Here is a 72,089-nt window from a genome sequence, read left to right on the forward strand (position 1 = left end):
GATCACAAGCACAAGATGATGATGGCCATATCATATCACTTATATTGATTGCATGTGATGTTTATCTTTTATGCATCTTATCTTGCTTTGATTGACGGTAGCATTATAAGATGATCTCTCACTAATTATCAAGAAGTGTTCTCCCTGAGTATGCACCGTTGCGAAAGTTCTTCGTGCTGAGACACCACGTGATGATCGGGTGTGATAGGCTCTACGTTCAAATACAACGGGTGCAAAACAGTTGCACACGCGGAATACTCAGGTTATACTTGACGAGCCAAGCATATACAGATATGGCCTCGGAACACGGAGACCGAAAGGTCGAGCGTGAATCATATAGTAGATATGATCAACATAGTGATGTTCACCAATGAAACTACTCCATCTCACGTGATGATCGGACATGGTTTAGTTGACTTGGATCACGTAATCACTTAGAGGATTAGAGGGATGTCTATCTAAGTGGGAGTTCTTTAAGTAATATGATTAATTGAACCTAAATTTATCATGAACTTAGTACCTGATAGTATCTTGCTTATGTATGTTTGATTGTAGATAGATGGCCCGTGCTGTTGTTCCGTTGAATTTTAATGCGTTCCTTGAGAAAGCAAAGTTGAAAGATGATGGTAGCAATTACACGGACTGGGTCCGTAACTTGAGGATTATCCTCATTGCTGCACAGAAGAATTACGTCCTGGAAGCACCGCTGGGTGCCAGGCCTGCTGCTGGAGCAACACCAGATGTTATGAACGTCTGGCAGAGCAAAGCTGATGACTACTCGATAGTTCAATGTGCCATGCTTTACGGCTTAGAACCGGGACTTCAACGACGTTTTGAACGTCATGGGGCATATGAGATGTTCCAGGAGTTGAAGTTAATATTTCAAGCAAATGCCCGGATTGAGAGATATGAAGTCTCCAATAAGTTCTATAGCTGCAAGATGGAGGAGAACAGTTCTGTCAGTGAGCATATACTCAAGATGTCTGGGTATTGTAATCACTTGATTCAACTGGGAGTTAATCTTCCGGATGATAGCGTCATTGACAGAATTCTCCAATCACTTCCACCAAGCTACAAGAGCTTCGTGATGAACTATAATATGCAAGGGATGAATAAGACTATTCCCGAGCTCTTCGCAATGCTGAAAGCTGCGGAGGTAGAAATCAAGAAGGAGCATCAAGTGTTGATGGTCAACAAGACCACTAGTTTCAAGAAAAAGGGCAAAGGGAAGAAGAAGGGGAACTTCAAGAAGAACAGCAAGCAAGTTGCTGCTCAAGAGAAGAAACCCAAGTCTGGACCTAAGCCTGAAACTGAGTGCTTCTACTGCAAGCAGACTGGTCACTGGAAGCGGAACTGCCCCAAGTATTTGGCGGATAAGAAGGATGGCAAGGTGAACAAAGGTATATGTGATATACATGTTATTGATGTGTACCTTACTAATGCTCGCAGTAGCACCTGGGTATTTGATACTGGTTCTGTTGCTAATATTTGCAACTCGAAACAGGGACTACGATTAAGCGAAGATTGGCTAAGGACGAGGTGACGATGCGCGTGGGAAACGGTTCCAAAGTCGATGTGATCGCGGTCGGCACGCTACCTCTACATCTACCTTCGGGATTAATATTAGACCTAAATAATTGTTATTTGGTGCCAGCGTTAAGCATGAACATTATATCTGGATCTTGTTTGATGCGAGACGGTTATTCATTTAAATCAGAGAATAATGGTTGTTCTATTTATATGAGTAATATCTTTTATGGTCATGCACCCTTGAAGAGTGGTCTATTCTTATTGAATCTCGATAGTAGTGACACACATATTCATAATGTTGAAGCCAAAAGATGCAGAGTTGATAATGATAGTGCAACTTATTTGTGGCACTGCCGTTTAGGTCATATCGGTGTAAAGCGCATGAAGAAACTCCATACTGATGGACTTTTGGAACCACTTGATTATGAATCACTTGGTACTTGCGAACCGTGCCTCATGGGCAAGATGACTAAAACGCCGTTCTCCGGTACTATGGAGAGAGCAACAGATTTGTTGGAAATCATACATACAGATGTATGTGGTCCGATGAATATTGAGGCTCGTGGCGGATATCGTTATTTTCTCACCTTCACAGATGACTTAAGCAGATATGGGTATATCTACTTAATGAAACATAAGTCTGAAACGTTTGAAAAGTTCAAAGAATTTCAGAGTGAAGTTGAAAATCATCGTAACAAGAAAATAAAGTTTCTACGATCTGATCGTGGAGGAGAATATTTGAGTTACGAGTTTGGTGTACATTTGAAACAATGCGGAATAGTTTCGCAACTCACGCCACCCGGAACACCACAGCGTAATGGTGTGTCCGAACGTCGTAATCGTACTTTACTAGATATGGTGCGATCTATGATGTCTCTTACTGATTTACCGCTATCGTTTTGGGGTTATGCTTTGGAGACGGCCGCATTCACGTTAAATAGGGCACCATCAAAATCCGTTGAGACGACGCCTTATGAACTATGGTTTGGCAAGAAACCAAAGTTGTCGTTTCTGAAAGTTTGGGGCTGCGATGCTTATGTGAAAAAGCTTCAACCTGATAAGCTCGAACCCAAATCGGAGAAATGTGTCTTCATAGGATATCCAAAGGAGACTATTGGATACACCTTCTATCACAGATCCGAAGGCAAGACTTTTGTTGCTAAGTTCGGAAACTTTCTGGAGAAGGAGTTTCTCTCGAAAGAAGTGAGTGGGAGGAAAGTAGAACTTGACGAGGTAACTGTACCTGCTCCCTTATTGGAAAGTAGTGCATCACAGAAAACTGTTTCTGTGACACCTACACCAATTAGTGAGGAAGCTAATGATAATGATCATGAAACTTCAGAACAAGATACTACTGAACCTCGTAGATCAACCAGAGTGAGATCCGCGCCAGAGTGGTACGGTAATCCTGTTCTGGAAGTCATGCTACTAGATCATGATGAACCTACGAACTATGAAGAAGCGATGGTGAGCCCAGATTCCGCAAAATGGCTTGAAGCCATGAAATCTGAGATGGGATCCATGTATGAGAACAAAGTGTGGACTTTGGTTGACTTGCCCAATGATCGGCAAGCAATTGAGAATAAATGGATCTTCAAGAAGAAGACTGACGCCGACGGTAATATTACTGTCTACAAAGCTCGACTTGTCGCAAAAGGGTTTCGGCAAGTTCAAGGGATTGACTACGATGAGACCTTCTCACCCGTAGCGATGCTTAAGTCTGTCCGAATCATGTTAGCAATTGCCGCATTTTATGATTATGAAATTTGGCAGATGGATGTCAAAACTGCATTCCTGAATGGATTTCTGGAAGAAGAGTTGTATATGATGCAACCAGAAGGTTTTGTCGATCCAAAGGGAGCTAACAAAGTGTGCAAGCTCCAGCGATCCATTTATGGACTGGTGCAAGCCTCTCGGAGTTGGAATAAACGCTTTGATAGTGTGATCAAAGCATTTGGTTTTATACAGACTTTCGGAGAAGCCTGTATTTACAAGAAAGTGAGTGGGAGCTCTGTAGCATTTCTGATATTATATGTGGATGACATATTACTGATTGGAAATGATATAGAATTTCTGGATAGCATAAAGGGATACTTGAATAAGAGTTTTTCAATGAAAGACCTCGGTGAAGCTGCTTACATATTAGGCATTAAGATCTATAGAGATAGATCAAGACGCTTAATTGGACTTTCACAAAGCACATACCTTGACAAAGTTTTGAAGAAGTTCAAAATGGATCAAGCAAAGAAAGGGTTCTTGCCTGTGTTACAAGGTGTGAAGTTGAGTCAGACTCAATGCCCGACCACTGCAGAAGATAGAGAGAAAATGAAAGATGTTCCCTATGCTTCAGCCATAGGCTCTATCATGTATGCAATGCTGTGTACCAGACCTGATGTGTGCCTTGCTATAAGTCTAGCAGGGAGGTACCAAAGTAATCCAGGAGTGGATCACTGGACAGCGGTCAAGAACATCCTGAAGTACCTTAAAAGGACTAAGGATATGTTTCTCGTATATGGAGGTGACAAAGAGCTCATCGTAAACGGTTACGTTGATGCAAGCTTTGACACTGATCCGGACGATTCTAAATCGCAAACCGGATACGTGTTTACATTAAACGGTGGAGCTGTCAGTTGGTGCAGTTCTAAACAAAGCGTCGTGGCGGGATCTACATGTGAAGCGGAGTACATAGCTGCTTCGGAAGCAGCAAACGAAGGAGTCTGGATGAAGGAGTTCATATCCGATCTAGGTGTCATACCTAGTGCATCGGGTCCAATGAAAATCTTTTGTGACAATACTGGTGCAATTGCCTTGGCGAAGGAATCCAGATTTCACAAGAGAACCAAGCACATCAAGAGACGCTTCAATTCCATCCGGGATCTAGTCCAGGTGGGAGACATAGAGATTTGCAAGATACATACGGATCTGAATGTAGCAGACCCGTTGACTAAGCCTCTTCCACGAGCAAAACATGATCAGCACCAAGGCTCCATGGGTGTTAGAATCATTACTGTGTAATCTAGATTATTGACTCTAGTGCAAGTGGGAGACTGAAGGAAATATGCCCTAGAGGCAATAATAAAGTTATTATTTATTTCCTTATATCATGATAAAAGTTTATTATTCATGCTAGAATTGTATTAACCGGAAACATAATACATGTGTGAATACATAGACAAACAGAGTGTCACTAGTATGCCTCTACTTGACTAGCTCGTTAATCAAAGATGGTTATGTTTCCTAACCATGGACAAAGAGTTGTCATTTGATTAACGGGATCACATCATTAGTTGAATGATCTGATTGACATGACCCATTCCATTAGCTTAGCACCCGATCGTTTAGTATGTTGCTATTGCTTTCTTCATGACTTATACATGTTCCTATGACTATGAGATTATGCAACTCCCGTTTGCCGGAGGAACACTTTGTGTGCTACCAAACGTCACAACGTAACTGGGTGATTATAAAGGAGCTCTACAGGTGTCTCCAAAGGTACATGTTGGGTTGGCGTATTTCGAGATTAGGATTTGTCACTCCGATTGTCGGAGAGGTATCTCTGGGCCCTCTCGGTAATGCACATCACTGAAGCCTTGCAAGCATTGCAACTAATGAGTTAGTTGCGGGATGATGTATTACGGAACGAGTAAAGAGACTTGCCGGTAACGAGATTGAACTAGGTATTGGATACCGACGATCGAATCTCGGGCAAGTAACATACCGATGACAAAGGGAACAACGTATGTTGTTATGCGGTCTGACCGATAAAAGATCTTCGTAGAATATGTAGGAGCCAATATGAGCATCCAGGTTCCGCTATTGGTTATTGACCGGAGACGTGTCTCGGTCATGTCTACATTGTTCTCGAACCCGTAGGGTCCGCACGCTTAAGGTTACGATGACAGTTATATTATGAGTTTATGCATTTTGATGTACCGAAGTTTGTTCGGAGTCCCGGATGTGATCACGGACATGACGAGGAGTCTCGAAATGGTCGAGACATAAAGATTGATATATTGGAAGCCTATATTTGGATATCGGAAGCGTTCCGGGTGAAATCGGGATTTTACCGGATTACCGGGAGGTTACCGGAACCCCCCGGGAGGTATATGGGCCTTAGTGGGCCTTAGTGGAAGAGAGGAGAGGTGGCCAGAGATGGGCCGCGCGCCCCTCCCCCCCTTGGTCCGAATAGGACAAGGAGAGGGGGCCGGCCCCCTTCCTCCTCTCTCTCCTCTTTTCCCCCCTCCGCGAATCCTATTCCAACTAGGAAAGGGGGGAGTCCTACTCCCGGAAGGAGTAGGACTCCTCCTGGCGCGCCTCCTCTTGGCCGGCCAGCCCCCCCCCCCTTTGAGCCTTTATATACGGAGGCAAGGGGCACCCCTAGAGACACAAATTTCCCACGTGATCATATTCTTAGCCGTGTGCGGTGCCCCCTTCCACCATAGTCCTCGATAATATTGTAGCGGTGCTTAGGAGAAGCCCTGCAACGGTAGTACATCAAGATCGTCACCACATCATCGTGCTGACGGAACTCTTCCCCGACACTTTGCTGGATCGGAGTCCGGGGATCGTCATCGAGCTGAACGTGTGCTAGAACTCGGAGGTGCCGTAGTTTCGGTGCTTGATCGGTCGGGCCGTGGAGACGTACGACAACATCAACCAAGTTAACGCTTCCGTTGTCGATCTACAAGGGTACATAGATCACACTCTCCCCCTCTCGTTGCTATGCATCACCATGATCTTGCGTGTGCGTAGGAATTTTTCTCAAATTACTATGAAACCCAACAATAGCTCCTCCTGCGAGTGTGAATATATAACCTGACGTGGATCTCTTACTATCCACACACCCGGCAAAATCAGAGTCTGAATAACCAACAATTTCTAGGTTATCAGTTCTTTTATATGTAAGCATGAAATCCTTAGTTCCTTGCATATAACGCAAGACTTTCTTTGCGGCCTTCCAGTGGTCCGGTCCTGGATTAGATTGGTATCTGCCAAGCATCCCGGTTATAAAACATAAATCTGGGCGTGTACACACTTGAGCATACATGATACTTCCGACAGCTGAAGCATAACTAACCGACTTCATCTGATCAGTTTCACACTGGTTCCTCGGACATTGAAATGTCCCAAACTTATCGCCCTTAACTATAGGAGCAGGTGAGGGTGAGCACTTATGCATATTGAATTTTTTCAGTAGCCTCTCAACACATCTTGACTTCGACGAGCTCCGGTGTGTAAACCTTGGTCTAACGCAAGATGGTTATACCTGGCAATAACGATGTTCTTTCATAATTACCTTGTTGAAAGCATTGCTCGAATATACTCAGACTAGTTCCTCAGACTAAAATCTAGAATCTGGCCTATGGTGGTTAGATCCGGTGACGACAACGATTGCGCATCACTCCCTTCATGAAGGCGTTGCAATTGGAGAACCATGTTGTCATTGTCATGTCATGAGAATGTTTGGTGTGGATATGGTCATATTTGTAGTTTGTCGATCACGGATTTGACCGCTTCGGATTTTTCTTTTCATAGCTTATACATAGCATTGGTTTTATAGGACTTTGCCATTCATGGCATATTGTGTGTGTGTGTGTGTGTGTTGCTGTTGACGTTGTGTATCCTAGCTATGCAAATGTCAGGTGCATGCACATTGTGTTTGTACTTATTTGATACTTCATTTTGAGTCAATAAAATTCACTCTTTATTGAAAAAAAATATGAAAGTTTCTTTATGCAACTTGGCAGGTCACGTTGTACGCCTAGTATATCCAATGAAAAGCAAGAAGTTGTGTGCCCAGTGCACCCAACCATTTTGGACAATTAGATGGGGGAATAATGGACGAAATTAAGATAGAGAGCAGGATGCGAACACGTTATGTGAAATGAACCTTAAATTTAATCAAACTCAACCCACACTCCAAATTTTCACCCATGGTTCATTACAAATGGTTTAATTTGCATTGAACTCTTATTGCAAATGTGTCATACTTCTAACATGGGCTCCATTTTTTCATACTCTTTTGAATTTTGTTAGGGTTTGTGTCCTCCTAAGTGAGGCGAGCTGGAGGCAGCTCTCTGCAGATGGAATAAGGTCCTCCCCACCTTGTCCCCATCTCGGTGGTGTTTCTAGCATCGTCGGAGGGCATGTGGAGGTTTGTCTCTAGCGGATCTTATGGGATTCGGTCTGTGTTTGTCTTCGGTGGATCCACGTGGATCTTGTCTTCGTTCGTTTGTGTCCATGTGTCTACAGTTTGGATCCCTTTGATCTATGCTTCTCTTCATTGGTGGCGGATGTTGTTCTGGTGCGCAGGTCCTATAGGGCCTTAGCACGACGACTTCCCCAACTGTCTACTACAACAAGGTTTGCCCTGCTCTGATGAGGGAGAGGCGAAGACGGTGGCATGCCTTTGGCTTGCTCCAGCAGTGCTAGTAGTTGTCGCTAGGTGGTCTATGGATCTAGATGTATTTTTTACTTTTAATGTTCTTTGTACTTTGTTGGCAGTTAATGAATATAGATCGAAAGTTATTCTCGTAAAAGAATGCGAGGTTATTTTGCAAATGAGCCACCAGTCCATCTCTTGGCCAAATTGTATCCATCGGTCTTTCATGGAACAACCCAAAGTTGTAGGGTGCATTGGGTTGCAAATGTGCCACGAGTCAATTTCTTTTTTTTCACTGGATACGTCTCAGCTTCGTTGACCCAATATAGCCACATCAACTAAATTGAGACGATCAGTTGACAAGGGAACCATGTCACCTGCCTAGAGAAGACTATGCACAATTGTTCCTAACTAGGGTCAAACAAGACACAACTTTGTGACAATAATTTGTAGTACTGCATGCTTCTTTGCAGCATTTTCGTTGTTTGTCGCTGACATTTTCTTACTCTTGTCCGATGTCTTGTCGGCCACTAATGCGCGCCAGTGATCTCTGATCTTCTCATACCGGCGGGTGAATTCTGGTGTCTTTTCTTGGTCGACAAACGATGCTTTCAGCTCATTCTTCCACCTCCTGAATAGCTCTGCCATCTTCTTAAGAGCATGAGACTTGATCAATTGCTCTTTAACTGGCTTCTTCGGATCCTCCTCTGGCGGTAGGGTGAAATTTTCCTTCAGCCCGGTCCAAAGATCCTCTTTCTGCATATCCTTGACATAAGATACCTCAGGGTCTTCCTTCTTAGGCTTAAACCATTGGTGGACGCTGATCGGGATCTTGTCCCTAACAAGAATCGCGCACTGAGCAGAAAATGCTTCCTTGGTCCGGATGGGTTCAATAGGTTGGCCATCGCGCGCGATTGTTGTGATCTCAAACCTTTCATCCGAGCGTAACTTTTTCTTCGGGCCTCGTTTCTTTACCGAAGTTGTCCTCGATCCGGAGGGCCAGAAAAAAGAAGAAAGACGAGAGTTAATTAATATGTGTACATACCAAAACAATGAATACATCAATTAGCTAGTCAGCACATGCTTAATTAATATATATACCTGGCCGGACTCTGTTCGGTCACCGGAGCCGTCATCACGGTCACCATCTTGCACTGGCATTCGGTCACGAGAGCCATCATAATCATGTCTTTCCTCCTCCACTGTTCGATCACTGTTGCCTGCTTCTTCACCCTGTCCTTCCAGACCATCATTATCGTTAAGATACGACAAGACATCAGATCTATCTAAGGTTATGTCCCCCAACACCTCTTCTGCTGCCTCTACTACTAGGAAAAGGGATACTAATGGCGCACCAGTTTTGCCTACTAATGGTGCACCATTAGTATCACACCACTAGTATTTTTTACTAATGGCGCACCACTGGTGCGCCATTAGTATAGGCCACGATGCGCCATTAGTATAGGCCACTGGTGCGCCATTAGTATAGGCCACTGGTGCGCCATTAGTATTTTTGAATTTTCAAGGCGGGAAAATAGTAGTGGCGCACCGTCTAACCCCCACCGTGCACCATTGCTATTTTTGAATTTTGAATTTGGATCTGGATCATGATTTTTTGCCCATTTTTTGCTCGTTATTTTTGCTCATTTTTTGGCATGGTATTTTTTCAAATTTTGTTCCTGTTTTTGGATCTTGTTCGTTCTTTTGTTGTGTTCTTTTGCCGGAGAGGAGTTCACCGTAGAGGAGGAGGAGGAGGTCACCGGTGAGGTGCTTGCCTACATCGCCGGAGAGGAGGAGGAGGAGTTCGCCGGAGAGGAGGAGGAGGAGGTCGCCGGAGAGGAGGAGGAGGAGGTCGCCGGAGAGGAGTTCACTGGAGCATCAGAGAGGAGGAAGGAGAAACCATGAGGGGATGGGAGGAGAGGAGGGAGGAGGAGCTCACCGGAGAGGAGGGAGGAGAAACCGTGAGGGGAGGGGAGGGGAGGAGAGGAGGGAGGAGGAGGTCGCCAGAGAGGAGGAGGAGGAGGTCGCCGGAGAGGAGGAGGGTAGTATGGTGGAGGAGAGAAGGAAAGATGGAGTGGAGGAGAGGAGGAGATGGAGTGGAGGAGAGGTGGAGTGGAGGAGAAGAATGAAGAGGTAAGGAGGAGAGGACCACGCCCAGCCATATATACGTCATAGTAATGGCGCACCGCAGGCAGGTGCACCATTACTAATTTTTTTTAATTTTTTATTTATTTTGAATTTTTAAGGCGGGAAGATACTAATGGCGCACCATGGGCAGGTGCGCCATTAGTAACTTTATTTTTAATTTTTTTGACTTATTTTGAATTTTGAAGGCGGGAAGATAGTAATGGCGCACCATGGGTAGGGGCGCGATTAGTAAGTTTGAATTTTTTTGAATTTCTTTGCCTCTCCAGATCTTAAAAGCCCCGTATCTTTTTTCTGTTAGGTTTTTGAGGATTTTGAAAATGTTTAACAGGGATCGTGAGAAGTTGTGGCCGTTGGTATAATTATGCATCTATGGGATGCCTAGGAATTGATTGCAACTAGAACACCTAATTGACATGAACAGAGAAGAGTTTAGGGACCCTTTACATGTCACGGGAGTGGACATGATCGCCTGCTCGGTGCAGGGGTGATGTAGTCGAAGCAGAGGTTCTCCTTGACGTCCTATTTCCTTCAGGACGCCACCGGCACTGGCCGGGGACAGCAGCGGCGAATGGCTTAGGTCTTCCCGTCGCTGCAACACTCCCCCTAATCGGCTGGGGTGAGAATATCGGGAGGAGAGTAAACCTTACGTGAATTATGATCTCGCAGGTGGCCAGCTCTGTCCTGTATCCTTTTAATATGACGCTGGTGACAGGGGACCCAAAACCTGAGTTGGTTTTTTGGCGCCCCCGATCAGGGCACGTTAGCTCTGATCGAGGCTCACACACGTTGGTACGTGGACCCCTTCACTTATTTTTTTCCTGTTAGACTAATAGATCTAACTGGCCTGTTAAGCCGCCAGATCAAAACCAACATTCTCCCCCTTGATCGTTAGGCTTAACTTTATTTGCCCGTTCTACATAGGAATGATGTACCAAAGTGAGGTGTTACAACAGCTCGAAACGCCATAGAACCTCAACACTTATAGCACACCCGCCTATTTCAAAATGGAAAACAATTTGGTAACTGGAGAGTGGTTTATTTTAATGGTCCTCTTATTCTAGAGTCATAAGGCTTCCAGTAGTCCCATGCCGGCAACATGCTCACGAAAAATACTGGGTGGTAAGCCTTTTGTTAGCGGATCCACAAGCATATGCTTCGTTCTTATATGTTTAACATCAATTGTTTGATCCTAGATTCTATCTTTCACAACACAATACTTTATGTCAATGTGTCTGGCGGCACTACTTGACCTGTTGTTACTCGTATAGAAAACTGCGGGTTCATTATCACAGTACAATAAAATTGGTCGAGATATGCTGTCAACCACTTTAAATCCAGGAATAAAATTCTTTAGCCATAAAGCCTGCCCGGTGGCCTCATAACATGCTACAAAATTCTGCTTGCATCGTAGATCCAGCAGTTAACGTTTGTTTGGAGCTTTTCCACGATATAGCTCCTCCCGCGAGTGTGAATATATAACCTGACGTGGACCTCTTACTATCCACACACCCGGCAAAATCAGTGTCTGAATAACCAACAATTTCTAGGTTATCAGTTCTTTTGTATGTAAGCATGAAATCCTTAGTTCCTTGCATATAACGCAAGACTTTCTTTGCGGCCTTCTAGTGGTCCGGTCCTGGATTAGATTGGTATCTGCCCAGCATCCCGGTTATAAAACATAAATCTGGGCGTGTACACACTTGAGCATACATGATACTTCCGACAGCTGAAGCATAAGGAACTGACTTCATCTGATCAGTTTCACACTAGTTCCTCGGACATTGAAATGTCCCAAACTTATCGCCCTTAACTATAGGAGCAGGTGAGGGTGAGCAATTATGCATATTGAATTTTTTCAGTACTCTCTCAACACATCTTGACTTCGACGAGCTCCGGTGTGTAAACCTTGGTCTAACACAAGATGGTTATACCTGGCAATAACAATGTCCTTTCATCATTACCTTGTTGAAAGCATTTCTCGAATATACTCAGACTAGTTCTTCAGAGTAAATTCTAGAATCTGGCCTATGGTGGTTAGATCTAGTGACGACAACGATTGGGCATCACTCCCTTCATGAAGGCATTGCAATTGGAGAACCATGTTGTCATTGTCATGTCATGAGATGGTTTGGTGTGGATATGGTTATATTTGTAGTTTGTCGATCATGGATTTGACCGCTTCGGATTTTTCTTTTCATAGCTTACACATAGCATTGGTTTTATAGGACTTTGCCATTCGTGGCATATTGTGTGTGTGTGTGTGTGTGTGTGTGTGTTGCTGTTGACGTTGTGCATCCTAGCTATGCAAATGTCAGGTGCATACACATTGTGTTTGTACTTATTTGATACTTCATTTTGAGTCAATAAAATTCACTCTTTATTGAAAAAAAATATAAAAGTTTCTTTATGCAACTTGGCAGGTCGCGTTGTACGCCCAGTATATCCAATGAAAAGCAAGAAGTTGTGTGCCCAGTGCACCCAACCATTTTGGACAATTAGATGGGGGAATAATGGACGGAATTAAGATAGAGAGCAGGATGTGAACACGTTATGTGAAATGAACCTTAAATTTAATCAAACTCAACCCACAGTCCAAATTTTCACCCATGGTTCATTACAAATGATTTGATTTGCATTGAACTCTTATTGCAAATGTGTCAGACTTCTAACATGGGCTCCAACTTTTCATACTCTTTTCAATTTTGTTAGGGTTTGTCTCCTCCTAAGTGAGGCCAGCTGGAGGCGGCTCTCTATAGATGGAATAAGGTCCTCCCCACCTTGTCCCCATCCCGGTGGTGTTTCTAGCATCATCGGAGGGCGTGTGGAGGTTTGTCTCCAGTGGATCTTACGGGATTCAGTCGGTGTTTGTCTTCGGTGGATCCACGTGGATCTTGTCTTCGTTCGTTTGTGTCCATGTGTCTACAGTTTGGTTCCTTTGATCTATGCTTCTCTTCATTGGTGGCGGATGTTGTTCTGGTGCGCAGGTCCTATAGGGCCTTAGCACGACGACTTCCCCAGCTGTCTACTACAACAAGGTTTGCCCGGCTCTGATGAGGGAGAGGCGAAGACGGTGGCATGCCTTTGGCTCACTCCAGCAGTGGTAGTAGTTGTCGCTAGGTGGTCTATGGATCTAGATGTATTTTTTACTTTTAATGTTCTTTGTACTTTCTTGACAGTTAATGAATATAGACCGAAAGTTATTCTCGTAAAAAAAGCGAGGTTATTTTGAAAATGTGCCACCAGTCCATCTCTTGGCCAAATTGTATCCATCGGTCTTTCATGGAACGACCCAAAATTGTAGGGTGCATTGGGTTGCAAATGCGCTACCAGTCAATTTCTTTTGTTTCACTGGATACGTATCAGCTTCGTTGACCCAATATAGCCACATCAACTAAATTGAGACGATTAGTTGAAAAGGGAACCATGTCACCTGCCTAGAGAAGACTATGCACAATTGTTCCTAACATCTCTGCCTACGATTGGCTTTAGGCCACCTTCCAAGTGATGTAAATCCTCCGCGACCATACCTGATGCATCCCATGCTCATCATAGATGGAAGAAAATGTAAAAGGAAGTACATAACTAGGGTCAAACAAGACACAACTTTGTGACAATAATTTGTAGTACTCCATGCTTCTTCGCAACATTTTTCTTGTTTGTCGCTGACATCTTCTTACTCTTGTCCGATGTCTTCTGGGCCACTAATGCAGGCCAGTGATCTCTGATCTTCTCATACCGGCGGGTGAATTCTGGTGTCCTTTCTTGGTCGACAAATGATGCTTTCAGCTCATTCTTCCACCTCCTGAATTGCTCTGCCATCTTCTTAAGAGCATGAGACTTGATCAATTGCTCTTTAACTGGCTTCTTCGGATCCTCCTCTGGCGGTAGGGTGAACTTTTCCTTCAGCGTGGTCCAAAGATCCTCTTTCTGCATATCGTTGACATAAGATACCTCAGGGTCTTCCTTCTTAGGCTTAAACCATTGGTGGACGCTGATCGGGATCTTGTCCCTAACAAGAATCGTGCACTGAGCAGAAAATGCTTCCTTGGTCCGGATGGGTTCAATAGGTTGGCCATCGCGCGCGATTGTTGTGATCTCAAACCTTTCATCCGAGCGCAACTTTTTCTTCAGGCCTAGTTTCTTTACCGAAGTTGTCCTCGATCCGGAGGGCTAGAAAAAAGAAGAAAGAGGAGAGTTAATTAATATGTGTACATACCAAAACAATGAATGCATCATTTAGCTAGTCAGCACAGGCTTAATTAATATATATACCTGGCCGGACTCTGTTCGGTCACTGGAGCCGTCATCACGGTCACCATCTTGCACTGGCATTTGGTCACGAGAGCCATGATAATCATGTATTTCCTCCTCCATTATTCGATCACCGTTGCCTGCTTCTTCACCCTGTCCTTCCAGACAATCATTATCGTTAAGATACGACAAGACATTAGATCTATCTAAGATTATGTCCCCCAACACCTCTTCTGCTGCCTCCACTACTAGGAAAAGGGCTACTAATGGCGCACCTATTTTGCCTACTAATGGCACATCACTGGTGCGCCATTAGTATCACGCCACTAGTATTTTTTACTAATGGCACACCACTGGTGCGGCCACTGGTGCGCCATTAGTATAGGCCACTCGTGCTCCATTAGTATTTTTGAATTTTGAAGGCGGGAAAATAGTAGTGGCGCACCGTCTAAACCCCACCGTGCGCCATTGCTATTTTTGAATTTTGAATTTGGATCTGGATCGTGATTTTTTTGCCCATTTTCTGCTCGTTTTTTGGCACGATATTTTTTCAAATTTTGTTCCTGCTTTTGGATCTTGTACGTTCTTTTACCGTGTTCTTTTGCCGGAGAGGAGTTCGCCGGAGAGGAGGAGGAGGTCACCGGATAGTCGCTCGCCTACATCGCCGGAGAGGAGGTGGAGTTCGCCGGAGAGGAGGAGGAGGAGGTCGCCGGACAGGAGGAGAAGGAGGTCGCCGGAGAGGAGTTCACCGGAGTATCGGATAGGAGGAAGGAGAAACCATGAGGGGATGGTTGGAGAGGAGGGAGGAGGAGCTCACTGGAGAGGAGGGAGGAGGAGCTCACCGGAGAGGAGGGAGGAGAAACCGTGAGGGGAGGGGAGAGGAGGAGAGGAGGGAGGGGGAGGTCGCCGGAGAGGAGGAGGAGGAGGTCGCCGGAGAGGAGGAGGGTAGTATGGTGGAGGAGAGAAGGGAAGATGGAGTGGAGGAGAGGAGGAGATGGAGTGGAGGAGAGGTGGAGTGGAGGAGACGAATGAAGAGGTAAGGAGGAGAGGACCACGCCCAGCCATATATACGGCATAGTAATGGCGCACCACAGGCAGGTGCGCCATTACTAATTTTTTTTATTTTTTTTAGTTTTGAATTTTGAAGACGGGAAGATACTAATAGCGCACCATGGGCAGGTGTGCCATTAGTAATTTTTTTTATTTTTTTGACTTATTTTGAATTTTGAAGGCGGGAAGATAGTAATGGCGCACCATGGGTAGGTGCGCCATTAGTAAGTTTAATTTTTTTTTAATTTTTTTGCCTCTCCAGATCTTAAAAGCTCCGTATCTTTTTTCAGTTAGGTTTTTGAGGATTTTGAAAATGTTTAACAGGGTTGCCCCTGTTAAATTCGGATGTAACTTTTTGAGTAGATGATTTTTCATATAAAAACTTTTTCATTCGAGTTCGTACGCAAAAGTTATGCCCATTTTACAAATTCTCGAGAGATTTCGCAAATAAAGTCGAAATTCATATTTGTAAATTTTCACAACAACTAGACCACATATCACATGGGAAACTTATTTTATTTTATTTTATTGACATTTCCATCATTTTTTTTATTTTTTTAAACTGAAAAGGCGGTCCACGGGGGGGGGGGGGGGGGCATTCGATGGAAGTGGTGGCCAAGTTACTAATGGCGCAACGTGGGATTGGTGCGCCATTACTAGTTCAACTAGTAATGGCGAACCACTCCCACGGTGCGCCTTAGTAGTTTTGAAAAAAATATTTTTTTTACACGGTGCGCCATTAGTATTTGGACAGCAATGGCGCACCAACACATGGTGCGCCATTAGTATATAGTAATGGTGCACCACATGTCTGGTGCGCCATTAGTTTCAATTCCATCTATAACCCTTTTACTAGTAGTGCTCGTCTCGTCCGTGCTCCATTGTTTCTGCAAATACTACAAAATGGTAATTATTATACAAACATGACAGCAGGTGGATATATTAGTGGCAAACGTAGACCTAGCTACCTAATCACAACAAGGAATCATATTAGTGGCCTCGACGCTTCTCTAGGGTTTGGGGTGGCCTCGGCAACGCTACAAGGGTTCAGTGTGGCCTCGACGACAACACTCTTTTAACTTGGTAAATTTGGGTGGCCTCGGCAACGCTTCTAGGGTTTACATCAACTTGTGCACATTGCCAGACCCTCGACACTCGACCGCTCGGCGATCCATGACCCTCTACGTACCCTATTTCCCGACCCTCGACCCCCTTATGTCAAGTTTGTCTAGTGTCAAAGTATTCAACAAAACCATGTTGTCATCATTAGGCGAAAGTAACAGGCGCATGATGGTACAAAGCTCTCTAAAGTTATTTTGGAACGGAGTCCCAAATAGGAATTATCCTATCCGGGACTCCGTTCCAGAACAACTTTGCACAACTTCGTACCATCATGCCCCGGTTACTTTCGGCTAATGATGAAGCCATGGATTTCTTCAATACTTTGACACTAGGCAACCTCTCGACCCCTCGGCGATCCTCGACCCTCGAACCCTCGACGGCCCTCGACCCCTCGGCGTTCCTCGACCCTCGAACCCTAGGCCCCTCGACGACCCTCGAACCCTCGACCGTTGAACCTCTACCCTAGTTCCCGACCCTCGCCCATCGAACCCTCGGCGACCCCCCCTCTCATGTCGAAGTTATCGGGGAGGGGATATATCGACCCACCCCCCCTCATGTCGAAGTTATCGGGGAGGGGATATATCGACCCACCCCCTCCTCTTGTAAGAAGAGGCAAAAAGATTGAAGAAGAAAAAGAGGAGAAGAAGAAAGAAATAGAGAGAAGATCGAAGAAAAAAATAAGAAAAAAAGAGAAGAAGAAAGGAATAGAGGAGAAGAAGAAAAAATAGAATTAAGAAGATAAAACTTTTTTATTTTTTTTCTCTTCTTATTTATTTCTCCTATTCTTCCTCTCCTCTTCTTCTCCTTCTTAATTCTTCCTCTTCTTATTTTCTAAAAATGTAACTTTTGCATATATAAAACTTTTCTAAAAATGTAACTTTTGCATATATAAAACTTTTTCTTCTTCTAACTTTTGCATACAAAGATAAAACTTTTCAAAAAATCTAACTTTTGCATATATGAACATATATACACAGAGAACGTACATACATATATACATTTTTATAAAAAGCAAAAAACAAATCATCATATATATGAACAAAAAATCTGAAAAACAGGACATATAATCATATATATACACACATACATATAATCACACATATACATATAATCTGAAGAAAAAAACGTCATACATATGAAAAAACAGAGAGGAAGGCCGGCGGACGGACCGAACGTGGCGGCGGCGTGTGGTCGGGGAAGGCCGTCGGCGTGGGGCGGCGTCGGGGCAGGGGCACGGGCGCGGCCGGGGCGGCGCGTCGGGGCAGGAGCGCACGGGCCGAGGGCGGCGCATCGGGGCAGGGCAAGGGTGCGAGGCGACGGAGACGAGGAGTTGGTGGCGAAGGCAATGGAGACCGCGGGACGGCGACATCGAGCACGGGCAGCCTGGCGGCGTCGATGAGTTGAGCTTCGTTAGGGGGCAAATGGATGATGAAACTGAAAAATTTACAAGTCATGCTTATATACACAGCACATTGGTCTCGATTCATGGCACAAACTGGGATGAATGTCCCCCTTTGGTCCCGGTTCATGCCATCAACCCGAAAATGTCTCTTTTCAGCAGCCCAAAGGGCAGGAAGCGAAGGACTTTGGTCCCGATTGGTGGTACCAACTGGGACTAAAGGGGGGCACTGGTCCCAGTTGGTGCCACTAACCGGTACCAATGCCCCCCTTTAGTCCCGGTTGGTGCCACCAACCAGGACCAAAGGCCTTGTGCTGCCCGCGTCGCAGCCAAAAGTTTAGTCCCACCTCGCTAGCTAAGAGAGCTCGAGAGTGGTTTATAAGCGTTGCTGCGCCCACCCTCTCAAGCTCCTCTCAACTGCATGCTTGCGGTCCTAAGCTGTCACTTTGTGCCTGTGGGCCTACTTGGCCTATTGCGGCCCTGAATCCTGGCCCATGGTTGGGTTTCTTGTCGTATTCAGGCCCACTAGTAGAAAACAGGGCTATGGTCCAGGCCGGCTCAGCCCATTAGTCCCGGTTCAGTCTAGAACCGGGACTAATGTGAGCATTGGTCCCGGTTCGTGCGGCTAAGGCATTAGTCCCGGTTCACTCGGGCCCTTTAGTCCCGGTTTAAGACATGAACCGGGACTAAAGGGTGCGATGACCTTTTGTCCCGGTTCGTGATTAGACTTTTAGTCCCGGTTTGAGGCACGAACCGGGACTAATGGGGTTGAGATCTTTAGTCCCGGTTCGTGCCACGAACCGGTACTAAAGGTCCCATTTTCAAACTCTACCCCCCCCTGTGGATCGCCTTTTCAGTTTTAAAAAAATAAAAGAAAATAATGGAAATGTGAAAAAAATAAAAGAAAATAAGTTTCTCATGTGATATGTGGTCTATTTGTTGGGAAAATTTGCAAATGCGAATTTTGACTTTATTTGCAAAATCTCTCTGAAATTTGTAAAAATAGGCATAATTTTTGCATACTAACTCGGATGAAAAAGTTTTTTATATGAAAAATCATCTACTCGAAAAGTTACCCTGTTAAACATTTTCAAAATCCTCAAAAACCTAATAGAAAAAAAGTTACGGGGCTTTTAAGATCTAGAGTGGAAAAAATTGAAAAATATTCAAACAGTGGGCAAACTGTGGTCAAACAATGGTCAAACTAATTATTCTAGAATATTAGTGTTACTAAATAATTATTGTTTTTTAAAACAATAGTTTCAAACTCAAACAGTGAAATGTGTCACTTCATGCTCAAGAAAAATTCCTGAAGGTTAATAGGATTGACATCTTACTATTGTCAGGAAAACAACAAGTGCAGACTTGGAGCGAGGGAGAATAGAACCGGGAAGTTAAGCGTGCTCAGGCTGGGGGAGTGGGAGGATGGGTGACCGTTCGGGAAGTTAGATGATTTGGAATGATGAGGGGTGATTAGAGGATAAATTGAGAAGTGATGAGGGGTGGTGATTACAGACTAGAGGTTAAAATAATTCAGAAGTTTGAAAATAAAAAAATTCAAAAAAAAATTCAAAAAACTTTTTCAAAAAAAAATCATAAAATTTCCTTTAGTCCCGGTTGGTTTGGTGTTACCAACCGGGACTAAAGGTGGAGCTCCACGTGGCCGCGCCCTTTAGTCCCGGTTCTGGATTGAACCGGGACTAAAGGGTCAGGGCATTAGTACCGACACTTTAGTCCCGGTTCAGGAACCGGGACTAAAGGCCCTTACGAACCGGGACTATAGGCCTTTTTCTACCAGTGGCCGCGGTGGCCTAGTAGGTAGCTCTTTTTTGTTTTCTTTGTTGCTTTATTTATTTTATATTGTTTCTACTTACAACAAAATACTTACTGTTCCTATTTTATTTTATTTTGTTTCTACTTATTTATTTTATTCTGTTTGTACTTATTTACTTATTTATTTTATTTTGTTTTTGCTTATAATGTTTTGAACAAAAATACTTTGATAATTTTAATTGATTCCATTTGCCATTAGAGTTTCATTAAAGTTTTCTAGTTCATTATTTTTTCTAATAGAGTTTCTTTAAAGTTTATTTTGTTTCTACTTATTTATTTTCTTTTATTTACTGCTTTTTATTGATTTTATGCAAATTCTTTTTGCTTTTAATGTTTTGAACATAAAATACTTTGATAATTTTAGTTGCATAAATTTCGTGTACAAAACTAGATGCACATCGTGTACAAAACGGACAATCTCTTTCGAAGTATCAGAGTTTCATACAGAAACTCATTTGTTACAAAGTGATTTCATTTTTTTGAACTTATTTGAACTCCAAAATTTTTGTGTGTTCAAAATGCACCATTCAAAGCCACATCATCAATTTTCAACCCTTTTTGGCTTCATTTGTTATTTTTCATGCATTTAAAGATTTTTTTGAGCTATAAGACCATGAATTTCAAAAGAATTTCAAATGGACTTTGAAAAGGTTGAAAGTTGGCATGGTATCATCATTTCACCCACATAGCATGTGCAAAAAAGTTGACAGGGTTACGACAAAACTAGATGCACTTCGTGTATAAAACAGACAATCTGTTTCGAAGTATCAGAGTTTCATACGGATACTCATCTGTTACAAAATGATTTCATTTTTTAAACTTATTTGAACTCCAAACATTTTATGTGTTCAAAATGCACCATTCAAAGCCACATCATCAATTTTCAACCCTTTCTGACTTCATTTGTTATTTTTCATGCATTTACAGATTTTTTTTGAGCTATAAGACCCTGAAATTTGAAAGCATTTCAAATAAACTATGAAAAGGTTGAAAGTTGACATGGTATCATCATTTCACCCACACAGCATGTGCAAATAAGTTGAGAGGGTTACAGCAAAAACTAGATGCAATTCGTGTACAAAACGGACAATCTCTTTCGAAGTATCAGGGTTTCATACGGAAACTCATCTGTGAAAAAGGGATTTAATTTTTTTGAACTTATTTTAACTCCAAAATTTTTGTGTGTTCAAAATGCACCATTCAAAGCCACATCATCAATTTTCAACCCTTTCTGACTTCATTTGTTATTTTTCATGTATTTACTGATTTTTTGAGCTATAAGACCCTGAAATTCAAAAGCATTTCAAATGAACTCTGAAAAGATTGAAAGTTGGCATGGTAACATCATTTGATCCACATATCATATGCAAAAAGTTGAGAGGGTTACGGCAAAAACTAGATGCACTTCGTGTACAAAACGGACATTCTCTTTCGAAGTATCAGGGTTTCATACGGAAACTTATCTGTTACAAAGGGATTTCATTTTTTTTGAACTTATTTGATCTCCAGACTTTTTGTGTGTTCAAAATGCACCATTCAAAGCCACATCATCAATTTTCAACCCTTTCTGACTTCATTTGTTATTTTTCGTGCATTTAATGATTTTTAAAGCTAAATGACCCTGAAATTGAAAAACAGTACAAATGAACTCTGAAAAGGTTGAAAGTTGGCATGGTATCATCATTTCACCCACATAGCATGTGGTAAAAAGTTGAGAGGGTTACGGGAAAAACTGGATGCACTGCGTGCATTATATATAATTATGTGTGTCAAAATCCATTACAGATTCACATGGATAGATAAGTGACCAAATTAATATAAGTTCATCATCACTTTAAAAACAAAGTACATACATAGTTCTCATTGAACAACATATAGCTCTCCAGAGCATCTAGTTAAACCATACATTGAAACTATGTAAAATCTTTCAATGCAACAACAAATGCGATCATAATCACAACCAAGGTAACAATTGATCCAACGGCATAATGATACCATGTCTCCGTATTAATGGCATATTTTCTAATCTTTCTAATCTTCAACCGCATTGCATCTATCTTGATCTTGTGATTATCGACGACATCCGCAAAATGGAACTCCAATATCATCTTCTCCTCCTCATTTTTTTATTTTTTCCTTCATGTAATTTTTTCTTCTTCAACTAAATTTAACCTATCAATAATAGGGTCGGTTGAAATTTCCGGTTCAACTACCTCCTACATAAATAAAATCTATGTCACATTGGTCGTCATAATTGTCATAAACAATAAATGAACCAAGTAGTTATAAAAAGGTAATATATACGACATCCGAATCATAGACAGGACGAGGGCCGATGGGGGCGGATACCAAAACCACCGCACTATATAATAACAAGCAATAATAAAAGTAAGAAAATTAGACAAGTATCTATCTAAAGTAAGAATATTTTTTTCTTTCAGAAAGAAGATAATAACAAGAGGCTCACCATGGTGCTGCCGGCGACGAGATCGGCGCGGCGATCGACAATGATGAAGACGGGGACGGGACGCGACAGACCGCTAAACCTATGGAGCATCTCGGGGAAAATGGAGGTTGGAGGTCGAGCTTCGAGAGGAGAAAGCTTAACTAGTGTGGCTCGGGCATTTTATCGAACACCTCATGTGCATAGGAGGTGAGCTGGAGCACCCAAATGCCCTCCCCTCGCTGGCCAAAAAAACAGAGCACTGTGGAGTGCTTTGCTGCGGCGATGGGGTATATATAGGCAACTCATTTGTCCCGGTTCGTGGCTGGAACCAGGACTAACGCCCCGCCTTTTGTCCCTATTCGAGCCACGAACCGGGACCAATGGATGTGGGCCAGGAGCGAGACCCATTGATCCCGGTTCGTGTCAGAAATCGGGACAACTGGGTCCAGACGAACCGGGACCAATACCCACAAGGCCCCGGCCGGCCCCTGGGCTCACGAATCAAGACGTATGCCCCCCATGGGTCCCGGTTCCTGACTAAACCGGGACTAATGGGCTGGCCAGACCCGAACCAAAGCCCTGTTTTCTACTAGTGAGTGACGACCTCTTTGGTCGTTGGGCGTGAGGGGGTGTCGTACCCCACAGGTGTGGATCCATGCAGCAGTAGGATTATAGCTTTATTAGAGGAAGATTAATAGTACAACCTGATGTTGGCTATATAATGTTGCCATGTCATCTCTAGCCAAGCATATAGCCAACAAGTATAATAGTTAGATGTAAATAAGTATTACTTTATTGATACTTGGTCCACCTACCTCTCTCACAAAGTGTCTAGAAGTACGTGCTACAGCCGACTGTTAGTTTATAGCCCACTTCTCTTCTCTCTCTGCCAACTAAGCAAAAATATATTATTTAAAGTCTTACAGCCCGTCTACATCACCTTATTGTACTTGCTCTTAGCTTAGCTTAGGGAACCGGCTGGGGGAAGACTACAATAGAAGCAACACTTTAATTGCAAAAATAAATAAGTACACTCAATGAGAGCTGGCAAATATTGGATGGAAGAATCAAATGGATCTAATAGTAGCTGGTGGAGCTTCATGTATTTTGGGAAAAGCACCCTGACTAATAGTTCCAAATAGGATTCTTCTAAGGGCTCCTGCAGTATCCATCTGAGTCATCCATCCAAGAGCTGAAGGCTCCTACTGAATTTTTACATTTTACACACAAACATGTATTTCCTTCCCCACGTAATCGTGCGGACCATTATGTCAGATTTAGGAATTGAGGAGCAAATAAGACGATGGGACTGATGCGGGTTACATACACTAGCCGACATAGAAGTGAGGTTGTTCATGTTGTGGATGTGTGCAAGCTTTGATATGGCTTATATATACAAAGGGTTACGCGCCCTTGCACTTTTCAAATCGCCTATATGCAGCTGGATATTTCCATCAATTGTTACAGCTTGCTAACTGGAAATTTCTACAACACAGAAGAAGTTCGGGTTGTGGTGCCCAAGATGGAACATAAAAAAAATCTGTTGCAGACGATTTCGCATTTAATTATATGGAGGTTTCTAGTAGTGGTCAAGTCCAATCTACTGAAGTTGTTGAATGAATTCCATGCAGATAACGTAGATTTTTTCCAAAAAAATATCACTACTACGGTAATGCGAATAAATCCTATGCTATTCTAGTTATCCTTGATAACCATAATATCTAGATAACCATGATAGCTAGCCTCCCATCCAATTGCGGCGGAGTATACCACGTCATTGCACTTATAATGGTGCGAAAGGAGAGTTTGACCTCTACATATTTGGCTTCGACACACAGATCTGGACTATCAAGAAGCCCGTCATCTCGCTAGCCCTCGACTCTGACGACTATGTCGCACAAGGGGACCACCCTTGGTGGCAGTTCCATGGCATTTGTAAAATTATGGAATGGCACACTACTAGGAAAATGCCTACTAATGGCGCACCGGTTTGGCCTACTAATGGCGCATCACCGGTACGCCATTAGTAGCACGCCACTAGTAATTTTTACTAATGGCGCATCACTGGTGCGCCATTAGTATCTGGTATACTAATGGCGCACCATCCAGTGCGTCATTAGTATATAACACCATGCGTCATTAGTGTGCCTCCCAGGGGCCATATTTAACCATGTGCTTTGGCACACTAATGGCGCATTGCGGATAGATGCGCCATTAGTATACTTGGCATACTAATGGCGCATTCTATCTTAATGCGCCATTAGTATTCTTTGGCATACTAATGACGCACTCTGTATTGATGCGCCATTAGTATCCTTTGGCATACTAATGGCGCATCTTGTGGTGATGTGCCATTAGTATGAATATTTGGTTTTTTTTACTTTTTTGATTTTTGCGCAAGTTAAAAAATATATTATTTGACAGAATATAGACAGTAGCACACAGCAACAACAGATTCATCGAATACAATAGAAGATTAGTCTCCGAATACAATAGAAGATTAGTCTCCGAATACAATTCATCATATTAGTCTCCGAATTCAAAAGAACGAACAAAGATAAAACATTACAAGTCTCGAGACCGCGAGTATCGAGTTTGTCTTCACATTACAAGTCGATATCAATCATCTAAACTACCGTCACATAGAAGAGAGCTGCGGTCATCACGATGAGCATCATCACGATCAAACTGATCTTCATCCGGTTCCTCCAACGCTCCCTCCTCTCTCCCGCTAGATAGCGGGCGTATCTAGATTCGGCCTCCGCCCTAGTGGTGTACCCTTTGTAACTGTTACCGCTGAAACGGTGAACTTGTCTCCGACACTCCTCCCAGTCGTCGTAGACTCCGGGAACCTTACCCTTGTACACGACATACGACGGCATCTCTATGCACAAGCCAAACAACAGACAATACATACATAAGCAATATATAAGTATACAACAAAAGGATCGGAAGAGAAAAGCAAGACATTAATAGCACGATTCATGGTCCTACTAATAAATAGCATCGATTACATCTAAGTTGAATGACTGTCCAAACCAAAGAGACATACAATTCATTAAAGTTTAATTACAACATGAGCCAATCAATGTTTCATAACTACACATCACTACTTTCGACTCGACTCATGGACAGGAGCGTGGATGAAGCCGCCGTCTGTCGTGATGGTCATGAAATCGCGGGCGTTGTCAGCCTGATTTGTAGCATTCCGTCTATCTCAATGTTGGACGGTTGATATCTGAGGAAGAACTGCCCCGAGGTATGAAGGACATCTTGATGGATGATGTTCGCAAACTCCGACTGGATGCGAAAGAATTCTTGTCTGATGTCTGCGTCCTGGATTGCCGACAAGCTCGCGGCCCAATCTTTGAGATTATTTGGTAGCAGAAGGTGATGATGGTCCCTTACGATCGCCCACATGTGATGGAGGGCGTAGTAGGCATCCTTCTGACCGCCAGGCGGCTGCTTGACGCAGCAGAACGTCGTATTGTGGGTGAACACATGCTTGCCGTACTTACGAACTGCCCTGATGAAGGTGCCTCCAGATTTGGCGTAGCCAGGGAGAACATCATCAAGAACTTTCTTGATATTTGTGTAGTCTATCTTGGATTTACGGTTCGGGTCGAAATACGTGGCCATGGAATATTTTGGGCTTAAGAGGATGAGTGTGCAATGTGTGTCACTGCACAGAACACGGAATGTTAGAAAAAAAAGAATGATCGAAATCTAAGAAATCATATGTTACGGGGCGGTTAAGGGATGACTTACTTGGGAAAGTAAGGCACAAGGAAGTTATCCTTATCTAGGTTTGCCAGAATGACGTCTTCGAGGTGTGAACTCGTGACTTGGAGGCCCCCAGCGCTGCTCAAGAGCTTGGCACACATGTAGAAGGGGTCAACGATCACGATGTCCGGGGTCTTGTCTCTAATAATCCGCATCTCCATACTCAGCGAAAACAGCCGAACGAAGGTGTAGTGCAGCGGATGAAGGTTGAACATAGCAAAGATGTCATCAAACCGAAGGACGATCGTATATCCTATGGCGCCATCCATAAAGCCCTTGCCCTCTGGCACCTTGGCCACGAAAACCGGGTATGCCACATCATTCTCTCTGAGACGCAGCTTCTCCAAAGAAAGAACACTGTCGTGCAGACTCTGCATAGCACCGGTTGCAGCACTGAGCATATTTGCCGGTAGCATCGCCCTACCCGCCACACGCACCCTCCTCGAGATATCCTTAGGTGAAGGTGGCCCGTCCTGAGCACGGATCATACTCGGTGCCGGCTGGCTCGCACTGGTGGCCTTTTTAGTCGGCCGTTTCCGGCCCTTCTTCTTGATCTGCTGTAATGGGACCGAGTTCTGCTCACAGACCGCCTTCGTGAGCGTGTTGGGGCTGATAATATTTGGCACCTCCGCTATCTGAGGCTCAGTGAAGGCGGAAGATGGAGGCGTCTCCTGAGAACTGAACGCCAGACGACGCCTGTTGCAATTGGGTTTCTCCGTCGTACCAGCTAGATCGCAGTCGTCTTGTTTGGGTTCTTGAGAAGGAGGCCCGCAGAACTCGTCACCGTACCCATGTTCGGCAAAGTACTTATCGACGTTGGTAAATGTACCATCGTCGTTGTCGTCGTCCGGATCCTGTGCCATATGCATGTCCGGATCCTGTGCCATAGGGCTGTTCGGCATGTCCAGTAGCGTTGTGGCGTTCTTGCCATGGCTTGGCGCCGGCACGACTGGCTGTCTTGTCTATGGGGTGGTGTCCCCCGCCCCCAAACGAATCTGGCTCTTCGGCCAAAGCAGGGGCCAGCTTACGCAAGCGCTGAGGGTCATCTCATCTTCTTCTTCGGCCCCAGCGGGTCGAATCGGAGGTAACAGCTCGTCGCAGCCTGGCAGCACCCGAACCACTTCAACCCTATACATTGTGGGTGGCATCGGATTACCATGGAACACGGGGTTGCCCGGTTGAACGATTCATCCCTTGGCGACATCGACCAACTCGCCGCCCACGAAGTGCAGGAGAGTGCAAGGAACGTTGGCGGCGCCCTGCGAAAACATGTAGGGCGTCAGGGATGCCCAGTCAAAGGCAAGGAGATGAAGTCCTCGGCCGAGAGGCTTAGTTACCGTGATGCCGTCGAGCTTGGCTAATGTCGAGGCACCGCCAACGGCGGGTGTGCAACTGACGGAGGGGCCGCTTGCTGGCGAGGTGCCAGCCGGAGTACACCCGGGTGCATTAAGCTCCAATGCCGGCGTCGGAGACACCAATACCGCCGCCGCCGGAGACACCAATGGCGCCGCCGCCGTAGACACCAATATCGCCGCTGCCGGAGACACCAATGGCGCCGCCTGCGCGTTTTGTGAGTTGCTGGCCGTGAAGCTGGGAATCGGAGGCGGCCCCTGTTGGCCACCCACAATCCACGTCGTTATCCCATGAATCAAGGTAGGCATAATGCCGGTAAGCGTCGATCCCAGTGGTTGTTGCACTTGCTCTTGGACCATCTCCGGAATCCGCGCCACTTGCGCCTTGAGTGCTTCAACCTCGCGCGACTGGCTTTCCGAGCTGGTCTTTTTCTCCTTTCGCCCACCAGCGCCATAGTATGATGACCATTTTCTGGACAAGCCTTTGCCAGCCACACGACCAGCTGACGTCGGCTTATTGAGCTTATCCCTGTTTTTCATTACGTTCAATGCCCTATTCAAAGGGGTGTTGAAAGGGGAGCTCTAAGACGACCCCGCACTACTGCTTTCTTTGTCCTACGAAAGGAATGTGAACCATTTAGAAATATTGGGGACTAATTAGAATGCAACCATATGGAGCTAATTACGCGGGGGTGTATTCCTTACCAGAACAAGCTCAAGCTCCTTGGTCTTCGGATCCATGGTAAGCTCCTTTGTTACTGGGTCCTCCTTGTACCAGGCCCTGAGAAAATTCCTGGTCTGCTTGTCACTGTATTTCTCGAAGTGGGGCGGTAGGCCTTGCTCGGCACGCTCCGCGTCCTCCTTGTCCCATATAGGCCCCGCCACTCTGTAACCACCGGGACCGAGTTGGTGGACCCCTATGTTCAACTACCGCATTTCTTTCCACCACTGACTTGATTCGGAGGTTGCGGGGCTCTTGCACTTGATCTTGAACTCCTTGTAGTCATCTTCGCTCATCAAAGGATATTTCGCCTTGATCTTCTCATAACTATCACCTTTGTCAATCATTGCCTTCACCGTGCTTTTCCAAGTAGACAGGGTTGTGCTCATCACCGTGAGGGCGGCACCATTCACTTTATTACCCGAGAGGCGTGTGTTTGCGAACTCAGTGGGGAACTTGTATCGTTCATGCAGCTTCGTGAAGAGGAGGCTGCGCAAATTCCCTCGGTCCTTATGCCTTAGGTTCTCGGTGTTGATCGAGGCGGTGCTCCGGAGAATGCACCCGAGCTGAATCGAGTACCCCTTGACTACGTGTTTGGGCACCGTCGGATGCCCGTCGGAGTTCACTTCAGTAAATTCCTCCCTGACGGTGCCGAGCATGTTCGGGCGCCGGTCCTTCCGTTGCCTCTTCGATTGGCTGCCAACTGTGCGTGCGCCGCCATCATCAGTGGTGGCATCCGCAGCGCCATCATTAGTGGTGGCATCCGCGGCGCCATCATCAGTGGTGTCATCCCCGACGCCACTAGGGGTTGTGTAGTCAGGATCAGTGTCTTCCGCGGCGTCCTCATAGCGGTGAGGTTCCTCCTCCAACTCCTGGTACAGCTCCCAGAATTGCTTGCCGCCCGAACCGCCGGCCTCATCGTTGTGGGCCATGTTTCGCTCTAAATAGGAAAAAAAGTTTGGTCAAAAAGTTGGTTATTGTCAAGGAACAAGATCATGGTCTCATCATTTAGGGTTTGTCGACACCGAGGCATCCTAAAAGCTAAGCTTTTATCATTTAGGGTTTGTCGATGCCGAGGCACCCTAAAAGCCTAAGCGTACATCATTTAGGTTCTCATCGACACTGAGGCACCCTATAGAAGCCAAGGTTTCATCATTTAGGGTTTGTCGACGCCGAGGCACCCTAAATGCTAAGTTAAGTTTTCATCATTTAGAGTTTATCGATGCCGAGGCACCCTAGGTTGGGCCTAATCACTTGGCTCTATTGCCACCTATGCAGCAAGAATGGCGGGGCAGTTGATCCTACTTAACTAAGTACTAAGATACCCCGGCCCATGCATTAGTCGCAAGTACCCCATATGTCCTATTTTAGCAAAGTCATGCTAAAATTCACGGAAAATTTTAGCATGACCTTTGCTGAAAATAGGACATATGGAGTACCCGAATTTGCCGAAACGGAAGTTAATCGACATTCCAGCAAACTCAAGGGCCACTAGGGATACCTGCAATATCATTATCCCCGCGTAATGAAGTCGCCAATGGGTTATTTCAGAAGATCACAAGTAGCATCATCACAAGTACAACATCATCTATAGCTCTATATTAACAAAGCATCAGCACATATACAAAAGACCACTTATGCCAACAGTATGGTTTATATCAGATTCAGAGTTAGAAACAGGAAAAACCGGTGCTTCAAAGCCTACTGGACACAATTTACATCTATCAGTACGGGATGTCCTAACTAATTTCAAGTGTTCACAGGTGAACTTGTACCATGGATGAGCCTAGTGCTTCATTAGTCAATTGAACAGAGATAATAGGGCATAACACCATACATAAAGTGATGAGCATACATACTACTGTCCAAGCAAATTAACTGAATAGTATTGTGTCAAGTTCAGTTTGAAAATTCAATTACTGCTTGAGTGATTTGACACCAAAAATTACTCCCAAAAATTACAATGATTGTATATTGACTGCATATATTCACTGTACAGGACTGAATTCAGTCAAGAAAACCTGTCAATTTCTGTTCACTGCATATATTCATTGTACAGGCTGTCAAGTTCTATTTCAGCTCAAGAATGACACACTCAACTTCATTGCTTCAACCACATGGACAACAGAGCAAATGTTGGAAGTTGACAATATACTTTTGATTCACACATGCTCCCCTAATTATTTTGTATGTATCTTTAGATTATCTACTTTAGGCACAATCATACACAATTCTGACTAATTCATCACTGTAGGCCAGCATGAAACACACTCCTCCAAAAAAGCCTAAAATTCCACTATTATTGCCTGTAAAAAGGCCTAATATCCACTAGTATTGCCTCTAAAAAAGCCTTAAAAGTCCACTATTGTTGACAATCAAAATATGATCTAAACTGTAAGGAGTTAACTGAAAAATGAGTGGTTGTTTGCATGAGGGAGTAAACTGATTGTTGGCACAAAAATATTGGTTCTGCAAACATGAAAACAGTCACAAAAATAATGCACTTGGTTTGTGTTGAGTTTTTGCTTTTAGGGATTGGTTTGTGTTGAGTTGTTAACCTAAAGGTTCGGCAGTTTGAATCTCCTTTAGCTAGTTTGAATCCATGGACTACCCTGTTAGATTGGGACTGAAGATAGGTACATGCTTATCTTTCTATTCCGTCACCAACAGTGGCTTTTCCAAGAATAATATCCCTGCATGAACATAGGTGAGAGGTTAACTAACTGCCTCAAAGGCATAATCAATCCATGAACTCGAAGAAATAATGCGATTGACATGTCAAAATTATGACAGAAATGTAAAAATTGATGGCAACTACGACATGGCAAGAAAGAACTCATATGTAGTGATGGCAGAACGTATGAATTTGCCGCGGCAAAATTTGGTTCTCCCTAAAAACAAAATGGAAAAATTGTGGTGGAACGAATCTAAATTTGCCATTCACTGCATATTGGAAATTGCCCTAGAATACCCCTACCAGTGTTGAACCAGATCAAAAACTACATATAACAAAAATACCATGGTACAGAATGGTGGTGAAATTTTCCATGACATTTCTACTAGTGCACTAGGTCATGGCATGTCATCTGTACTAGTCTACTGGGTCATGGGATGCAATTTGGGGTGAGAAAACTAAACACAAAATTCGGATGTGCCTCTACTGGGTCATGGCACATCAATTTACAGATAATCAAACTAACAAAAATGAAAAAAGGACGTGGGGTTGAGGATGTTGCCACCAGCAGTGGAAAAGGAGGAAGGAGGAGGCCCTCCCCAATCTTGCAACCATAGACTGCCACGGTCGAGGGGAGGGAGGGAATGTGGAATGGTAGAGAGAGGGAGGAAGGAGGAAGGAGGAGAGGTACCTGGTCGCCGGAGGGGTTGGGGTCGGGGTCGGGGTCCGAGCTCGTCCGGTTCCTCGCTCGCCGCGGTCGAAGGAGAGCAGGGGGCCGGTGGCAGAGGACGGCAGGGGCAGGCGGGGTGGAGGGAGCACCTTGGTTGGGGCGGAGCGGCGAGGGCGACGGGGCGACGGAGCGGCGAGGGCGACGGGGCGACGGAGCTGCGAAGGCGACGGACGGGAGGATGAGGCGCGGCGGACGGTGGCGGTCGAAACCCTAGGCGGTCGCTCGCTCGCTTCTGGGGTTGGGTTGGGGGTGGGTCGATCGATCGATGGGGATCTGGTGGCGAGGGAGAGAGGGTTGAAGGAGATAGCTAGGGGGAAGCTTACTAATGGCGCACCAGACCTCGGTGCGCCATTAGAAATCTTTTTTTAGATAGCAATGGCGCACCCCGCAGCGGTGTGCCATTAGAAATCTTTTTTTTAGATAGCAATGGCGCACCCCGCAGCGGTGCGCCATTAGAAATCTTTTTTTAGATAGCAATGGCGCACCCCGCAGCGGTGTGCCATTATAAATCTTTTTTTAGATAGCAATGGCGCACCCCGCAGCGGTGCGCCATTAGAATTTTTTTATTACAGTTCGAGCACAGGTTATATTGCACCTAACCCAATCCACGTTAGAACTCGCCCACTAGCCCGACTGGTTAGCAAGTAGCACACACACTAGGAGGTCCTGGGTTTGATTCCCAGGCTCCACAATATTTTTTTGCATTTTAAATGCTGTTTGATATTTATTTGTGTTTAAATATGTTCAAACTTGTTTAAATCATAACACTAGTATTTTTTTTATAAAAACAGTAATAATTTTTTTAAAAATATATTCAAATTTGTTACTTGAAAATATCATCGGTGGCGGCGGTGGAGCGGGGGAGGGTGCGGGGGGTGCCTGTTGACGGCGGTGGAGCGGGGGAGGGTGCGGGGGGCCGGGTCCTCGTCGGCGGCGGTGGAGGACGATCGAGATCGAGTGTCCTCATGAATTCAAAAAGTGCCCGTGAAATTTAAATATATTCATGATATCAAAAAGTTCCCATGAAATACAATCGAGAAATGAAGACTACGATTTAAATACAATCGATTTTAGCTAGCTATCTGTTCGCAATCTTCTTGCCCTTCTTTTTCGCAAATGGAGTTCTTCTGTGGAACGGACGTTCTTTAGGTAGGGTGGTCCTGCTTCTTCTTGTGGTGTGTGCTGCTACTTCATCGTTGTCGTCATGTTCGATTTTCGGGTCGCCGTACTTGTCGAAGTCTTGCTCATTGGCTACTCCATCCATTCTGATGATCTTCCTTTTGCCTCTCCTCACGACAACTCGACTGGGCTTTGACGGGTCGGTAATGAAGAAGCATTGGTCCACTTGGGAAGCCAGTACCCATGGCTCATTTTTCACGGTGACGTTTGCGCCCGCGGTCTTGGATTTGGCTTCGGGTATAACCCGCGGTCTTGGCCCATCTGACACGGAACATCGGGACCTTCTCTCCAGCGTAGCTCAGCTCCCAGATCTCCTCAATCCTTCTATAGTAAGGATTCCATCGTTACCCCGGAGTTCTGATAACCATCGCTCTTCATGTCCTTGTCCTCGGTGTAGAATGTGTAGCCGTTGATATCGTACGCCTCATAGGTCATCAGGTTGTGCTCGGCGCCCTGTGACAAGGCGAATATGAGTTGTTCTTTCGTGGAAGAATCCTCATGTAAATGGTACGACAGAAGCTTCTGCTTGAACCAACGCGTGAAACATGAGTTGTGCTCTTTGATTATATCTCCGTCCGACCTCTGTTGGCCTCGGTCATTGTACGTCTTCTCAATAAAGGTTTTGTGCTCTACCACCCAAGGATTGACCACGTCTATGTGTTGTAGCGCGACTAGGTTTGCTCTTTCAAAGTCGGCGAGTCGACCCTCGAAGTCGACATGCATTTCGCGGCGACCCTCACGGTGACCCCATCCAGCGAGCCTGCCGAGGTGCCTGTTGACGGGCAGACCAACGGGGTTCTCGATGCCTAGATAATTCGTGCAGTAGGAGATGCACTCTTCGGTCAGAAAGCCCCTGGCTATACTTCCCTCTGGACGTGACATGTTGCGAATGTATCCTTTGATGACACCATTCATCCTTTCGAATGACATCATGCTGTGCACGAACGTCGGCCTGAGTTGGATGATATCCTCCACGATATGGACCAGCAGATGCACCATAATGTCGAAGAATGCGGGCGGGAAGTACATCTCAAGCTCGCATAGTATCACCACGATCTCTTCCTGTATCCTTCTGAGTTGCCTCACGCCAATCGACTTCCGAGAGATGACGTCGAAAAAGTTGCATAGGCCAAATAGCGTTTCACGGACGTGCGCGTCCATGATCCCACGGATTGCAACTGGAAGTATCTGCGTCATCAGCACGTGACAGTCGTGAGACTTCATCCCGCTGAACTTCTGTTTCGCTGGGTCTAGGTATCTGCTTATCTTCCCCGCGTAACCGTAAGAAAGTTTTACTCCTACGAGGCAGGTGAAAAACTGTTCGATCTCCTCCTTACTTAGAGTGAAGCACGCGGGAGGGTAGTCACTTCCGGTCTTGTTGGCCTTTTTGCCTTTGCGACGAGTTTCTGTGTCCTGCTTCGCCTCATCATCATCATCATCATTAGCATGAAGCTCCTGCCTGATGCCCATTGATTTCAAGTCTGCCCTTGCTTTCGGCCCATCTTTGGTCCTCTCTGTCATGTTGAGCAGGGTACCAAGCAGACTCTCGCACACGTTCTTCGTGATATACATGGCATCAAGGCTGTGAGGCACACGATGGATCTTCCAGTACGGCAAGTCCCAGAAAACAGACCTTGTTTTTCATACCTTCAGCAGCGGCTCTGGCGCCTTTCTCTTCTTTCCCGGCTCTGGCGCCTTTTGCTTCTTTCCCGGCAGTGGGCAATCTTTCCAATTTTTCAACAGCTCGTCTATTTCCTCGCCGCTCCTCGTACGCGGACATTTTCGGGGTTCGGTTTCACCATCGAACAGATCCTTGCGTTTCCTCCACGGGTCATCGTCGCGAAGCGACCTTTGATGTCCCATGAACACGGTTTTCGAAGATCCGGGATCTCTATCTAGCTGACGATACGTTGTGTCATCCATGCACCTTACGCATCCAGAAAATCCGTGGACTACCTGCCCCGCGAGATATCCGTAACCGAGATAGTCGTGCACCGTCGTGAGCAGTGCGGCTCTCATAGGGAAATATTCTTTCTCTGCGGCGTCCCACGTATTGGCTGGCGTTTTCCACAGCGTGTCTAGCTCCTCTTTCAGCAGCCCCAGATACAGATTGATGTTGTTCCCTGGTTGTTTCGGCCCTTCAATTAGCATACTCATGTGAATGTACTTCCTCTTCATGCACAACCAGGGGGGAAGGTTGTACATCCACACAAACACAGGCCACGTGCTATGTGTGCTTCTTTGGCTGCCAAACGGATTGACTCCATCGGTGCTCGCGCCCAGCACGATGTTCCTTGGATCCTTCCCAAATTCTGGGTATTGGAAGTTCAACGCTTGCCACTGGCTCGCATCCTTAGGGTGACTCAGCATCTTGTCTTTTTTATTTATCTTCGGATCATTTCCGTCATCTTCCCGCTTCTTCTCCTCCCTATCCGCGTGCCAACGCAGGAGCTTTGCTACCTTAGGATCCGTGAAATACCGCTGCAGACGAGGAGTGATCGTAAAGTACCACACCGATTTTCGAGGAGCTTTCGTCCTCTTCTTGTATTGAGTGACGCCGCACACCGGACATATGGTAGACTCCGCGTGCTTGTCCCGATAAATGATGCAATTGTTCATGCACACATGGTATTTCACGTGCGGTAAATCCAGAGGACACACGATTTTCTTCGCCTCCTCGAAACTGGTCGGTCACTTGTTCCCCTTGGGAAGACGTTCGTGCCAGAATGACATGTTCTCGTTGAAGCATGCGTCGGTCATTTTGTGTTTTACCTTCATCTCCAGAGCCATGAGCGTTACTTTCAGGCGGGTATCCTCGGGCCTGCATCCTTCATACAATGGAGTAACCGCGTCTATCTCCAGTTGATCCAGCTTGGCTTTCTCTCGGGCGGCAGCTCTTGCGTTATCCGTCTGCATGAGAAGCAGCTCTTGAATATGAGGGTCCTGCACCCAGCCTCCATCGTCGTCTGCTCCGGCATCTTCATCTTCATGATCATGCCCTTCGTCTTGATCTTCCTCATCATCATGTACGACATCTTCTACATGATGACTGTGAACAGCATCACCGTCGTGATCATGTCCTGGAGATTCTTCGTCTTCTCGCCCGCCCTCACCGCGGTGGTACTTGTCTTGTTGCCCTTCCTCATTTCTTGCCCGGCCCCCATGGACGACTTCATAGTCATCTTCATCATCTTGCCACCGATAGCCATCCATGAAACCACGCAACAAGAGCAGGTGGTCCCGCACCTGCCCGGAATCCGGGTCCGCAATAAGGCTCTTCAGCTTGCATCTTCGACACAGACATCTTGTCTCCGTTTCGTTCTTTTGAAGCATCTCGGCCTTCGCGGAGCTCAAAAACCTATTCATGATGCCTTCGGTCATCGTGTGGACCATGGTCGCCTGCGGGGTAGAGCAAAACGATATTTTAGAACTAAGAAAAAATTTGGCATGACCTTCCCTAAAAATAGGACAAAAAAGAATGCATAGTGCCAAAATTCTCGCAAAACGGAAATGAATCAACATTCCGGCAAAATATTGGCAACTATCGCATTTCAAATACCGGTACCTGCAAACACAAACATATATGCAACACCACAAACACATGCAACATCATAAACATACATAGATCTAGCTAGGCCACAAAAAGTGCATGTGCATGTTGTTGGAGCGAGCTAGGGAGAAAAAAAGTAGATCCACATCATGAAGATAGCTTTCCCCTTACTTACCTATCAAAAAAAGGTAATTTCACCACTTAATTTTGATGAATCTATGGTGGAAATAAGGTGAGGAGAAGGAGGCACCCGAAAGCTTGAAGAAGGAGGTGGAGGGAATGAAGTGGGGAAAGTGAGTGGGTAGGTGTGCGGCTGTCCAAAATATCTTGTTGGGGTCCCAGGTTACTAATGGCGCACTACCTGCAGGTGCGCCATTAGTAACCCCTGCAGGTGGTGCGCCATCAATAGTTTTGCAGAAAAGTAAAAAAATATGTACTAATGGCGCACTTTTACAGGGTGCGCCATTAGTAGTTTAAACTAGTAATGGCGCACTGTGAGGCGATGCGCCATTAGTAGTTTTGCAAAAAAAAAGAATAAAAAAAATTCAATACTGGCGCACTCCATGTCTGGTGCGTCATTACTAGTTAGAACTGATAATGGCGCACCAGTGGTAGGATGCGCCATTAGTATGTATGTAAAAATGAAAAAAAAATATCACTAGTGGCGCACCAGTTTTCTGGTACGCCATTAGTGTCTTCCACACTAATGGCGCATCACTTCCCTGGTGCGCCATTAATGTCAATCCTATCTATAGCCCTTTTCCTAGTAGTGGCATCCTCACCAGTTCGGGGACGTTCTGAACTGGCCCCATCAATCTTCTATATCTAAATAGGGCCACCCCACTAGCTGATTTTCCTTATCCTCATGAAGCCACGTCATCTCAATAGTTATAGCCGTTGATACAGTGTAACTAAGCAGCCTCCAGCCGTTTGATCAGAAGTTAACGAAATTACTGAGACTTGCCACCGCGAAGTGGAAAGTACCGCTTCGTTCTTTCGAGCGGTCCTGCTCGCTGGCTGGCTCCTAGCGCGGCGACTCGATTCTGTGTTGACTGGGCTGTAGGTGTACTTGCGCTTAAGCCAACAACTGGGCTGTCAGGTCCAATAAATCGTACGTGGCTGGCTTTGTCATTGGTTCCAGCCCATGTAGGCCTGGCCATGTTATTTGGTGCGTGGGGTGAGCCCATGTAATTGTAGTTGATCGATCAGGCGACCAGGCTTTCTTCTAAAAAGATATCAGGCGACCAGGCTTCATCTTCCTCGCTCCAACCTCGCGCGCCGCCGCCGCTCTCTCTTCCAACCGACATGCTATCCACTCACGATATAAAACGGCGGCCACAAATGCACATGAAAGAAGAGGATTAATCGCCCCTCACTATTTTGCCCTCGGTGCTAGATTTAACAAAGGGACGACATTTGGTCTTCCACCCACCAAATAACATCGCTATTCACCTTCTCCATCAAATCCTACTCCTCTACCTCCCATTGCAGGAGTAACCGATGCAGCTGCTGCCCGATCAGTGTCGGTGGCTTCATGGTTGTGCCTTGATAGGGTCCATTGCAGGTCTTGCCTCTCCAAATTCAAGAAGGCGCCAGGAGGAGTAGGGCGGAAGAATTCTAGGTGAGCAATTCTTGCTGCTGCTCGTGTCTGATCTTTCAGACACCTTACTTCTCCGTGGAGCAAGAACAGATTGACTGGTCCTTGGGGGAGATCCTGGTTGTGATGAAGATGCCAGTGAGCAAGTGCCGGAAGACGAAGGGATAACAAAAGGAGGACCAGTGACGAGGCACCAATTAAAGAGGTACCGTGAATTTACCATATACTAGATATTAGCTTAAATTTGATGTTTCTTTTGTATACAGTTACATCATTTGGTTACCTTGCTGAACCCTTCTGTTTACAAGATTGGGCAAAATTGATGTCCCATAATGTACTTCACAGGGTTTCTCTGTTCGATGAGGTCATGGTGTCGATGCGGACCACACCACTGATCATCAACACCTATTTTAATCGCTCAACCTACAGCGGCAGGTGTATGTAACAAGTCAATGATGTGGTATGACATTTATGTATTTGTGAACAACCATTTGATCACTCATTTGATAAATATCTACAGTTAGTGATAACAAGTCAATTAGTTCATGTAGTAGTTCACATTCATTTTTGGAGCAGAAGGAGTTTAATTAGTTTATGATCTGTATGTTCCTAATCTTTCTGTGAAATTATAAAGGCTTAAAGTCTGACATACAAGAACATTGCATTGCAGCCGGCATGTGTCCTCTCTCTACCTCGACGCTCCTGCCAAGCAGGTAAATATGGACCAAAATTCATGAGTCCTCATCATTCTTAAATTCCCAGTCCCTTTTACAGTTCATCTTCCGTTGCTGGGGAAGCTTCTGTTTATACTTCTACTATTGATTTAAATGTCCCATGTTCATCTTGCTTAATTATAAAGTTTGGTCACCTGACATTTTTTCAAGTCTGATGCATACATCCAAGAAGTGTGCAATTTTAAAAGTTTTCCCTGCGCTAAATCTCTACTGATACACTACCAGGTATCTATTCCTTCAATATATGGTTATATTTGTCTTACATTCATGTATTAATGTCATCGCTCCTTTGTATCAGCTACCCTATATCTTCTTAACAGTGGCATATATACGTGTCAAACTGCCGCGGACAAAGATTGAAGCATGCATGCGGACTTGCCGGCCATAGCGTATTGTTTGGTAGGAACAGATTGCCTTTCTGGCCTGTAAAATTATTTTTATGGTGCTGGTCGTTTGTTGTAGATTTACTTATATTCTAAAGATCTGGATAAATATCTCTCTGACACAAATTATGCATAGTAAAATAATTTGTATGTATGAAATTGGGTTAGTTTATACTAGAATAAACTTCGATCGTTGCGGGAGAAGTAAATTATTTTCGTATGAGTCAACATCTATATCTATATAATACACTAAGCTTGCTTAAGCTGATTATATTATTCATATGTGTATATATTTGAACTTAGTGAGATTTTCCGCATGTCGTATAGTACATGTGCTTACATGGCCAAGCTGTTATGGTTCTCGAAGTTCATTATTGTCCATGTATATATATTTATTGTTGGAACATTCTAAAGAGACTTTGCAGAATGATTACTTCACTGCAATTGCTTCATTGATTTGACAACCTCCCTGTAATTTGCATGACTGAAAGTATAAAACTAATATTTAAGTATGATAGTCATTTATAAATTTTACAACTGTGGTTTGCGTGACCTCACAAACATTACCACTTCAGTGATAAGTTCATTTTCCTGTTATCTCTAATCTGCACTTTAAGAATGCACCTCACGAATGTTTACAATATTGCGTACTAATATCCCACAGCAACGCGCGGGGTATCACCAAGTATTGATAATGAGGCAGACGGCGGATGCTTCGCCTTTACGTACCACGACTGCTAGAAAATCCATTTTCATTTTTACTGCTTTTCTTTTGCGTGAGGATATTCACGCTCATTACACCAAGTCTCTCGGTAGTCGGTAGACATATTCCATCCGTTTGTGCTCCAGTTCCAGTACAGGAGATTGGTACTAGTACTTCGGGAGTTTGGGTCAAGAGGGTATGCTTGGCCTGGAATAAAAAGATCTGCAGCTGGATGTCGACTGTCTCGTTGCAGAAGAGCAGATAATAAAAGAGGGGATGACAAGGAGAAAGAGGAAGCCTTCGGGTTCATTACGGCAGGGTGGCACTACCTGTTGTACTTTTGTCCTCTTCCCATTTGGGTCGGCCGGTCGTAAAGCTGAATGTTATCACGTGGTTCCATGGCCATGCTATTGTGTATGTGGAGATCAAGGCTGTAAATGGTTTCTCTCGTATCGGCCGGTGAATTCTGTTGTTTTTTCTTGGTCAACAAACAATGCTTTCAGCTCATTTTTTCACCTTCTGAATAACTTTGCCATCTTCTTAAGAGCGTGATACTTGATCAATTGATATTTAACTAGCTTCTTCGGATCCTCCTCTAGCGATAGGGTGAAATTTTCTTTCAACGCGGTCTAAAGATCCTTTTCTGCATATCATTGACATAAGGTACCTCAGGGTCTTCCTTCTTAGGCTTAAACAATTGGTGGACACTGATCAGGATCTTGTCCCTAACAAGAACCGCGCACTGAGCAGAAAATACTTCCTTGATCCGGATGGTTTCAATAGTTTGGCCATCGCGCGCGATTGTTGTGATCTTAAACCTTTCGTCCGAGCGCAACTTTTTCTTCGGGCCTCATTTCTTTACCGAAGTTATCCTCGATCCGGAGGGCTAGAAAAAAGTAGAAAGACAAGAGTTAATTAATATGTATACATACCAAAACAATGAATGCATCAATTAGCTAGTCAGTACAGTCTTAATTTATATATATACCTGGCCGGACTCTGTTCGGTCACTGGAGCCATCATCACGGTCTCATTCTTGCACTGGCATTCGGTCACCGGAGCCATCATAATCATGTATTTCCTCCTCCATTGTTCGATCACCGTTGCCTGCTTCTTCACCCTATCCTTCCAGACCATCATTATCGTTAAGATAGGACAAGACATCAGCTCTGTCTAAGATTATGTTCCCCAACACTTCTTCTGCTGGCTCGTCTCGTCCATGCTCCATTGTTTCTGCAAATATTACAACATGTTAATTAGTATACAAACATGAAAGCAGGTGGATATATTAGTGACAAACATAGACCTAGCTACCTAATCACAACAAGGAATCATATTAGTGGCCTCGACGCTTCTCTAGGGTTTGGGGTGGCCTCGGCAACGCTTTAAGGGTTCGGGGTGGCCTCGACGACAACACTCTTTTAACTTGGTAAATTTGGGTGGCCCCGTCAACGCTTCTAGGGTTTGCATCAACTTGTGCACATTGCCAGACCCTTGACCCTCGACTGCTCGGCGATCCACGACCCTCTATGTACCATATTTCTCGACCCTCGACCCCCTCATGCCACGTTTGTCTAGTGTCAAAGGATTCAACAAAACCATGTCTTCATCATTAGGCGAAAGTAACAGGCGCATGATGGTACGAAGGTCTCTAAAGTTATTTTGGAACGGAGTCCCAGATAGGATAATTATCCTATCGGGGACTCGGTTCCAGAACAACTTTGCACAACTTCGTACCATCATGCCCCGGTTACTTCCGGCTAATGATGAAGCCATGGATTTCTTCAATACTTTGACACTAGGAAACCTCTCGACCCCTTGGCTATCCTCGACCCTCGACCCTCGAACGCTCGACGACCCTCGACCCTCGAACGCTCGACGACCCTCAACCCCTCGGCGTTCCTCAAACCTCGAACCCTAGGCCCCTCGACGACCCTCGAACCCTCGACCCTTGAACCTCTACCCTAGTTCCCGACCCTCGCCCATCGAACCCTCGGCGACCCCCCCCCCCCTCATGTCGAAGTTATCGGGGAGGGGGTATATCGACCCACCCCCTAAAGAGGCAAAAAGATCAAAGAAGAAAAAAGAGGAGAAGAAGAAAGGAATAGAGAGAAGATCGAAGAAAAAAATAAGAAAAAAAGAGAAGAAGAAAGGAATAGAGGAGAAGAAGAAAAAATAAAATTAAGAAGATAAATTTTTTTTCTTTTTTTTCTCTTCTTATTTATTTCTCCTATTCTTACTCTCCTCTTCTTCTCCTTCTTAATTCTTCCTCTTCTTATTTTCTAAAAATATAACTTTTGCATATATAAAACTTTTCTAAAATTGTAACTTTTGCATATATAAAACTTTTTCTTCTCCTAACTTTTGCATACATAGATAAAACTTCTCTAAAAATCTAACTTTTCCATATATGAACATATATACACAGAGAACATACATACATATATATATTTTTATAAAAATGCAAAAAACAAATCATCATATATATGAACAAAAAATCTGAAAAAAGCAGGACATATAATCATATATACACACATACATGTAATCACACATATACATATAATCTGAAGAAAAAAACATCATACATACGAAAAAACAGAGAGGAAGGCCGGCGGCCGGACTGAACGTGGCGGCGGCGAGTGGTCGGGCAGGCCGTCGGCGTGGGGCGGCGTTGGGGCAGGGCCACGGGCGCGGTCGGGGCGGCGCGTCGTGGCAGGGGCACACGGGCCGGGGGCGCTGTGTCGGGGCAGGGCAAGGGCGCGGGGCGACGGAGACGAGGAGCGGGCGGCGAAGGCAACGACGACCGCGGGGCAGCGACGACGAGTACGGGCAGCTTGGCGGCCTTGATAAGTTGAGTGTCGTCAGGGGGCAAATGGACGATGAAACTGAAAAATTTACAAGTCCTGCTTATATACACAACACATTGGTCTCGGTTCATGGCACAAACTGAGATGAATGCCCCCCTTTGGTCCCGGTTCGTGCCACCAACCGAGAAATGTCTCTTTTCAGCAGCCCAAAGGGCGGAAAGCGAAGGTCTTTGGTCCCGGTTGGTGGTACCAACTGGGACTAAATGGTGGCATTCGTCCCAGTTGGTGCCACTAACCGGTACCAATGCCCCCCTTTAGTCCCGGTTGGTGCCACCAACCAGAACTAAAGGCCTTGTGCTGCCCGTGTCACCGCCAAAAGTTCAGTCCCACCCCGCTAGCTGAGAGAGCTCGAGAGTGGTTTATAAGCGCTGCTGCGCCCACCCTCTCGAGCTCCTCTCAACTGCATGCTTTTGGTCCTAACCTGTCACTTTGTGACTGTGGTCCTACTTGGCCTGTTGTGGGCCTGAATCCTAGTCCATAGTTGGATTTTTAGTCGTATTCAGGCCATGGTGGCCCAGTAGGTGGCACTTTCTTTGTTTTCTTTGTTGCTTTATTTATTTTATTTTGTTTCTACTTACAACAAAATACTTACTGTTGCTATTTTATTTTATTTTGTTTCTACTTATTTATTTTATTTTGTTTGTACTAATTTATTTTATTTTGTTTCTACTTATTTATTTTATTTTCTTTTTTCTTATAATGATTTGAACAAAAATACTTTGATAATTTTAGTTGATTTCTTTTGCTATTAGAGTTTCATTAAAGTTTTCTACTTCATTCTTTTTTCTATTAGAGTTTCATTAGAGTTTATTTTGTTTCTACATATTTATTTTCTTTTATTTTTTGCTTTTTTATTTATTTTATGTAAATTGTTTTTTGCTTTTAATGTTTTGAACAGAAAATAATTTGATAATTTTAGTTGCATAAATTTTCTTGTACAAAACTAGACGCACATCACGTACAAAACAGACAATCTCTTTAGAAGTATCAGGGTTTCATACGGAAACTCATTTGTTACAAAGGGATTTAAATTTTTTGAACTTATTTGAACTCCAAACTTTTTGTGTGTTCAAAATGCATCATTGAAATCCATATCATCAATTTTAAACCCTTTCTGGCTTCGTTTGTTATTTTTCATGCATTTAAAGATTTTTTTTGAGCTATAAGACGATGAAATTCAAAAGCATTTCAAATGAACTCTGAAAAGGTTGAAAGTTGGCATGGTATCATCATTTCATCGACATAGCATGTGCAAAAAAGTTGAGAGGGTTTCGGCAAAAAACTAAATGCACTTCGTGTACAAAACGGACAATTTTTTTCGAAGTATCAGGCTTTCATACGGAAATTCATATGTTACAAAGGGATTTCGGTTTTTTGAACTTATTTGAATCCTAGACATTTTGTGTGTTCAAAATGCACCATTCAAAGCCACAACATCAATTTTCAACCATTTCTGACTTCATTTATTATTTTTCATCATTTACTGATTTTTTGAGCTATAAGACCGTGAAATTCGAAAACATTTCAAATGAACTCTGAAAAGGTTGAAAGTTGGCATGGTATCATCATTTCACCCACATAGTATGTGCGAAAAAGTTGAGAGGGTTACGGCAAAAACTAGATGCAATTCGTGTACAAAACGGGCAATCTCTTTCGAAGTATCACGGTTTCATATGGAAACTCATCTGTGACAGAGGGATTTCATTTTTTTGAACTTATTTGAACTCCAGAATTTTTGTGTGTTCAAAATGCATCATTCAAAGCCACATCATCAATTTTCAACCCTTTCTGACTCCATTTTTTATTTTTCATGCATTTACTGATTTTTTGAGCTATAAGACCCTGAAATTCAAAAGCATTTCAAATGAACTCTGAAAAGGTTGAAAGTGGGCATGGTATCATCATTTCATCCACATAGCATATGCAAAAAGTTGAGAGGGTTACGGCAAAAACTAGATGCACTTCGTGTACAAAACGGACAATCTCTTTCGAAGTATCAGGATTTCATACGGAAACTCATCTGTTACAAAGAGATTTCATTTTTTTGAACTTATTTGAACTCCAGACTTTTTGTGTGTTCAAAATGCACCATTCAAAGCGACATCATCAATTTTCAACCCTTTCTGACTTCATTTGTTATTTTTCATGCATTTAATATTTTTTAAGCTAAATAACCCTGAAATTCAAAAGCACTACAAATGAATTCTGAAAAGGTTGAAAGTTGGCATGGTATCATCGTTTCATCCACATAGCATGTGGTAAAATGTTGAGAGGGTTACAGGAAAAACTGGATGCACTGCGTGCATTATATATAATTATGTGTGTCGAACACCATTACAGATTCACATGGATAGATAAGTGACCAAATTAATAGAAGTTCATCAGCACATTAAAAAACAAAGTACATACATAGTTCTCATTGAACAACATATAGCTCTCCAGAGCATCTAGTTAAACCATACATTGAAACTATGTAAAACCTTTCAATGCAACAACAAATGCGATCATAAGCACAACCAAGGTAACAATTGATCCAACAGCATAATGATACCATGCCTCGGTATGAATGCCATATTTTTTAATCTTTCTAATCTTCAACCGCATTGGATCCATCTTGATCTTGTGATTATCGACGACATCCGCAACATGCAACTCCAATATCATCTTCTCCTCCTCATTTTTTTATTTTTTCCTTCAAGTAATTTTTTTTCTTCTTCAACTAAATTTAACCTCTCAACAATAGGGTCGGTTGGAATTTCCGGTTCAACTACCTCCTACATAAATAAAATCTATGTCACATTGGTCGGCATAATTGTCATAAACAATAAATGAACCAAATAGTTATAAAAAGATAATATATACGACATCCGAATCATAGACAGGACGAGGGCCGATGAGGGCGGATACAAAAACCATCGCACTATATAATAACAAGCAATAATAAAAGTAAGAAAATTAGACAAGTATCTATCTAAAGTAAGAATATTTTTTCTTTTAGAAAGAAGATAAGAACAAGAGGCTCACCACGGTGGTGCCAGCGACGAGATCGGCGCGGGCGATCGACGACGGTGAAGACGGGGATGGGACGTGACGGACCGCTAAACCTATGCAAATCTCGGGGAAAATGGAGCTTAGAGGTCGAGCTTCGAGTGGAGAAAGCTTAACTAGTGTGGCTCGGGCATTTCATCGAACACCTCATGTGCATAGGAGGTGAGTTAGAGCACCCAAATGCCCTCCCCTCATCGGCCAGAAAAAACAGAGCACTGTGGAGTGCTCTGCTGCAGCGATGGGGTATATATAGGCAACTCATTTGTCCCGGTTCATGGCTGGAACCGGGACTAGCGCCCCGCATTTTGTCCATGTTCGAGCCACGAACTAGGACCAATGGGTGTGGGCCAGGAGCGTGGCCCATTGGTCCTGGTTCGTGCCAGGAATCGGGACAAATGGGTCCAGACAAACCGGGACCAATACCCACGAGGCCCCGGCCGGCCCCTGGGCTCACGAATCAGGACGTATGCCCCCATGGGTCCCAGTTCGTGACTGAACCGGGACAAATGGGCTGGCCAGGCCCGAACCAAAGCCGTGTTTTCTACTAGTGAGTGACGACCTCTTGGTCGTTGGTCGCGAGGGGGTGTCGTACCCCACACGTGTGGATACATGCAGCAGTAGGATTATAGCTTTATTAGAGGAACATTAATAGTACAGCCAGCTGTTGGCTATATAATGTTGCCATGTCATCTCTAGCCAAGCGTATAGCCAACAAGTATAATAGTTAGGTGTAAATAAGTATTACTTTATTGATACTTGATCCACCTACCTCTCTCACAAAGTGTCTAGAAGCACGTGCTATAGCCGACTGTTAGTTTATAGCCCACTTCTCTTCTCTCTCTGCCAACTAAGCAAAAATACATTATTTAAAGTCGTACAGCCCGTCTACATCACCTTATTGTACTTGCTCTTAGCTTAGCTTAGGGAACCGGCTGGGGGAAGACTACAATAGAAGCAGCACTTACGTTGCAAAAATAAATAAGTACACTCAATGAGAGTTGGCAGATCTTGGATGGAAGAATCAAATGGATCTAACAGTAGCTGGTGGAGCTTCATGTATCGTTTGGGAAAAGCACCCAGTTCCAAATAGGATCCTTCTACGGGCTCCTGCAGTATCCATCTGAGTCATCCATCCAAGAGCTGAAGGCTCCTACTGATTTTTTCCATTTTACACACGAACATGTATTTCCTTCCCCACGTAATCGTGCGGACCATTATGCCAGATTTAGGAATTGAGGAGCAAATAAGACAATGGAACTGATGCGGGTTACATATACTAGCCGACATACAAGTGAGGTTGTTCATGTTGTGGAGTTGTGGAAACTTTGATATGGCTTATATATACAAAGGGTTACGCGTCCTTGCACTTTTCAAACCGCCTATATGCAGCTGGATATTTCCATCAATTGTTACAGCTTGCTAACTGGAAATTTCTACGACACGGAAGAAGTTCGGGTTGTGGTGCCCAAGATGGAACATAAAAAGATCTCTTGCGGACGGTTTCACATTTAATTATATGGAGGTTTCTAGTAGTGGTCAAGTCCAATCTACTGAAGTTGTTGAATGAATTCCATGCGGATAACATAGATTTTTCTCAAAAAAATATCTATGCCGACGGCCCAGGCCGTCTGCAACGTTCACGCCTAACGGTGATTGCCGTCAAGTTTGCCCAACGACTGGCCGCCACGTGGCACACCTATGCCGACGGCCTAGCCGTCGGCTTAGTTAAAAACTAAGCCGACGGCTAGGCGGTCGGCATAGGTGTGCCACGTGGCGACCAAACGCTGCTCGTGGACCAGGGCTATGCCGACGGCCTAGTCATCGGCTTAGTTTCAAACTATGCCGACGGCATATTCCTTCCTCCGGTGCTCCCAGTAGTTGACACGTGGCATCTATGCCGACGGCCTGGCCGTCGACTTAGTTAAAAAATTGTGGCGACGGCTAGGCCATCGGCATAGATGCCACGTGTCAGCTACTGGGAGCTCACGCCAGCCCTATGCCGACGGCCTAGCCGTCAGCATAGTTTGCCTTTGATTTTTTTTCTTTTTCCTGTTTGTTTTCAAATCAATTCAATTCAAATAACAGCACATATCAGCAGATATATAAACTCATGGAATAGACATATAGAACACAATGGGATATCATCCGACACCATCACAACAATATATGCATAAGCATCATCACAATCAACACACACATAAGCATAAGCATATAGAGAAGCACACAAGTCATCTAAATGATCATCACCACACACAAGTCATCTCAAGCATCATCACCACACACACAAGGCTTAAGCGCTAGGACGTCGAGCACCGCGGAGGTCGTCACCGCCAAGAACGCCGAAGCCCAGGTCGTCACTGCTAGCGGCAGCGCTACCGCCAAGACCGCCTCCAGCTCCGCATCCGCCTCCGTGGATCGGAGTTGTCGGGCTCCGTGTCTCGGGAGTGCCGCGAAGACAACCGCCAACGGTAGATCCTCTTGTTACCTGGATGTTGAAAAGGCATATTAACGGGATATATGACTGTGTTGAAAGGCATGACATGATTTGGGTGAATAGATTGGGGATGAACTAACCGGCGAGGGGCCAGTGTTCTGTGCCACAAATTCCTCAAAGGTCAGCAGCACTGGTTGTGCTGGAGGGCATTGTGCTAGCTGCAACTGAGGACACCTATCAGCCGCCATTTCCTGAAAAGCCTACTGCATCTAGGAAAATACTTACAGATTGTTGCTCCTGAAAGAGGGACTGTGCACTGGTCACTGGCTGGCTCGTGCGCTGGCTCAGGCTCGGGTCGATCCGACGGAGCTGTGTGTAGGAGATAGTAGGAGTGATCACATCATCGAGAACCGCCTCCCGACCGTGCTCCTTGGGCCCCATGCTCACCACCACCCTCTCGTCCAGATCCGCCGCAATGGGGTCAGGTGTGTCAGGATGTAACTTAGAATACACTTCGGAGTAGGGCTTCTTCCTCCCCGCGGTCTTCTTGCCGTAGTACTTGGGCTCGCCAGGCTTGGGGTCCTTCCGCGTATGGGCGATCTCCCACGCTTGCATGTGTGAGAGCGGCCGCTTCAGTTTCTCCTCCTGCACCACCAAACAGAGGTTAGTCATACATAAGAAAGTGATGGTAAATAGAAGAAGAAGAATGTTTAATGGGGTTAGTCATACGTTAACTGCCTTGTGGAGATAGTGGTTTCGGTTTCCCTGAGCAAGTACTCCCTCCTTCCCTCGGTTAGCCTTGTTTTTCATTCTCATAGCCGCCCAGGCTCCAGCCTCATCACACAAAAGATCCACCAATGCCGCCCAGGACTCATCTTTTCCATAAAAACCAATTTGGACACACCTACATAATGAAAGCATAATGTCATGTCAACACGAAACGGTGAAATGTACCACAAGGTAGTGAAAGCATAATGAAAAATCTTTTATACTTACCGCCAAGTACTCGTGCCTCTCCAAGGTAATGCCCATCCTCCGCGCTTCTTCCTTGGTCATCTTCACACCAAGAGCGTCGTGATAGTATGTCGAGATGGCCACATAGCGCACCTCGTACTGCATCTGGCGGGCCTTCTTCTTAAATTGGTGCAGCACGATCTGGTCCGTTCTGGCGCTGTGCTCCGGAAGAACTCGATAGAATTTCTACAATCATGCATGAAACAATAATGGAAGAAGCCATGAGTTGAATCATTCATGAAACTATAATGGACTTGTGCTTCTGAAGAGAACTCACACAGAAAGTAGTGATCACGGCCTTGGCATGGGTCTCATGTTCCGCTTGGAGGGCCGCTTCCCTGTGGTCCCTGCTCATGGCCAAAACCCGACGGTCCGGCTGCCTGACTAGATCCGGACAGTACAACCCCGGCCAGTATAACTTCAACAAGACGGTGATGAGGCCGTTGGGAATACGGACCCCTTTAGAATATATTCAGTTGCTGCAAAAGAATGAACTATTAGCTTGTGAAAAGCAAAATAAATAACAACCGGAATAAGCATGTGACAAGCAAAATAATGAAATTATTACAAAGTGGCACTTACTCTTTTCCCATGGGCTCAATGAGCAACTTCTGCTCCTCAGTAGCAGGAGCCTGCTTTGGTAGCTTTGCTTTACCACGCAGCCACGCCTTGTTGTCAACCCCCTTCCTGTCAACACCATCATCCCCGCCACCACCCTCCTCCTCGCCTGCCTCCCCCTCCCCAACCTCCTCCTCCTCCTCGCCTGCCTCCTCCTCCACCTCCTCCTCCTCCTCCTCCTCCTCCTCGTCCTCCTCCTCCCCAGAGTGTACCTCACTAGAGGAGGGTACCTCACTAGAGGAGGGCCTCGAAGACAACACCCCTAAGTCGGTGAGGGTGCACTCTTTCTGGCCGCGACCCCCTGTAGTGGCTCTCCCCCTGCCACCTCGCCCTCTAGAGGCTCTCCCCCGCCCCCTCCTCCTCTAGGGGCACCTCTCCCTCGACCTCCCTGTGAGGAGTCATCGTCAAGTAGCTGAGGGGGAGGATTACGTGCTCGACTACTCCGACTAGGCAGGCCGACGACCTTGCATAGGAAACCCACGCCGCCGGCCTTCCCCTTGCCCATGTTCCACGAACCTGCATTGAAAAGAGAATAAGCAATTAGTAAATTAATGAAATGAAGGAAAAGCCATGATAATAAACACATTAATAAAAATGCATAAAAAGGCATATTTCTAAACTATAGAAAAAAAGACTTGAAACGTACATCTGCTAGAACCCATATGAATCATCACTGTTGTAACCTCTTTCTCGATCCGTCTCATCATCACTATCAATCATATCATCTTCGTTGTCCGACGGAGGTGGAGGCTCTTCCTCATCATCAGCGTCTTCGTTTAACTTTTCTAGCATAAGTATGTCATTTTCATTGACAATGGTCTCACCATCATTCCGAGCATCGTCGATGTTTGGATCCACATCATCATCACCCAATGGTCTAGCATCATCGTTTCTAACCACATCATCATCATCAGGTTGCTCTTGATAGAACACTCCCTCGTATGTCATGGGGTTAATGTTGTAGTAATCGTCTTCATTCGGGTCTGGTAGCTTACCATGTGGCGACACCTTGAACACAACTTCCCAACCCTTTAGATACACTTTCTGGCATGGGTAAGGCAGATAATATACTTGTGTAGCTTGGGTAGCCGCAATGAAGAGATCGGCTCCGGCATAGACGGTTGATGGTTTAACTTCGACCAAACCAATGGAAGGCATATGTTTTACCCCCTCCCGCGGATCGAACCATCGGCATTTGAACACAGGCAGACTTAGGGTCTCACGCCCCTGGTAGAGTTTAACCTCGTATATATTTTGTACCCTTCCGTAGTAGTCTACTGAATTTTGACCGGGGGTGTACACTCTGGTATTTATAGTTTTGGGATCGGGCCTGCTGTTTTGGTGCTCCTCTGTATGGAAGCGATACCCATTCACATCATACTTTTTACATGTCATGATGGCATGGTCAAAACCCATGGAAATCCCTCTCAATTCATCATCCATAGATATGTTCGGATCTTTTCCCTACAAGTATAATGGAAATTGTTGCGTGCATTAGTTCGGTTAACTAATCAATGTTGAACTAGGTATTTAATAGGGCAGTGTGGAAAATAACTTTCTCCATGAAGCAAGCAACAAAATTTTTACGTCCAGGGTTTCCATGACAGAGAAGAGTAAGTGCCTCCGCCTCAGTAGGAGGGTTCACTCCCGTCCATTCCTCTTGAACGAAATCACTAAAAAAAGAAAAGCGGTGTTAGACCGGGACTATGTGAACTTGGAACATGATGATGTGGAAGACATAAAGGAATGGTGTAGTGGTATTACCTCATCCACACTTCCTCAACTTCCTTGATGTTGTGCAAGATATAGAACATGAGGTCCTCCCACTCTTGTCGTGGCATGTTATAAGATTTCGAGGCCCCAGCCCTCCCACCTTGCGCGTTGAATAGATCGAGCCTGGGTTGATACTTGGGCTCTTCTATATTGTATCGAGGCACCTTGTTATGCAGATAGGGAACGCGGTCTGTATAGTATGATGTCCTGAGGTCTGACACCTCCTCTAGGATAAATGCCTCAGCTATGGAAGCTTCAATCTTAGCTTTGTTTCCACATTTCCATCGGATATGCTTGTTCTGCCTCTCAGGGCCGTACTGCCAGCGATTTTGCACAGGCCCCCCAACAAAACCTCGTTCGCGAGGTGCAGAATGAGATGTATCATCGGAGTAAAGAAGCCTGGCGGAAAGATCTTCTCTAGCTTGACTATCAACTTCGGTGCCTTCTTATGCAATTTTTCAATCACCTCTTTACTTACTTCTTTAGCACAGAGCGTGCGGAAGAAATGGCTAAGCTCGGCAAGCACTCGCCAGACATGCTCGGGGACATAGCCTCGAACCATCGCCGGCATTATCCGCTCAATCCATACATGGTAGTCATGACTTCAGGCCGGTCACTTTGCCCGTTGAAAGATTGACTCCCTTACTTATATTCGATGCATAACCATCGGTGAACTTCAAAATTTGTTTCAGCCAGATAAGTACTTTTTTCTGGCAGTTTAAGGACAAAGTCAGCATCTGGCTTGAACCAATTTTTTCGACCGCCTGTGGGGGGCTTCATGTTCAGGCGTGGTCTATCACAAATTCTCTGTTGATCAGCTCTAGCTTTAACGTTATCCTTCGTCTTATCAGGAATGTTGAGGATCATGTGGAAAAGGAACTCTGCCACATTCTTTTCGGTGTGCTTCACATCAATATTGTAAGGAAGTTTGAGGTCCTTGAAATAGGGAAGCTGCGAGAAGGGGATAATGTGAGTCCAGTTGTGCGTCTCACCATATCCCTCGAAGCCTTTGGCTTTGCCTTTTCCTTTGACTTTGACTTTAGGCTTGATAGCTTTTAGCTGAGCAAGAACATCTGCCCCCGAAAATGTTGGAATCTCGGTTACTTCATGAACAACCCGGCCTTTCGTGAAGTTCTTCTTGTCTTCCCTGTCTAGATGGTCTGGAGGGAGGAACTGTCAATGCAGGTCAAAGGCTACATACTTGCCACCCTTACTCAGCCAAATCATTCGCAGAGCCTGCATGCACACTGGGCATGGCATCTTCCCACTTGTACACCATCCGCAGAATAGAGCATAGCCGGGAAAGTCATGCATGCAATAGTGCAACCAAACTTTCATGAAGAAATTTCTCTGCAGATCCCGGTCGTATGTCAACCTTGGAAAGTACCAAGAATGGTGCAAAGCATCTACCAGCGGCTGCATAACCACACCCAATTGCTTCCTCGGGTATTCAGGCCCCGGAATGATGAGCGACAAGAACATGGTCTTCCGTTGCATTAGGACACCGGGAGGAAGATTCAACGGAATTACAAACACAGGCCAGCAGCTATATGGATTGGACAACATACCATATGGATTCAACCCATCACCTGATATGGCTATTCTGACATTCCCAGCCTCGGCTGCTTCCTCGGGGTATTCTTCATCGAACGACTTCCATGCTTCCCCTCCCGATGGATGTACGATTTTTTTTGGATTGTACCTTATACCTTCCTTGTGCCACTTCATCATTTTGGCAGACTCCTTCGTGATGAAAAGGCGCTGCAGTCTTTTTATAAAATCAAGATACCGAAGAACCTTAACGGGGATGGTTAGCTGCTTTTTCTCACCATCCTCACCGACCACCTCAATGTACCGAGACGAACCACACTTCCTATAGTACTGGTCATCCGCATACTCGTGCCTAAACAAAAGGCAATTCTTCGGGCAAACATCTATTTTCTCATAATCCATAGAGAGTGCCTTCATGATTTTCTTTGTATCGTACATGCTTTTCGGCAGTTCATGACCCTCAGGGAGGCTGTTAACCCATACTCCCAGGAATGCTTCAAAGCATTGCTGGCTACAGCCGTACTCAGCCTTGACTGCAATCAGTTGTGAGATGGCATCCAACTGAGATATTTTCGCACCCGCATAAAGAGGTTTCTTCGACGAGGCCAAGACCTCCAAGAAGGCCTTTGCGGTTGCCTCCGGCTCCTCAGTTTCATTCTCTGAAGGTGTCGCATTTGCCGTTTCTGCAACAATGACATCATCTAGCATGTCCCTGACCCCGTCGTCCTCATATCCATCGATGCGTTGTCGCATCACCTCCTCTCTACCACAGTCCTGCTCGACTATGTTTATCGGCGGCATGTCAAAGTTTGGCATATATCCATGCGTGCAAAGGTGCTCACTCATGTCCGTCTGATTTCTACGGTGACGTCTAGCACATCTCGCACAGGGGCATGGTGGGATAATTCTCATTGGACAACGGAATATCTCCTTCAAATACACATTAGTTTTCGCGATCCACTCTAATGTTACTCGATTCCGACGGATAAAACCACTGTACATCCACTGATTATCACCCACCCTCTGCTTTTATGCAAGCCACACAGCATAATTAAGGACTCACTTAAATTAATCACATCAAATTTTCAGTTTCTACCGCGTTAAATCCACCTACATCTCTAATAGGTAAAGATGGGTCCTAATCCCATCCAAGGATGTGTAGATTGAGTACGTTATCCATCCTACCCCGTTCCGAGACAAAATTTCGTCAGCACCTCCCCGATGTTCTCTAGATACACGTCTCGGCAAATAGCCGAGAGAATGTGCTCCGGAGAACAATGGGGAGGCGCCGCTGAAATCCTGTGTCGGAACGGGGTAGAACATGGAGAACATACCCAATGTACACATCCTCAAGCTGTCCATGGAAAACTCTGGACAATCCGAAAGAGCTGCGGTGATAAATATGCAATTGAATGCATATTTATCGATGCAACCCTTTCGGACGAGAGACGCCTAAGTTAAGCCACTTGACTTGAAAATGAAATCTAGTGACATGAAAAAATGGAGGAGATGGACTTGTAGCTCACCCTCGGCTGTAGAGGAAGTAGTCGAACATCAGAGGGATGCTCAGGGGGACCAATGCGTCGTACAACGGTCACTCCGATGAAATGCGACAGCACAAAGCTTGCAAAATCTACCGAAAGAACAACTTAGATCATCACATCTTAGTCAATCAAAATTTTGTCTTCAATTTTTTTTTTTGCAATATCATCATGATGAACTAACCACTATCCATGATCTAAATTTTAACATCTGTCTATCTATCTACTTCACAAAATATCTATGTATTTATCATATGGAGAGATGTGATGCCACAAACCCTATAAATTCCATCGAGTAAAATTTTTGGAACTTCGCATCTCATGTAGCATTTCAACAATATCTCAAATTGTAGGATAGAATGCATATATTCCACATTATTCAAAACATAAAGTAAAAAACTTAGATGATCATGATACTTCAAATTAAAGTTTTACCACATTGATTAATTTTTTTGTCAAAACTAAAATGTACCTACCTATCCATACAATGATGTACCTAGAAATTTATCTACTTATCTATCCATTTCATCCAACTATCCAAATTTTAACATTTCTCTATCTATCTAATAAAATTGCACTAAACATACAAAATAATTGCACTACACTAATTTTATCTATCTGGCTAACACAACAGCGGCATGAGCTACAACTCCGGCGAGTGACTGGGGGCGGGACAGCTCACCGAGGGGAAGCAGCACCGAAGCTGCTGGAGGACAGCGGGTGCGGGGGAGGTGGCGATGTCGGAGGGGGACGGGACGAGGCAAGGGCGGGGCCTAGCAGACGATGGTCAGGGCCGGGCGAACGGTTGTCGGCGCGGTGGCGGAGGAGGCCGGTCGGAGCCGGGCCAGGAGAAGGGGGCATCGGGGCAGGGGCCCCCTTAGGGAGGTCGTCCATGGTGGGGGCGGAGCAGCGATTGGAGATCAGGCCGGGGACTCCAGCGGGGGGAGGGGGGGAGGAGGACGATGGTAGCGCGGCGCGGGTGGGTGGGTGGGCGGAGACGGGGCGGGTGGGGCGAAGATGACGGCGCCGCAGCGCGCGGGTGGGTGGAGATGGCGGCGGCCGGTGGCGGGTGGAGGGGAGCGATAGGATGGCGTCGACAGCTCGGAGAGGGTGGCGGCGGCGGTTGGGTGTCGAGGAGAGGGAGTTGGATCGGGGTGCGAGGAGAGAAACGAGTGGAGGAGGAGGGCCGGGGAGTGGATAAGGGGGGCGGTATGCCGACGGCATGACCGTCGGCATAGGCTTGGTCCCACGTGCCATGTGTCAATCTATGGCGACGGCTAAGCCGTCGGAATAGATACCTTGCATTTTTTTATTTTTTTATTATGGCATATGTGTGACTCTCAGCACATTGTAAAAAATAGTCCCACCTCGCCCAGAGACAAGCAACATGACCTTTTTAAATAGTTGGCTAATCCATACGACGTGAGCCCTCGGGGGTGGTGTGGTGGCATGTCTGAAGAGGCGGCACGCGTCTCCGGGGTGTGCCCCCTCACGGACAGTGCCGCTGCCGGCACCTGGAGGGGGGAAACGGACACGTCGGGTCTACACGGAGGGGATCTTGCCGTGGTCTGGCTCGGATGTTGCTCCAAAGTGTTCCTATGGGCTGTCCTAACACAACCGGGTGAATACGTCCACTTGTCAAAGCCCGTCCGTGCAAAGTCAAAGGGGTAGATCCCGTGGTCAAACGCTATAGGGTTAGGCGGGACGGGTGCCCTGGGGGGAGGGGTAGCAATGGTACCGGAGCGTCGCACCGGAGCCTTATACATGCGGGGTGGTGTGGTGGCATGTCCGAAGAGGCAGCACGCGTCTCCGGGGTGTGCCCCCCCTCACGGACGGCGCCTGGAGGGGGGGAACGGACGCTTCGGGTCTACACGGAGTGGATCTTGCTGTGGGTCTGGCCCGGATGTTGCTCCAAAGTGTTCCTATGGGCTGAGCTAACATAACCGGGTGAATATGTCCACTGGTCAAAGCCCGTCCGTGCAAAGTCAAAGGGGTAGATCCCGTGGTCAAATACTACAGGGTTAGGCGGGACGGGGGCCCTAGGGGGTTAGCAATGCCACTGGAGCATCGCACCGGGACCTCATACAAGCTGTGTGCCGGGTGCCTACGCCTGCCACCATGCTTCTACAACCTTAGGAGGGCCCCCGCAACACCTGGCGGCATTGCTACCCCCCCAGGTACCCCGTCCCGTCTAACCCTGACACAGACGACCGTCGGGTCTATCCCTTTGACTTTCGCTGGACGTAGTTTGACCGGTGGACCTTTCCATGATGAATACCGGATTTTTTAATAAATTCAATTATTATGTTTTTTAGATTTTTAGATTACCGTGTGTATGGGACCCGGTGCGTGCAAAGTCAAAGGGCTAGATCCCGTGGTCAAACTCTAAAGGGTTAGCAATGCCACCGGACTGTCGCACCGGGCCCTCATACATGCCGTAGGGTGTGGTGGCATGTCCGAAGAGGAAGCACGCGTCTCCGGGGTGTGCCCCCCCTCACGGACGGCGCCGCCGCCGACAGCTGGAGGGGGAGGGGAACGGACGCGTCGGGTCTACACGGAGGAGATCTTGCCGTGGGTCTGGCCCGGATGTTGCTCCAAAGTGTTCCTATGGGCTGACCTAACACAACCGGGTGAATACATCCACTGGTCAAAGCCCGTCCATGCAAAGTCAAAAGGGTAGATCCCGTGGCCAAACACTACAGGGTTAGGCAGGACGGGGGCCCTAGGGGGGTAGCAATGCCACCGGAGCGTCGCACCGGGACCTCATACAAGCCGCATGCTGGGTGCCTATGCCTGCCACCATGCTTCTACAACCTTAGGAGGGCCACCGCAACACCTAGTGGCATTGCTACCCCCAGGTACCCCGTCCCGTCTAAACCTGACATAGACGACTGTCGAGTCTATTGTTGGGTTTCGTAGTGATTTCAAAAATTTTCCTACGCGCACGCAAGATCATGTGATGCATAGCAACGAGAGGGGAGAGTGCTGTCTACGTACACACGCAGACCGACTGCGGAAGCGTTGACACAACGTAGAGGAAGTAGTCGTATGTCTTCACGATCCAACCGATCAAGCACCGAAACTACGGCACCTCCGAGTTCGAGCACACGTTCAGCTCGATGACGATCCCCGGACTCCGATCCATCAAAGTGTCGGAGAAGAGTTCTGTCAGCACGACGGCGTGGTGACGATCTTGATGTACTATAGCAGCAGGGCTTCGCCTAAACTCCGCTACAGTACTATCGAGGACTATGGTGGCTGGGGGCACCGCACACGGCTAAGGAATAGATCACGTGGATCAACTTGTGTGTTTCTGGGGTGCCTCTACCTCAGTATATAAAGGAGCCATGGGGGAGGGGGCCGCCGGCCAGGAGGAGGGCGCAGGAGGAGTCCTACTCCCACCGGGAGTAGGACTCCCCCCCCCCCAATCCTAGTTGGACTAGAATTCCCCGAGGGGGAAAGAGAGAGAGGGGGGCCGGCCACCTCTCCTAGTCCTAATAGGACTAGGGGAGGGGGAGGCGCGCGGCCACCTTGGGCTGCCCCTTTCTCCTTTCCACTAAAGCCCATTAAGGCCCATATGGCTCCCGGAGGGTTCCAGTAACCTCCCGGTACTCCGGTAAAATCCCGATTTCACCCGGAACACTTCCGATGTCCAAATATAGGCTTCCAATATATCAATCTTTATGTCTGGACCATTTCGAGACTCCTCGTCATGTCCGTGATCACATCCGGGACTCTTAACTAACTTTGGTACATCAAAATGCATAAACTCATAATAACTGTCATCGTAACGTTAAGCGTGCGGACCCTACGGGTTCGAGAACAATGTAGACATGACTGAGACACGTCTCCAGCCAATAACCAATAGCGGGACCTGGATGCCCATATTGGTTCCTACATATTCTACGAAGATCTTTATGGGTCAGACCGCATAACAACATACGTTGTTCCCTTTGTCATCGGTATGTTACTTGACCGAGATTCGATCGTCGGTATTCCAATACCTAGTTCAATCTCGTTACCGGCAAGTCTCTTTACTCGTTCTGTAATACATCATCCCGCAAATAACTCATTTAGTTGCAATGCTTGCAAGGCTTAAGTGATGTGCATTACCGAGAGGGACCAGAGATACCTCTCCGACAATCGGAGGGACAAGACCTAATCTCGAAATACGCCAACCCAACATGTACCTTTGGAGACACCTGTAGTACTCCTTTATAATCACCCAGTTACGTTGTGACGTTTGGTAGTACCCAAAGTGTTCCTCCGGTAAATGGGAGTTGCATAATCTCATAGTTATAGGAACAGGTATAAGTCATGAAGAAAGCAATAGCAACATACTAAACGATCGGGTGCTAAGCTAATGGAATGGGTCATGTCAATCAGATCATTCTCTTAATGATGTGATCCCGTTAATCAAATAACAACTCATTTTTCATGGTTAGGAAACATAACCATCTTTGATTAACGAGCTAGTCAAGTAGAGGCATACTAGTGACACTTTGTTTGTCTATGTATTCACACATGTATTATGTTTCCGGTTAATACAATTCTAGCATGAATAATAAACATTTATCATGATTATAAGGAAATAAATAATAACTTTATTATTGCCTCTAGGGCATATTTCCTTTAGTCTCCCACTTGCACTAGAGTCAATAATCTAGTTCACATCGCCATGTGATTTAACAGCAATAGTTCACATCACCATGTGATTAACACCCATAGTTCACATCGTCATGTGACCTATACCCAAAGGGTTTACTAGATTCAATAATCTAGTTCACATTATTTATGTGATTAACACCCAAGGAGTACTAAGGTGTGATCATGTTTTGCTTGTGAGATAATTTTAATCAACGGGTCTGTCACATACACCCAAAGAGTACTAAGGTGTGATCATGTGATCATGTTTTGCTTGTGAGATAATTTTACTTGTGCGAATTCTATGTCTACAATGCTCTGCACGGAGCTACTCTAGCTAATTGCTCCCACGTTCAATATGTATCTAGATCGAGACTTAGAGTCATCCAGATCTATGTCAAAACTTGCATCGACGTAACTTTTTACGACGAACCTTTTGTCACCTCCATAATCGAGAAATATTTCCTTATTCCACTAAGGATAATTTTGACCAATGTCCAGTGATCTACACTTAGATCATTATTGTACTACCTTGCTTAATAGAGTGAAGGGTATACAATAGATCTGGTACACATCATGGCATACTTTATAGAACCTATGGCTGAGGCATAGGGAATGACTTTCATTCTCTTTCTATCTTCTGCCATGGTCGAGCTTTGAGTCTTACTCAATTTCATACCTTTTAACACAACCAAGAACTCTTTCTTTGACTGTTCCATTTTTGAACTACTTCAAAATATTGGCAAGGTATGTACTCATTGAAAAACTTATCAAGCGTCTTGATCTATCTCTATAGATTTTGATGCTTAATATGTAAGCAGCTTCATCGAGGTCTTTCTTTGAAAAACTTCTTTAAGAACACTCCTTTATGCTTTGCAGATTAATTCTACATTATTTCCGATCAACAATATGTCATTCACATATACTTATCCGAAATGTTGTAGTGCTCCCACTCACTTTCTTGTAAATACAGGCTTCATCGCAAGTCTGTATAAAACTATATGCTTTGATCAACTTATCAAAGCGTATATTCCAACTCCGAGATGCTTGCACCAGTCCATAGATGGATCGCTGGAGGTTGCATATTTTGTTAGCACCTTTAGGATTGACAAAACCTTCTGGTTGTATCATATACAACTCTTCTTTAATAAATCTATTAAGGAATGCAGTTTGGTTTATCCATTTGCCAGATTTCATAAAATGCGGCAATTGCTAACATGATTCGGACATACTTAAGCATAGATACGAATGAGAAACTCTCATCGTAGTCAACACCTTGAACTTGTCGAAAACCTTTTGCGACAATTCTAGCTTTGTAGATAGTAACACTACTATCATCGTCCGTCTTCCTCTTGAAGATCCATTTATTCTCAATTGCTTGCCGATCAGTGGGCAAGTCAACCAAAGTCCATACTTTGTTCTCATACATGGATCCCATCTCAGATTTCATGGCTTCAAGCCATTTTGCGGAATCTGGGCTCACCATCGCTTCTTCATAGTTCGTAGGTTCGTCATGGTCAAGTAACATAAGCTCCAGAACAGGATTACCGTACCACTCTGGTGCGGATCTCACTCTGGTTTACCTACGAGATTCGGTAGTAACTTGATCTGAAGTTTCATGATCATCATCATTAGCTTCCTCACTAACTGGTGTAGGTGTCACAGAAACAGTTTTCTGTGATGTACTACTTTCGAATAAGGGAGCAGGTACAGTTACCTCATCAAGTTCTACTTTCCACCCACTCACTTCTTTCGAGAGAAACTCCTTCTCTAGAAAATTACCGAACTTAGCAACAAAAGTCTTGCCTTCGGATCTGTGATAGAAGGTGTATCCAATAGTCTCCTTTGGATATCCTATGAAGACACATTTCTCCGATTTGGGTTCGAGCTTATCAGGTTGAAACTTTTTCATATAAGCATCGCAACCCCAAATTTTAAGAAACGACAACTTTGGTTTCTTGCCAAACCATAGTTAATACGGTGTCGTCTCAACAGATTTAGATGGTGCCCTTTTAACGTGAATGCAGTTGTCTCTAATGCATAACCCCAAAACGATAGTGGTAGATCGGTAAGAGACATCATAGATCGCACCATATCTAATAAAGTACGGTTATGACGTTCGGACACACCATTACATTGTGGTGTTCCAGGTGGCGTGAGTAGTGAAACTATTTCACATTGTTTTTAACTGAAAGCCAAACTCGTAACTCAAATACTCTTCTCTACGATCAGATCGTAGAAACTTTATTTTCTTGTTACCATGATTTTTCACTTCACTCTGAAATTCTTTGAACTTTTCAAATGTTTCAGACTTATGTTTCATCTAGTAGATATTACTCATATCTGCTCAAATCATCTGTGAAGATCAGAAAACAATGATACTTGTCACGAGCCTCAATATTCATTGGACCACATACATCAGTATGTATGATTTCCAACAAATCTGTTGCTCGCTCCATTGTTCCGAAGAATAGAGACTTAGTCATCTTTCCCATGAGGCATGGTTCGCAAGCATCAACTGATTCATAATCAAGTGATTCCAAAAACCCATCAGCATGGAGTTTCTTCATGCGCTTTACACCAATATGACCTAAACGGTAGTGCCACAAATAAGTTGCACCATCATTATTAACTTTGCATCTTTTGGTTTCAATATTATGATTATGTGTATCACTACGATCGAGATCCAACTAACTATTTTCATTGGGTGTGTAACCATATAAGGTTTTATTCATGTAAACAGAACGACAATTTATTCTCTTACTTAAATGAATAACCGTATTAAAATAAACATGATCAAATCATATTCATGCTTAACGCAAACACTAAATAACACTTATTCAGGTTCAACACTAATCCCTAAAGTATAGCGAGTGTGCGATGATGATCATATCAATCTTGGAACCACTTCCAACACACATCATCACTTCACCCTTAACTAGTCTTTGTTTATTCTACAACTCCTGTTTCGAGTTACTAATCTTAGCAACTGCTATAAACACTAGTAAAGTACACATCAATAACATGTATATCAAATATACTTATGTTCACTTTGCCATCCTTCTTATCTGCCAATCACTTGGGGTAGTTCCGCTTCCATTGACCAGTCCCTTTGCAGTAGAAACACTTAGTCTCAGGCTTAGGACCAGACTTGGGCTTCTTCACTTGAGCAGCAACTTGCTTGCTGTTCTTCTTGAAGTTCCCCTTCTTCCCTCTGCCCTTTTCTTGAAACTAGTGGTCTTGTCTACCATCAACACTTGATGTTTTTCTCGATTTCTACCTTCGTCAATTTCCGCATTACGAAGAGCTTGGGAATCTTTTCCGTTATCCCTTGCATATCATAGTTCATCACGAAGTTCTACTAACTTGGTGATGGTGACTAGAGAATTCTGTCAATCACTATCTTATCTGGAAGATTAACTCCCACTTGATTCAAGCGATTGTAGTACTCAGACAATCTGGGCACATGCTCACTAGTTGAGCGATTCTCCTCCATCTTTTAGCTATAGAACTTGTTGGAGACTTCATATCTCTCAACTCGGGTATTTGCTTGAAATATTAACTTCAACTCCTAGAACATCTCATATGCTCCATGACATTCAAAACGTCTTTGAAGTCCCGATTCTAAGCCATTAAGCATGGTGCACTAAACTATCAAGTAGTCATCATATTGAGCTAGCCAAATGTTCATAACGTCTGCATCTGCTCCTGTAATAGGTCCGTCACCTAGCGGTGCATCAAGGACATAATTCTTCTGTGCAGCAATGAGGATAAACCTCAGATCACGGATCCAATCCGCATCATTGCTACTAACATCTTTCAACACAATTTTCTCTAGGAACATATCAAAATAAACACAGGGAAGCAACAATGCGAGCTATTGATCTACAACATAATTTGCAAAATACTACCAGGACTAAGTTCATGATAAATTTAAGTTCAATTAATCAAATTACTTAAGAACTCCCACTTAGATAGACATCCCTCTAATCCTCTAAGTGATCACGTGATCCAAATCAACTAAACCATAACCGATCATCACGTGAGATGGAGTAGTTTTCAATGGTGAACATCGTTATGTTGATCATATCTACTATATGATTCACGTTCGACCTTTCGGTCTCCGTGTTCCGAGGCCATATCTGCATAAGCTAGGCTCGTCAAGTTTAACATGAGTATTCTGCGTGTGCAAAACTGGCTTGCACCCGTTGTAGATGGACGTAGAGCTTATCACACCCGATCATCACGTGGTGTCTGGGCACGATGAACTTTGGCAACGGTGCATACTCAGGGAGAACACTTCTTGATAATTTAGTGAGAGATCATCTTATAATGCTACTATCAATCAAAGCAAGATAAGATGCATAAAAGGATAAACATCACATGCAATCAATATAAGTGATATGATATGGCCATCATCATCTTGTGCTTGTGATCTCCATCTTCGAAGCACCGTCATGATCACCATCGTCACCGACGCGACACCTTGATCTCCATCGCAGCATCATTGTCGTCTCGCCAATCTTATGCTTCCACGACTATCACTACCGCTTAGTAATAAAGTAAAGCATTACATCGCGATTTCATTGCATACAATAAAACGACAACCATAAGGCTCCTGCCAGTTGCCGATAACTTGGTTACAAAACATGATCATCTCATACAATAAAATTCAGCATCATGTCTTGACCATATCACATCACAACATGCCCTGCAAAAACAAGTTAGACGTCCTCTACTTTGTTGTTGCAAGTTTTACGTGGCTGCTACGGGCTCAAGCAAGAACCAATCTCACCTACGCATCAAAACCACAACGATAGTTTGTCAAATAGACTCCATTTTAACCTTCACAAGGACCGGGCGTAGCCATACTTGGTTCAACTAAAGTTGGAGAGACAGTCGCCCGCAAGCCAACTATGTGCAAATCACGTCGGGGGAACCGGTCTCGCGTAAGCGTACGCGTAATGTTGGTCCGGGTCGTCTCGTCCAACAATGCCGCCAAACCAAAGTATGACATGCTGGTAGGCAGTATGACTTATATCGCCCACAACTCACTTGTGTTCTACTCGTGCATATAACATCAACATAAATAACCTAGGCTCTGATACCACTGTTGGGTTTCGTAGTAATTTCAAAAAAATTCCTACGCACACGCAAGATCATGTGATGCATAGCAACGAGAGGGGAGAGTGATGTCTACGTACCCATGCAGACCGACTGTGGAAGCGTTGACACAACGTAGAGGAAGTAGTCGTACGTCTTCACGATCCAACCGATCAAGCACCGAAACTACGGCACCTCCGAGTTCGAGTACACATTCAGCTTGATGACGATCCCCGGACTCCGATCCAGCAAAGTGTTGGGGAAGAGTTCCGTAAGCACGACGGCGTGGTGACGATCTTGATATACTATAGCAGCAGGGCTTCGCCTAAACTCCGCTACAGTATTATCGAGGACTATGGTGGCTGGGGGCACCGCACATGGCTAACGAATAGATCACGTGGATCAACTTGTGTGTTTCTGGGGTGCCTCTGCCTCAGTATATAAAGGAGACAAGGGGGAGGGGGCCGCCGGCCAGGAGGAGGGCGCAGGAGGAGTCCTACTCCTACCGGGAGTAGGACTCCCCCCCCAATCCTAGTTGGACTAGGATTCCCCTAGGGGGAAAGAGAGAGAGGGGGGCCGGCCACCTCTCCAACTCCTAATAGGACTAGGGGAGGGGGGAGGCGCGCGGCCACCTTGGGCTGCCCCTTTCTCCTTTCCACTAAAGCCCATTAAGGCCCATATGGCTCCCGGAGGGTTCCGGTAACCTCCCGGTACTCCGGTAAAATCCCGATTTCACCCGGAACACTTCTGATGTCCAAATGTAGGCTTCCAATATATCAATCTTTATGTCTCGACCATTTCGAGACTCCTCGTCATGTCTGTGATCACATTCGGGACTCCGAACTAACTTCGGTACATCAAAATGCATAAACTCATAATAACTATCATCGTAACGTTAAGCGTGCGGACCCTACGGGTTCGAGAACAATGTAGACATGACTGAGACATGTCTCTGGTCAATAACCAATAGCGGGATCTGGATGCCCATATTGGCTCCTACATATTCTACGAAGATCTTTATCGGTCAGACCGCATAACAACATACGTTGTTCCCTTTGTCATCGGTATGTTACTTGCCCGAGATTCGATCGTCGGTATTCCAATACATAGTTCAATCTCTTTACCGGCAAGTCTCTTTACTCGTTCTGTAATACATCATCCCGCAACTAACTCATTTAGTTGCAATGCTTGCAAGGCTTAAGTGATGTGCACTACCGAGAGGGCCCAGAGATACCTCTCCGACAATCGAAGTGACAAAACCTAATCTCGAAATACGCCAACCCAACATGTACCTTTGGAGACACCTGTAGTACTCCTTTATAATCACCCAGTTACGTTGTGACGTTTGGTAGTACCCAAAGTGTTCCTCCGGTAAACGGGAGTTGCATAATCTCATAGTTATAGGAACAGGTATAAGTCATGAAGAAAGCAATAGCAACATACTAAATGATCGGGTGCTAAGCTAATGGAATGGGTCATGTCAATCAGATCATTCTCTTAATGATGTGATCCCGTTAATCAAATAACAACTCATTGTTCATGGTTAGGAAACATAACCATCTTTGATTAACGAGCTAGTCAAGTAGAGGCATACTAGTGAAACTTTGTTTGTCTATGTATTCACACATGTATTATGTTTCCGGTTAATACAATTCTAGCATGAATAATAAACATTTATCATGATTATAAGGAAATAAATAATAACTTTATTATTGCCCCTAGGGCATATTTCCTTCATCTATCCCTTTGACTTTCACTGGACGTAGTTTGACTGGTGGACCTTTCCATGATGAATACCGGAGTTTTTAATAAATTCAATTATTGCACTTTTTAGATTTTTAGTTTACCGTGTGTATGGGACCCGATGCGTGCAAAGTCAAAGGGCTAGATCCCGTGGTCAAACTCTAAAGGGTTAGCAATGCCACCGGATTGTCGCACCGGGCACTCATACATGCCGTACGGTATGGTGGCATGTCCGAAGAGGCAGCACGCGTCTCCGGGGTGTGCCCCCCCTCACGGACGGCGTCGCCGCCGGCACCTGGAGGGGCGGGGAACGGGCGCGTCGGGTCTACACGGAGGGGATCTTGCCATGGGTCTGGCCTGGATGTTGCTCCTAAGTGTTCCTATGGGCTGACCTAACACAACCGGGTGAATACGTCCACTGGTCAAAGCCCGTCCGTCAAAGTCAAAGGGGTAGATCCCGTGGTCAAACACTACAGGGTTAGGCGGGACGGGGGCCCTAGGGGGGTAGCAATGCCACCGGAGCGTCGCACCGAGACCTCATACAAGCCGCGTGCCGGGTGCCTACGCCTGCCACCATGCTTCTACAACCTTAGGAGGGCCACCGCAACACCTGGCGGCATTGCTACCCCCAGGTACCCCGTCCCGTCTAAACCGGACACAGACGACCGTCGGGTCTATCCCTTTGACTTTTGCTGGACATAGTTTGACCGATGGACCTTTCCATGATGAATACCGGAGTTTTTAATAAATTCAATTATTATGTTTTTTAGATTTTTAGTTTACCGTGTGTATGGGACCCGGTGCGTGCAAAGTCAAAGGGCTAGGTCACGTGGTCAAACTCTAAAGGGTTAGCAATGCCACCGGACTGTCGTACCGGGCCCTCGTACATGCCGTAGGGTGTGGTGGCATGTCCGAAGAGGCAACACGCGTCTTCGGGGTGTGCCCCCCCTCACGGACGGCGCCGCCGCCAACACCTGGAGGGGGAGGGGAACGGACGCGTCGGGTCTACATGGAGGAGATCTTGCCATGGGTCTGTCCCGGATGTTGCTCCAAAGTGTTCCTATGGGCTGACCTAACACAACCGGGTGAATACATCCACTGGTCAAAGCCCGTCCGTGCAAAGTCAAAAGGGTAGATCCCGTGGCCAAACACTACAGGGTTAGGCAGGACGGGGGCCCTAGGGGGTAGCAATGCCACCGGAGCGTCGCACCGAGACCTCATACAAGCCGCGTGCTGGGTGCCTACGCCTGCCACCATGCTTCTACAACCTTAGGAGGGCCACCGCAACACCTAGCGACATTGCTACCCCTAGGTACCCCATCCCATCTAACCCTGACAAAGACGACCGTCGAGTCTATCCCTTTGACTTTCGCTGGACGTAGTTTGACCATTGGACCTTTCCATGATGAATACCGGAGTTTTTAATAAATTAAATTATTACATTTTTAGATTTTAATTTACCGTGTGTATGGGACCCGATGCGTGCAAAGTCAAAGGGCTAGATCCCGTGGTCAAACTCTAAAGGGTTAGCAATGCCACCGGATTGTTGCATCGGGCACTCATACATGCCGTACGGTGTGGTGGCATGTCCGAAGAGGCAGCACGCGTCTCCGGGGTGTGCCCCCCCCTCACGGACGGCGTCGCCGCCGGCACCTGGAGGGGAGGGGGAACGGGCGCGTTGGGTCCACACGGAGGGGATCTTGCCATGGGTCTGGCCCGGATGTTGCTCCTAAGTGTTCCTATGGGCTGACCTAACACAACCGGGTGAATACGTCCACTGGTCAAAGCCCTCCGTGCAAAGTCAAAGGGGTAGATCCCGTGGTCAAACACTACAGGGTTAGGCGGGACGGGGGCCCTAGGGGGGTAGCAATGCCACCGGAGCGTCGCACCGGGACCTCATACAAGCCACGTGCCGGGTGCCTACGCCTGCCACCATGCTTCTACAACCTTAGGAGGGCCACCGCAACACCTGGCGGCATTGCTACCCCCAGGTACCCCGTCCCGTCTAACCTTGACATAGACGACCGTCGGGTCTATCCCTTTGACTTTCGTTGGACGTAGTTTGACCGATGGACCTTTCCATGATGAATACCGGAGTTTTTAATAAATTCAATTATTATGTTTTTTAGATTTTTAGTTTACCGTGTGTATGGGACCCGGTGCGTGCAAAGTCAAAGGGCTAGGTCACGTGGTCAAACTCTAAAAGCAATGCCACCGGACTGTCGCACTGGGCCCTCATACATGTCGTACGGTGTGGTGGCATGTCCGAAGAGGCAGCACGCGCCTCCGGGGTGTGCCCCCCTCATGGACGGCGCCGCCGCCGACACCTGGAGGGGGGGGGGAACGGACGCGTCAGGTCTACATGGAGGGGATCTTGCCGTGGGTCTGGCCCGGATGTTGCTCCAAAGTGTTCCTATGGGCTGACCTAACACAACCGGGTGAATACATCCACTGGTCAAAGCCCATCCGTGAAAAGTCAAAAGGGTAGATCCCGTGGCCAAACACTATAGGGTTAGGCAGGACGGGGGCCCTAGGGGGGTAGCAATGCCACGGGAGCGTCGCACCGGGACCTCATACAAGCCGCATGCTGGGTGCGTACGCCTGCCCCCATGCTTCTACAAACTTAGGAGGGCCACCGCAACACCTAGCGACATTGCTACCCCCAGGTACCCCATCCCGTCTAACCCTGACAAAGACGACCGTCGAGTCTATCCCTTTGACTTTCGCTGAACGTAGTTTGACTGGTGGACCTTTCCATGGTGAATACCGGAGTTTTTAATAAATTCAATTATTACATTTTTTAGATTTTTAGTTTACCGTGTGTATGGGACCCGATGCGTGCAAAGTCAAAGGGCTAGATCCCGTGGTCAAACTCTAAAGGGTTAGCAATGCACCGGATTGTCGCACCGGGCCCTCATACATGCCGTACGGTGTGGTGGCATGTCCGAAGAGGCAGCACGCGTCTCCGGGGTGTGCCCCCCCTCACGGATGGCGTCACCGCCGGCACCTGGAGGGGCGGGGGAACGGGCGGGTCGGGTCTACACGGAGGGGATCTTGCCATGGGTCTGGCCCGGATGTTGCTCCAAAGTGTTCCTATGGGCTGACCTAACACAACCGGGTGAATACGTCCACTGGTCAAAGCCCGTCCGTGCAAAGTCAAAGGGGTAGATCCCGTGGTCAAACACTACAGGGTTAGGCGGGACGGGGGCCCTAGGGGGGTAGCAATGCCACCGGAGCGTCGCACCGGGACCTCATACAAGCCGCGTGCCGGGTGCCTACGCCTGCCACCATGCTTCTACAACCTTAGGAGGGCCACCGCAACACCTGGCGGCATCGCTACCCCCCAGGTACCCCGTCCCGTCTAACCCTAAGACAGACGACCGTCGGGTCTATCCCTTTGACTTTCTCTGGACGTAGTTTGACCGGTGGACCTTTTCACCTTGTTGTCATAGCCCAGCCATAGCTACACCCCCAACACAGTCCCGGCACAACCCACCCCAAGATTCCCTCTGCGTCGGCCCAACGTGGCCGTTTTCCCCCCTTCGGGGCAGGGCGTCATCGACGCCCGTGAGGGGGGAGGGGGCACACCCCGGAGCCGCGTGCCTGCGCCTGCCACCACGTTTCCACAACCGTAGGAGGGCCCACCGCAACACCTGGCGGCATTACTACCCCCCATAGGTACCCTGTCCCGTCTAACCTCTCCGTGACACGACGGAAGAAGGCCCGTGTGGGGGGCAATCGATATATGTTTTCTGTACATTTAAGTTAATGAAATTAGTATTGGAGAAAAATAAAAAATAAAAAGAGAAAATAAATAAAATATTAAAATATTATTAGAAATCTATGCCTACGGCAAAGCCATCGGCATAGCTACGGCCACGGAACGGTAGAGCCCTGGATCGATGACGTGGCGTAGGGCGGGGATCGATGACGTGGCAAAAACCATGGGCCAGGCCAATGCCGACAGCCTAGCCGTCGGCTTAGAAATACCACCCCACGGGACCGGCGAACGACGCGGATCGATGACATGGCGGCGCCGCGGATCGATGACATCGGCATAGCTATGCCGACGGCTAGGCCATCGGCGTAGCTATGCCGACGGCCACCGTTAGCCCGTCGGCGTAGCCTGACGCCGTCAAACTGCCATCGCCCCCGGGTAGACGGGCCCACGCGATATGCCGACGGCCGCCATAGGTATATTCTAAGCAACGCCGACGGCCCCCGTCGGCATAGAGGGTCATACGCCGACGGCCTTTCTACGCCGACGGCTTTAGCTGGGCCGTCGGGGTATGCCCATCTATGCGGACGGGGGCCGTCGGCATAGATTTGGCCGTCGGCAACACATGTTTTTCTGGTTGTGTAATGCGAATAAATCCTACGCTATTCTAGTTATCCTTGATAACCATAATATCTAGATAACCATGATAGCTAGCCTCCCATCCCATTGCGGCGGAGTATACCACGTCATTGCACTTATAATGGTGCAAAAGGAGAGTTTGACCTCTACATCTTTGGCTTCGACACACAGATCTGGACTATCAAGAAGCCCGTCATCTCGCTAGCCCTCAACTCTGACGACTATGTCGCACAAGGGGACCACCCTTGGTGGCAGTTCCATGGCATTTGTAAAATTATGGAATGGCATCCTCACCAGTGATGTTCGGGGACGTCCTGAACTGGCCCCACCAATATTGATAATGAGGCAGACGGCGGATGCTTCGCCTTTACGTACCACGACTGCTAGAAAATCCATTTTCATTTTTACTGCTTTTCTTTTGCGTGAGGATATTCACGCTCATTACACCAAGTCTCTCGGTAGTCGGTAGACATATTCCATCGGTTTGTGCTCCAGTTCCAGTACAGGAGATTGGTACTAGTACTTCGGGAGTTTGGGTCAAGAGGGTATGCTTGGCCTGGAATAAAAAGATCTGCAGCTGGATGCGTCGACTGTCTTGTTGCAGAAGAGCAGATAATAAAAGAGGGGATGACAAGGAGAAAGAGGAACCCTTCGGCTTCATTGCGGCAGGGTGGCACTACCAGTTGTACTTTTGCCCTCTTCCCATTTGGGTCGGCCGGTAGTAAAGCTGAATGTTATCACGTGGTTCCATGGCCGTGCTATTGTGTATGTGGAGATCAAGGCAGCAAATGGTTCCTCTACGCTTATCCTTCATCTAGATCTCCATTAGAACCGTGGCGATTTCCATATGAATGAAGCAACCAACATTGTCGCCCGTCACACTAGAAACAACCATCCTAATGCCTCCCAAGCCTACTAATCAGTGTCCTATGGCCTCCTCCATTCCTGAAAACCAGCTCGGTTTACATGATCTCAACCTAGCTAGAGGGAACAAATAATACCTGCATATCTAGTGAATTTTCCCGGCTCCCGCACGGGGTTTTATATGAATTCCGAAATCAGGAAGATGAGAGAAAGCTATTAGTTCGTTTTATTGGGGAGTAAGGGATACAATTACTAGCACATGTCTAGCATATACCACCCATATATACGTACCCAATCACATGTCTAGCACATGTATGTGGTTGGCTCAGGTGCGAATGTAAGTCCAGTCTATGTTGGTCGATGCTGAAAAATATGGGATTCACTTTCCCAAAGGGAGTGAATGAGTTAAAGGACCAACCCAGACACGTAGTGATGGGCAGAGAGGAGAACAGAAAGCAATTTTCTGATTCTATTTAACACGTCTCAATGAAATGGCCCGGTCTTTGATTTTTTTTCTTAAGACGTCATTTCATCACATTGTTTTTGTTTATTGCACATGATACTGTTTTACATACATCAAAGACACATAACTATATTATAGTTTCAAGTGACAATACGCAATCCTCTAAAGACGAATAGGTGTGCTCTTTTACATAGTTTTATTTAAGAAAAGCTCCCCATTTTTTTGCAAGAAAGTTGCCTTATTTCTTAAAAAGAAAGAATGAAGTTGAGAAATGCACATCTACTATGCAAAGGAAACATTGTGACTTGGTCTAGAATGAGAAAAATCTAATATCATTTGATAAGAACGAATGTTAATTACAAACACCCCACAGTTTCTTTTCTTCTGGGGAAAGAAAGAGAGGCAATCTCATTCTCGTCAGTGCGCTTAGCCTCCCAGCGACTTATCCCCGCTGACAACCTCTTGGTCGTCGGTGATGAGAGGGTGGCCGGATCGCCAACGT

Source organism: Triticum aestivum, chromosome 1A, assembly GCF_018294505.1.
Source record: "Triticum aestivum cultivar Chinese Spring chromosome 1A, IWGSC CS RefSeq v2.1, whole genome shotgun sequence".
Classification (NCBI taxonomy): domain Eukaryota; kingdom Viridiplantae; phylum Streptophyta; class Magnoliopsida; order Poales; family Poaceae; genus Triticum; species Triticum aestivum.